The sequence below is a fragment of the Dermacentor andersoni genome, chromosome 4 (assembly GCF_023375885.2).
Source record: "Dermacentor andersoni chromosome 4, qqDerAnde1_hic_scaffold, whole genome shotgun sequence".
NCBI classification, from domain to species: domain Eukaryota; kingdom Metazoa; phylum Arthropoda; class Arachnida; order Ixodida; family Ixodidae; genus Dermacentor; species Dermacentor andersoni.
The window spans coordinates 203,731,023-203,803,111 of NC_092817.1; the positions used below are offsets into that span (position 1 = coordinate 203,731,023).

The 72,089-nt window shown below is 47.5% G+C and overlaps 1 long non-coding RNA gene across 1 annotated transcript; it reads left to right on the forward strand.

The window, feature by feature from the left end:
• Nucleotides 1-17,460: 17,460 nt before the first annotated feature.
• LOC126520060 (uncharacterized) lies at nt 17,461-22,447 on the forward strand. The gene is made up of 3 exons (XR_007596826.3): nt 17,461-17,934; nt 19,450-19,485; nt 22,122-22,447. It is a non-coding gene; the product is annotated as an uncharacterized lncRNA (long non-coding RNA).
• Nucleotides 22,448-72,089: the final 49,642 nt, after the last annotated feature.

The window sequence follows — 72,089 nt, forward strand, 5'->3', positions numbered from 1 at the left end:
AAAAGAATGAACGCCTTTCTGCTAGAGACCAAGACAATCATGAGGTGTATTAACAAATGAAAGTTTATTGAACATGCCGAGTAAATGCTGTTCGACAAGCAATAAATCGAATTTACACAAAAAGCAGAAGCGAGATCTGATGTGTGTCCATACAGATCCCAACAGGAAACGCATCCATCTCTGAAAGTGTAACAGCGGCCATGCTGACACAAGATTCTCCCAGTGTATTTGTATCTACAGCATCCATAATTTCTCTAGGCAGCCGATCTCCACAGAATGCTAGCTTCTTCCTCTACAATGCACTCTCCACATCTGAGCGTGCATTGTAGAGGAAGAAGCTAGCATTCTGTGCAGATCGGCTGCCTAGAGAAATTACGGAAGCTGTAAATCTAAAAATGCTGGGTTAATCTTGTCAGCACGGCCTCCGTTAGAAATGGATGCATTTCCTGTCAGGAAACGCACATGAATTTTCGCTTCTCCTTTTTGTGTATGTTCAGTCTATTGCTTGTCAGCGAGCATTTACTCGGTGTGTACATTAAACTTTTGGTTGTTAGATCATCTCGGTTTTCTTGTTTGTCCTATGTGTTCTCTGGTGCCATTTGCAGCCAGGCTATTCATTTTTTTTAGACTGCAACAAGTCACTTTAATGGCCCTCATGATACCTTATGAAATCTTTTATTTGGCCAATGTAGCAAGAATGTACAGTGTGAAGCAGTAAGAAGAGGGTATGCTAACTTCTAATTAAAAGGTTTATTGTGAAAATGCAGTGATCTATAAAGGTTACCGCAAAGTAGTACAGCAATAAAACCTGATAAAGACTAGTGCTTGATGAAACCAAACATAAAAGCGGGAAAAGGAGAAAATACATATAGATATACAAGTCCAGGGGAAAAAAGCATTGTGATCACCAAATGTGCATGTGTCTACCTTCCAGGAAGCTCATTTTTTCCGCAATGGCATGGGACTGAAAGAATGTGCTTGCATAAGCAAGCTGTCAGTCTGTCTATTGGAATAACAACAGTGTTTCTTGAAAGGTGCTGGCATGCAGGATTGGCAATTGTAATGATTTTTTCCTGCACTTGGAATTTTTTTGTATTTTCTTTCTGTAGCATTTTTAGTTAAGTTTGGCTGCATCAAGCACCAATTTTTATCTATCCTTCAAAGATGTCTTTCTTTTTCTGGGGAAAACTCGGGGAAGGCGGGAGATGGAAATTCAAGACGATGAGCAACACAAGAACAAGGTGAAAATAGGAGCCAACGTTTCCACAAGTGGACCTTGAAGAAGACAAGTCCACTTGTCGAAACGTTGGCTCCTGCTTTCACCTTGTTCTCGTTTTCCTCATCGTCCTTTTTTTTTCTGGTAATTTATACAACTCGCCACATTTTTACAAATGAACCTCAGTTGAAAGTTAGTCCTCATCCATATCTAGTGTCATCCTGTTGATACTGCTTCATGCTATGCACTCTTGCAACATTTGTGTGTGTGTGTGTGTGTGTGTGTGTGTGTGTGTGTGTGTGTGTGTGTGTGCACACGCGTGGATTTGGATGTGAGATCGGGCCCTTGGGCAGAGGTATCATTCTTCTCCTGTGCAGCCTTATGAATTCATTAACTATAGTGCAACAGAAATGCGATGGACAGGAACAAAGTGAACACACAGAGCGCTTCGTTCTTGTCTGTTGTGTATCTGTTGCACTTTAGTTAATAATGAATACACACAAACTCGTCTAGTTTTCAGTTAATATGTCGGGCTTATAAGCCCGCTTGTGTCCTGGAATATCTGCATGGCTATGTATCCTGTAATTTAATTTCTGGCCATGTGCTTGCAAGTCGCGTATCAATCTCCTGATTTTCCTGACAATCTTGTGTGATGTGCAGGCCCAGACAGCTTATGGTGAATCCATACAGGGTGTTGTGCAGGGTGTAATCTGCACTACAAGTGCTGCTTTGATTGCTTTCAGTTCAGCTTTTGTAGGTGTAGGATGACCTTGAATGGTACTCACTTATATGGGGTTTAAGTTTATGTAGTGCCATACTACTGTTACACTGCTATTGCCAGATCTGTGTATATGTGCCTTATGTTTGCTTGCATCTTCATGATTAGCAACCTCCTCTGTGTGTTTGGCAGTTGCATACAGTCTCCTGGCCTAATTGTTTGCCCCCATATTCCACGGTACGGGCCTGTTATGTTTCAAGTTCAGGTACTCCCGAGGTTGTGTTTCTGAAGGGAGGGGTAGTCGTCTTTGCATCTCATATGCTAGCTGGCATAGTATCTTGGGACGAGGTTCTGAGCTCTTGAGACAAAGAATTTGTGCTGCAGGCTGCAACTCTACTCTGTCTAGGTGCTTGTTCGTTAGCTCTTTCTCGTAGAGGTCTTCAAGCATGGTACAGTTGGAAAGACCTGTTATTACTACCCGATGCCTGTATTCGATGAGTTGTCTTTTTTGTGTGCTGCTGGTAATTCATACCGTACCACACCTTGGACACAAGCACAGCATCTGCGATTTTCTATAGTATCCACTCGTCCACCCCCATTATTTCGAGATTATTCTTTTCACCAGGTGTGGAAGTTGCGCCCAGGCATTGCATAATTGTTTCACCCACGTGCTGGCTCTGCCGTCATGGGCTTACACTAGCTGAGGATTTGTGGATGTTGACTTGCGGGCATATTTGTCCAGCTATGTGGATCATAATGTGCAATCTGGGGTAGTTCTCAATTCTAGTCTTTCTTTTTTTTCCAACGTCGATATGAGCTGACTTATCAGAAAGCGAGAGGCCAGACTGGCCAAGAAAGTCTGCAGTGTTGTCGAGGGCTTGTTGCGTCATTCTTGATTTCTGTATAAGATAGCTTTCCCATAGACTGTAATACACCATAGGCTGTAGTGTTTCTTGTAGTATGCCTGTGTTGTTGGTGTGTGTGGGCCTAATGTACCTCCAACTCTCACCTGGAATTTTCTGTCTTTCAGAAAGTTACTGTTTAAGTGCTCTACCAGAAATGTTTTTGCTCATCGTTCCTCTTATTAGAGCAGCATGAGCTACTGCTGTTAAAAGCCTCTTCACTCTCTTCATTCTTTCATAAGCGGTATTACACAATGTCCTGCAATAAAGTTTCTGCTGCTTATGGCCCACTCATATCTGCCAGAAGGGACAACTCTTGAAAAAGGTTTTTTTTGTGCTATGTGTGCGACGTAGTATGAGCATTCATGCCTTGACATTTATACATCTGTAGAACCAGCTTCCTGACAGAGTACTTGCTATACCTGATCATGCTTATTTGTGCAGTGCTGTTGAACAATACATATTGATGCAATGAATATTTACACACTCGAATTATCACGAAAGATGGTTGTTTTACAATTCTGCCCTTTGCTTTCTATTGGTGTTAGATTTTGCATAAGCATGCCCCCCTATGCAATAGTATTTTGAAGTGTAAGGGTTCAATAAAAGGTGAACTAAACCTAAGTGCAAGAGCTTTTTTTCTCACCTACGACTCCCATCGAAATGTGACTTCCATGGCTGGCAAATCAACCCCTCGCCTTGTGTTAGCAGCAGATTGCTATAGCCACAGTGGCAGGTGAACAAATTGAAGAACAATATTTGTGTCTATAATTTTTTTTCTTCCCTATATGTAAGTAAAGTTTGGAATAAGTTTGTCATTGCAAAAAAAGTCCAGTTTGTGGTCTTTTATTGAATAAACAACATATTGTGTATAGTTGAAATGCAGAAATTTGTTCTAAAATCCTCGGGTGATATATGTTCTTGCAAGTAGCATGGTATTTCATTACTTACAAAGAAAGTAATCGCAGCGGATATCGTTATATGGGTTTACACACTAATATATGTGATCACAAACTTATTAGAAACTTACTAGAAACATGTAAGGCATGAATGTTTCTGCACACTTGATCAGCTGTGAACATGCAAGAACTGCTTGTACTGGCTGACTTCACTGCACAGTTTTGATTTACTTTTCTTCAGCGTGTCGTTTTATACTGGTTTATCCCCACAAGAACAGGCCGTTTGCCTGCATTTCGCATTGTTGCACGAGTTCTACATAATTGTGCAGGAGGGTACGTCGTCACTTTGCCACTATAGCAAGCAATTTAATTAATCTACTAGCTGTACAGTTAATTACCTTGCAAAGCAAGTGTTCATACAGATGCAGTAAGGATACAAAGTCCGCAACATAGTCTATGTTTATTGGTTTCTGGGCAAGAAAAAAAACATTCTCCAGAGAAGAGGTGCAACTTAACGTGCATGTAATATTTTATTCAAGCCACGGATTTAATGGTATCGTAGCAAATTCATTACGATAGCCTACACTTTTGCTCTGTCAAATTCAATAAGAGGCAAGATAAGCTTTCAAGATGCATCGGGAAATTCATGCTTGAAAACCGACAACAAAATGCAACTGAACGGTACCGCGTTCAGCGCAACGTTGAAACTTCGGGTACTTTGCTGTCTTGTCAGTTGCCCTTGCCGAGGTTGAAATAATTCAAGCTGCTCCGTAAGCGCGATTTTACAAAAGAAAATTGTGACGACCTCGTCGTCTGCTGGGGATCGAGCACCTCCTAGCACTGACAACTCGCAAAGGCGTACGAAGCAAACGTGAAAATGCACTTAATTTGCTGTGTAGCGTGTCAACAAACGCATAGCAATCGGAGAATGCAATCTGCGGTACAAGTTTTTTTATTCTCCCTTCGCGTACGTACCGAATTCGACGATCCACGTCTCCGCGTATTGCACTTGTCGTACGAGACGCCATTTTCCAAAACAAACCGGCGAAATAGCTCCGTTGACAGCTCTCCGCGCAATTTCGACGGAAAATCGCAGCGATCGGTGCGACGGTGCGACTGTGCGACCAACCGGTTGGTCGCAGCCGAAAATCGGGGGGTCGGCACTGCGACTGCGATTTTCATTGCAAACGACGGAAATCGCACTTCCGGTGCAACGAAAATCGCATCATGTGAAACAGGCTTGACTCGGGTGCCGTCGGGCCCCCGCTTCGCCACGAGACGCGAGGATGGACGTCGTAGAGGTGGAAGGGGAGACAATTTCCCCGGAAGAATATGACGACCAGGGCTGGATTGCGGCTCACGAACGCCGTAGTAACGCCAAGAGACGCCCAGACCTTGATGAACGATCGAATAACATCGGAGACTCGCCGGTTTCAACGGCGTGGAAAACCACGAACGCACGAATTCTACAACGACCAATGGCCCCGAGGCAGCCGCAGCTACCGGAGGATCACTACAAGGTCGTGATCCGCCCGAGAGGTGGGCTCTATATGGCGCAACAACGCATTGCGTACATAAAGGATGGCGTTCGGCTGGCAGCCGCATTGACACCAGAAAATGCCGGAGAAGATACGCTACGAATCAATCCAAGACAAAACACCATGATCATGAGCACGCCGAAACTAGAGAATGCGAAAGGCTACAGCCAGATACGAGAAATCCAACTTGGATCGAACACCTACAGTACGGCCGCTTACATTACTGCGCCGGAGAACACCTCCAAGGGAGTCATACACGGTATACCAGAATACGACACGCCTGAAGACGTTGAAAAAAGCCTGGTGAACTGCAGAAACCCGACAATACTACACGCAAGACGAATGGGATGCACCGATTCGGTGGTGATAGTGTTTGAAGGTACATACGTACCACACTACGTGTACTACCGCGGTGCTGAATACCGACGCCTACTATATCGTAAGCAGCACGAAACATGTACCACCTGTGGCCGCCTCGGCCACCGAGCGGATGTCTGCCCGACACCGAACAGCAAGAAATGTCGCGGGTGCGGAACTCTCAATCCACCCGAAGATCATCAGTGCGAGCCAAGATGCTTCATGTGTGGGAAGGGACACCTCACAGGAGACAAAAAGTGCCGTGAAAGATTCAAGACCCCATATCTTCTCAGAAAGAGGCAGTGGAAACAACAACAACAACAACGGAATGAACATCAACCGCAGAAAGCTATGGCGGACAATCGCCCAGGTCGGTCCAGGGAGCGGTCGGGCAGCACCGAATCGCACAAGGGATCGAAATGGACCAACAGCCACGGCAGCAGACGCCGCGACAGTAGCCGCTCTAGCTCCTTCCCAAGACTCCCCGGTGGAGGCAGTGGCGGCCGGTCCCGGTCCAGGTCCCGGCCCAGGTCTGAATTGAGATCGAGAGGATCCCCACTACACGGAACCCCGGAGGGCTCTGGCGGGGACGACGGCAACAAAACGCAGGTGAGCTGGGCAGACACGGTCTCCGGCGCTGCTTCTCCGTCTAATATAACACCTAAATAAGAAGGGTCCGCCCTGGAGCAGGAATTGATCCGAATTAGAAAATTACTAGCCCAAATTACTCGTGAAAATGCTAAGCAGAGGGAGGAAATTCAACAATTAAAGCAAGAAAACGCTAGGCTTCAGCAGAATAGGACACACGAGCCAAGTCACACGCCTACCGCCAGTACGGCACAGACGCCTAGCCGCGAGTCAACGCCCGCTCTCGCGCAAATGACATGGACGCCGCCCCACAAAAGAAAAGCTCAAGACGCGCCAGACGCGCAAAGCAGCGTCTCAACGCAGTTGGAAAAGCAAGTAGAGGGAATGTTTGTGGAGTTAACTAAGACGCTACAACAACAATTCGCCAGTTTACTGGTACAGTTCGTGGAAATTACACAAAGAATAGAAGGCATTGAAACCCGATTAACAGTTGTTGAAAACGCGCAAAATGACTTGAGGCCTGCGGGAGTGGGACCGGTAAAAGCGACCACCAAACCATATCATCGACCCGTAGTGACAGAAACCAGTAAAGTTACCGGGGAGAATCAAACAGTTAAACATGGCTCCGCGTAATAAATGCATAATATGGCAATGGAATTGTCGCGGGTATCGCCGGAAACGGGGACACCTACAGCAGTTCATAAGTAGCAAGGAGGCCCCAGATGTCATAGCCCTGCAAGAAACAGGGGGACTGGCTAAACTATGCGGTTACAAAGCATACGGTGCTTCCGACGAGAAGGCGTCCGTTACAACACTCGTACATAGAAACCTTACGGTCAGAGAACAACACACTGGCGTGACCGGTGTAGACCACGTCCTGATTGAAATCATTCCCACGCGCAAGGGAGAAGGAAGCCTTTTCATCTTAAATGTATACAGTAGCCCTCGACACAAGATGAGATTCGGCCCGCTTTTTCGTAAATCCTTAAATTTAGCAGAAAGACATGCAATGGTAATTGTAGGGGACTTTAATGCACCCCACGCGGCTTGGGGATACCGTTTGGAGAACGTCAAGGGTCGTAATCTATGGTTAGACGCTCAGCAGGAGGGTCTCACTCTCGTAACGGATCCACAGGCGCCCACTAGAATGGGTAACAGTGTGAGCAATGACACCACACCAGACCTAACTTTTACAAAGAACACACCTGATGCAAAATGGATAAACACACAAGAAAATCTGGGTAGTGATCACTTCATTGTAGCAACAACTGTACACGCAGGCCCATCAAGAAAGAAAGGCAGGAAAATAACGATTGTGGAATGGGACTCCTTCCGCAAAATTCGGGAGGAGGAAGCTGATGAAGTCATACATGACATCGAGATTTGGACTAAAAAACTTCATCAAAGTGTGATACGAGCCACTAAGACTATTCCGGAAAAAGCGGGGATAGAGGAGGCGGACAGCAAACTCCTACATATGTGGGAGGCAAAAAGCAGCATGCAGAAACGCTGGAAACAGCAAAAACTTAATAGAAACCTAATAAGGAAAATCGCCATGCTCAATAAGGAAATAGAGGACTATGCGAATAGATTAAGCCGTCAAAATTGGGAGGCCACGTGCAACGCCATGGAGAGACAGATAGGGCTACCTAAAGCCTGGAATCTTCTGCGCTATCTTTTAGACCCGGAAAACAGCAAGTCCACACAACGACACTGCCTGCACAAAATAATTCATAGATACAAAAGCACGGAAGAAGAATTTTTACAGGAACTACAAAGGCTATACGTAGGAAATACAACCAAAGAACAACAACATCCGTATACTGGTAAGGAAAACCCGTATCTTGACAGCCCCATAACCGAGGCTGAAGTTCGAGCGGAACTCATCAGGCTCAACACGAAGTCCATGCCAGGCCCGGATGGAATCACCAACAAGTTCCTGAGAAATCTCGATGATGAATCTATCTCGGCCCTCGCCAAGTATATTAACAACTGCTGGGAACAGGGTAATATTCCACGTCAATGGAAAACCGCCCAAGTTATAATGATTCCAAAGCCGGGAAAGAAACTTCAACTTGAGAATCTCAGGCCTATATCGTTAACGTCGTGTGCTGGCAAGCTCATGGAGCACGTCATCCTCACACGTCTAACTAATTACATGGAAGATTATGGCCTTTTCCCGCACACTATGATTGGGTTTAGACCAAAACTGTCTGCACAAGACATTATGTTGCAAATCAAATACCAAATAATAGACGCGGGACCTCAAACACTAGATACAAAAGCTATCCTCGGTCTTGATGTTACGAAGGCCTTTGATAATATCACCCACAGGGCTATTTTAGAAAACTTACAAGGCCTAGGAGTGGGGCAACGAACCCACGCGTATGTTAAAGACTTTCTCTCTGACCGTATTGCGCAAATCACAATCGGTGAAGTGAAATCCAAAGAGATAAAACTTGGAAGCCGGGGCACACCACAAGGATCAGTCTTATCTCCCTTTCTTTTCAATGTAGCTATGATTGGCCTGCCAGCAGAATTAGAAAATATAGAAGGATTACAGCATAGCCTGTACGCCGATGATATCACCCTTTGGGTAACAGGTGGAAGTGATGGGCAGACTGAGGAAATCCTCCAAACAGCCATACATACGGTTGGGAAATATGTCGTGGATAAAGGATTGAGATGCTCACCGCAAAAATCAGAATTCTATACCGACCGACACGCAGGGGCCGTAAGGGTTCTACGGATAAACCAAACATCACGCTTTTTGTAAATGGCAACCAAATACCTATTGTCGACAGCATTAGAGTCCTCGGACTCCACGTATCAGCGAACGGTCACAACGGGGAAACAATCAGAATACTAGAAAACAGCGCACAACAAACAATGAGACTAATTAAGAGAATAGCTAATCGCCATTATGGGATGAAAGAGAACAATCTGGTACGACTAGTCCAGGCTTTTGTCATCAGCCGCATAGTATATGTAACCCCTTACCTAAATCTCCAAGTAACAGAAAAGACAAAAATCGAAGGCATCATTAGACGAACATTCAAACGAGCCATAGGTTTGCCGATAAACACACCGAATGACAGGCTCCTAGCCTTAGGTGTCCACAACACGCTCGAAGAACTCATAGAAGCCCATACGATAGCGCAATATGAAAGACTCTCACAAACACCTACTGGCAGACACATACTTAAGAAGCTTAGAGTAACATACGCATCACAGTATGACACTAAAGTAGACATTTCCCACAACATAAGGAAGCAGCTTATTATCCCACCGCTACCCAAAAACATGCATCCCGATCACCACAGGGAAAGGCGGGAGGAAAGGGCAAGGGCTATGCAGAGGAGATTCCAACGCTCTCAGGACGTGGTGTACGTCGACGCGGCAGAGTACATGACTAATCAGAATATGTGTATCGTTGCAGTGAACTCGGAAGGTGAGCGTAAGGTCAGCGGATCTATCAAAACGAACAGAGCCGAGGTGGCTGAGGAATCGGCCATTGCTCTCGCAATGGCTTCCACACTGGCCACGATAATAGTCAGTGATTCTAAAACCGCCATTTTAAATTACGCAAAGGGGCGCATTTCGCCGGAATCACAACGTATCCTTGCCAACTTCCGCGGTGGGCGGGTTGTCCATATCATCTGGGCGCCTGCGCACTTCTCCCTCCCCGGCAATGAGGCGGCCGACACCGTGGCTCGAGGACTCACAAGCCGAGCCACCGGGGCGCCGCGGTTGGGGCTGACAGGGGACCGGATGGTTGGCTACAGAGAGATAACTAATCATTACAGATTGGGGAGGGTGCGTTTTCCTCCCGCACACCCATCACTTAATAAGCAGCAGGCGGTGGCATGGCGCCTCCTTCAAACAAATACATATCCAAATCCGGTGACTTATAATCACTATTATCCTGACCAATATTCGGCCAATTGTAAATTTTGTCAAGAAAGGGCGGACCTGGATCACATTATCTGGGCTTGCCCTCGGGCGCCCCGACAGGGCCGAAAAATTCAGGATCGGAAGAAGTGGGAGACCGTGTTGCTCAGCTCGGCCCCCGAAGACCAACTTTTGGCTGTCCAGCAGGCCGAGGATGCCGCTAGAGCTCAAGGGCTTCTGGCCGCCATCTAGGTGGGGTTGCCCCCCCCCACCAATCTGCCGGCTATATAAATAAGTTATTTCTCTCTCTATCGTTTTCACAAGCGGACGGAGCAAGGAGACGAGAGCGTCGATGCCTTTTATTCCGCGTTGCGAAACATGGTAAAAAGATGCAACTACGGCTCAGCGTCCATTGAGGACAGGCTTGTTCGAGACCGATTTATTGTTGGTCTGCTGGACAGCAGGTTATTGGAACAACTCTGCCGTACTTCTGACTTGACACTCGATAAAACGCTTCTGCATGCACAGCTGCAGGAAGGTAATCGCTTTGTCATCCCAGCTTTGCTTCAAAAGCATACGCTCGAACTTATCCATGAAGGCCACCAGGTAATTAACCGATGCCGACTAAGGGCGAAGGATTCCGTGTGGTGGTATGGACTTTCGAAGCAAATACGGGATAGAGCCACTCGCTGCAGACAGTGTGCAGTCACAAGAGCGCAAAGAAGAGAACCTTTGGTCGTAACGAAGACTCCAGAACAACCGTGGCAAGAAGTAGGAATGTACTTGTTTAGTTACCAGGGACACAACTATCTACTAGTAGTTGATTATCGTTCTCGACAGCCTGAAGTCATCTACATGCGAAGCACGAACTCTGAGGCGGTCATCAATGCAGTCAAAAGCATTTTTGCTCGTTTTGGCATTCCCGCCGTAGTACGAAGTGATAATGGACCGCAATTTGCTTCACGTGCCTTTGCAGCTTTTGCGACTTCCAACACATCACCTCAAGTCCAAACTACCCGCAGTCAAATGGGGAAGTGGAAAGGATGGTGCGTACGATGAAAGAGCTGTTTGCGAAAGCAGACGAACCTTTTTTGGCTCTTCTGTCGTACAGAGACACTGCAGGCGTCACAGGATTCAGCCCAGTGCAGCTACTGTTGGGTCGCAGCTTGCGAACCAGGCTTCCCAAGACAGTGGACCGCCTGGAACCGAAGTGGTCTGCGCCAGACGATGTGAAGTGCCAAGACAAAGATGTGAGAGGGCGGCAGAAGAAAGACTTCGATCGCCGTCATGCCGCGACCGTACTTCCTCCGCTGCAACCGGGAGATACGGTATGGGTTCGAGACATCAAGGATACGGCGTGTGTTCTCAGCCCAGCCTCCAAGCCCAGCTCGTACATGTACGTCGTGGAAACACCCAACGCGCTCCTTGTGCGTAATAGGATACATCTAGTACCCAATTCAGACACAACGATGGGCCAGCTTAACGAGCCAGCTCGGAGTGAAAACCGTGAGGAACACGAAGAGTGAGTGAGTGAGTGTCAACTTTATTATTAGAAGGGGTAAGGCATAAGGGAGGCTAAGCTACGTAGGCTTTCAGGTTGTGCTTCACGATGGAGTCTTCAGCTCGTGCCAGGACCCGTGTTTGGATGTCTCGGTCGGTGCTGGAGAGAAGGGCCTCCCATTGTTCGTCGGTGGGGGGTGGCGAGACGAGGTCGGCGGGCGGGGGGTCTTCCGGGCAGCCCCAGAGGATGTGGTTTAGTTTAAGGAGGCAACGTCGCCGCACAGGCAGCAGCGTGGATCAATGACACCAGGGTGGATGTGCGAATAAACTAGGGGGCACGGAAAGTGCGGGTCTGGAGGCGACGCCAGGCGATCTCGAACCGCTTGGGAAGACTGCCATGTGGGGGTGGGTAGGCATACCGTTCGAGGCGATAGTGCTGCGTAATGTCGCGGTAGGTGACTAGGGGCTCCGGCACCGGGGCGTCCGACGTGGAGGGGCCCACCGCTCGGTCGACGAATCCTCGAGCGTGTTGGTGAGCCGACTTGTTGCCGGGGTGACCCGAGTGGGCGGGGACCCAGACCAGTTCAATGTGACACGGTTCGTCCTCCAGTAGAAGTGGGCGAAGGAGCCGTAAGGTGGTAGGCGAGACGAGACCTCGGGCGAAATTGGAGATGGTGTGCTTGGAGTCGGAGAGTATAACGCTGGCGTCGGTCGAGGTGGCGGCGAAAGCGATGGCCGCCTCCTCAGCCTCGACGACGTAGGGCGTTCGAACGGTGGCGGCCGTGATTGTCGGCCCCGAGGGTGCCGAGGAGGGCGAGACGGAGACGACTGCGAAGCCGTCCCCGGGCGAGGCGTATCGGGCCGCATCCACGTAGGCGATGGCCGCGTGGTCGGCGTACTTGGCGTGAAGCATGGCCGCACGGGCTTGGCGACGGGCGTCGTGGTGTCCCGCGAGCATATTCTTGGGTAGCGGCTTGATGGAAAAGGCTGCCCGAAGAGCATGCGGTAGTGAGACCAGGTCTGACGGGTGAGAAGAGGTGTCATGACCGATGGAAGAGAGGATGTAGCGACCGGTCGGCGAACGATGAAGGCGTTGCACCTGAGCGGTGCGGCGAGCTTCGATCAGTTCGTCGAGCGTGTTGTGGACTCCCAGGCGGAGGAGACGCGCCGTGGACGCGTTGGGGGGAAGGCCGAGAGCAGTCTTGTATGCACGGCGGATGAGGACGTCGACCTTGTCGCGTTCCGATTTGAGATGACGAGTATAAGGAAGGCCGTACGTGAGACGGGAAACGACGAAAGCGTCGACTAGGCGGAGGAGATCGTGTTCGCGCATGCGCATGCGCCGCGCTCGGACACGAGCGAGCATGCGCGCGGTTTGCTGAACCGAAAGCGAGAGCTGGTCGATGGTGTGAGCATTATGGCGGTTTGACTGTGCTATCAGCCCGAGCACCCGGAGATGCGGGACGACGGGAACGGGAGTGGAATTGGCGTGAATCGTGATGGTGGGGTGAGGCGTCTTGTGGCGACGCCGGTCGGGGGGCCGCATGAGGAGGAGGGCCGATTTGGCCGCCGAGCAAGCGAGACCGGCCGCGTGCACGTGACTTGTGACGACGTCACTTGCGCGTTGCAACGTCTGCTCAATGTGCCCGTCGGAGCCAGACGTGACCCAAAGAGTTACGTCGTCCGCGTACAGGGTGTGTTTGAGATCGGGGATACGGTCGAGCTTGTCGGGAAGTGAGCGAAGGGCGAGATAAAAAAGAAAAGGCGACAAGACGGCGCCCTGAGGGGCACCACGAGATCCAAGCGCATACGTGGGAGACGAGAGATCTCCCACGATGATTTCGGCCGTGCGGACCGTGAGGAAGGAGCGAATGCAGTGGTAGGTGCGAGAGCCGGGGTTCATGGTGGCGAGTTCGGTAATAGCCAAATGGGAGACGTTGTCGAACGCCTTGTGAAGGTCGAGGCTAAGGAGAGCCTTAGTGTCCGAGAAGGTGGGCGGATCGAGAAGGTCGGGGTGGAGTTGCAAGGGGACGTCTTGTGTGGAGAGGTGGGGGCGGAAACCAATCATGGTGTGGGGAAGGAGGTGGTGAGCGTCTGTGTAAGTTTGCAAGCGAGCTAGGACGACGTGCTCCATGAGCTTGCCGACGCACGAAGTGAGTGAGATGGGCCGGAGGTTCTCGATTGTGAGTTTCTTGCCCGGCTTCGGGATGAAAGCCACGCGAGCGTGTTTCCATGACTGGGGGAGGTTGCCGGAGCGCCAGCACTCATTCAGGAACGAAGTGAAGGCAACGACCGAAGGGGCATCAAGATTTTGGAGAAGTTTGTTGGGAATGCGATCTGGACCGGGGGCAGAGGTGGTGCGGAGCTTGTGTAGCGCCGCGTAGACTTCAGCTTCCGGGATATCGGCATCTAGTTCGGGGTTGGGGGCCCCGGAGTTGGACTCGAGAGGGGGAGAAGAGGTGCCAGGGGGTGGCAGCTGCAGGTATTTGGCGGCCAGGTCTGCTATCAGCGATGGTGTGTCGCCGGGGTAGGCCCGGACAACGCGTTGTAATTGTTGCCGAGCGACTGACTTGGCGGAAGCAGGGTCGAGGAGGTGGCGGAGGAGATGCCAGGATTGCTTGCAGCCCAACTGACCGGAGATCCCTGAGCAAAGCTGCTCCCACTGTTGGCGGGCGAGCACAGTTGTGTGATGCTCGATCTCGCGATCGAGGTATGCGATGCGGCGGCGCAGGCGACGGTTGTGACGTTGCTTATGCCAACGGTTGGTGGGCGAGGTGGGCGAGGCGGGAGTCAATTGCCGGATGGTCCTCCGTGGTGGGGATTGAGGTGGTGACCCCGTCGAGGTCCGCCAGTAGCTGGTCGGTCCACATCGAAAGGTCCTCGATGTCGGGGGCGGCCGAGTGCAGCCGGCGGGCTCGGAACGCATCCCAATCCGTATAGCGGGTCGTGTGTGGGCGCGGCTTGCACGGGGAGGTACGGGCTTGGATGACGAGGACGTAGTGGTCGCTGCCCAGGGACTGATGTGTATTGGACCAGCGCGCGTCGTGCACGTAACGGCAAAAGCTGAGGTCCGGAGTGGTGTCGTGGCACACGCTGTTGCCGATGCGCGTGGGTTGCGTGGGGTCGGTGAGCAGGGAGAGGTGGAGGTCGTGTGCGAGCTGCCACAGCCTCGTGCGAGGGCCATCGGCCTCGGAGTACCCCAGTCCGGATGCCTGACGTTGAAGTCACCGAGAACGAGGAGGGGGGATTTGGCTGCTCTCGCTGCAGCGGCACGGAGCAGAGCAACGAGCGACAAGTCTTTGGTGACGCGTGGGGGGGTGTAAACATTAAGAATAAAAAGAGAGGGGTCTTCACGTCGCTGAGGTAGGACCTCGTTAAAGACATGGTGGACCGTAGGGAAGGGCAGATCGGCTCGATTGACCATGAGCGTCCGCCGAGTGAGGATGGCCGTGACGGGATGCCCTTATGAAAATGACTGTTGAAAAGTTGTTGGCATATTGTTGACGAATTGTTGACTCAATAGCCTTTCAACAATACCTCAACAATTATTGAAACCACAGGCAATAATTCAACAGTAAAGTTGTTGGGCAGTTCACAACAAAAAAGTCGTTGACTAAATTCTGTTGGTATATTGTTGAATAGTATTGAGTATTATTGAGCCATTGTTGAGCAGTTTTCAACAATAAAGTCATTGACTAAATTCTCTTGATATATTGTTGAATAGTATTGAGTATTATTGAGCCATTGTTGAGTAGTTTCCAACAATAAAGTCGTTGACTAAATTCTGTTGATATATTGTTGAATAGTATTGAGTATTATTGAGCTAATATTGAGTAGTTTTCAACAATAAAGTCGTTGACTAAATTCTCTTGACATATTGTTGAATAGTATTGACTATTGAACCATTGTTGAGTAGTTTCCAACAATAAAGTCGTTGACTAAATGCTGGTAACTTATTGTTGAATAAAATTGAGTCACGAGCAATATTGAGTTTCGAAGTACATGTGAAAAACACACGCACATATGTATGTGTGCGTCTTTTGCACATATATGTTGCTTTACTGATCACTTGATCACCATTGCATATATACAGGGTGTTGTTTCACGTTACATGAACCATAGACGTATATACACGTGTTTCAGCTAACTTTACTCAGAGTTTAAAAATATGCCGATGCACCATAAGACGATGCGACCAAATGCATGTTGCTCACTCTTGTACGTGTCACGCTATTCTTGTATTTTTCCTAAGTAGTTAATTAGTCAAGAAAATTAGCCATTCTGAAGGAACAAAGTTAGGCGAAAAATTCTAATTAGAAAGCTGTAGAGCACTTTGCAAAACGTCCTATTAGGCAATTTCTCACTTTCTATCTATTAAGTGTTAGTGTTTTTCAGCTTACTGCGGATGCCCGTGACATAGAAAAAATATCACCTGACATATCCGCTTGCGCGCCGTGCTTGCAGCGCTCCCAAACGAGCATACCATCGAGCAGGGTGTGTTGCCGCTTAAAAGGCGACAGGGCAGTGACGAAGGCGTTGGCTGTGGTACTGACGCCAGCGACGTGCTTCCCTCGCTGCGGTTCATGATGGCGATAAGCAGACGGGTGTTCACACCGGTTAAATGGTATGTTTTCGTTTGTGCGCAGAAGGCTTAGGAGCAGTGCAATCACGACTCGCAGGCGGGCATATGTCACAGTAAGCTGAAAAACAATAATACTTAACAGATAGAAAGACAGAAACTGTTTATTCGGACGTGTTGCCAACAGCTCTGCAACTTTCTAATTGGAATTTCTTTCCTAACTTCCTTGCTTCAGAAGTTGGTTAATTATGCTTGACTAATTAGCTAATTAAGCAAAAATACACAAATAGCACGACACGCTACATACCAAAGGGAGCAACATGCATTTAGTCGCGTCGTCATAGAGTTTACACTCGGCCTAAAGTTAGCAGAAACACCCTGCATATATATATAAATATATATATATATATATATATATATATATATATATATATATATATATATATATATATATATATATATATATATATGCAGTTTCAGAAGACAAACGTCCCTACAAGCAGTGACAAACAACCGTTGATTGGACGCATCCTGCATTTCCATCGGCGTCCATTTAAGGGGCCAGTGCCCTGGCTGTGTGTTAGGAAACGGCATTGCATGCCTCCATGTTAAATATGGTCAAGGTGGCGGAGAACGTTAACAAAATTCAAGTCTGGGGTTCGACGTGCCAAAACCACGCTTTGATTATGAGCCGCACCGTAGTAAGAAACGCCATATTTATTTTTGCCATCTGGGGTCCTTTAACCTGCACCGAACGCACAGTACACGGTCGTTTTTGCATTTCACCCCAATCGAAATGCAGCCGCCGCGGCCGGCATTAGATCCCAAGCACTCGGGTTAGTAGAGCAACAGCTCAGCCACTATGCCACCACGGTGGGTGCGGCGGAGAAAGGAGTGAACATCGTTTTTACAGAGTGCGTTTCGCTTACCCGTTAGCGCGCTATACAGAACGAAACGAAAAGCTTGGCCGATATGTACGACATGGTGCTCATATTTCACATGGAGGCCAAATTCTTTTCTGTGGCCTAGACGGGGTGCTGGCGAATGTGTTCGGAATCTGCTCGGCCACCAAGCACAATCTGCGCTGCTATACGTTCTCGGTGACAAATCGCACAGCGCAGGAGCACACGCACAAATGTTTAAAGAATGGGACGACAGACCGCCCGCAGTTTGCCATGACGTCGAAATAAGAAGCACAAACAGCGACGTTTCTGTACTTTTCTGGTCAATAGTTCAGTTCGCATGGTTGCGGCACGCATTACTTTTTTTTTTTAAATCCACACGACGAAAACTGTGCGCGCACAAATTAGCGCGGCGTTTGTGACGTTTGAATTTGGCGCCTTTTCCCGCGCATGCCATTAGCTCCAGCCGGTGCACTGCGTTACTGCGCTAAAGAAAGTAGTTCATCAAAGAAGCGAAGCAAAAAACTTTTATACACTTGCAAATCGCAACAATTGTTCAGTAATAACATGAAATTACATAATTTGTTATCCAATGGTACAATTTATGATAATATAAGCGTGTATTTGTATGAGTGTACATGTATGATTGCGCGTTTGCGCTGTTGATGCTTGGCGCATTCCGGCGAGTTCGTGCACGCCGTTAGCTTGAGAGTTTCCTGCGTTTTCTGTATTCTTTGTGTGCTTCGCTGTGACATCTTTGGAATATTCCTGCGTGTTGCTCGCTTTTTATGGACTTGTTGCCTCGAAGATCGCCATGATCGCCTCCGACTCAGCGACATCAAGGGTGAGTGAGTGTTTCGAATTCCCCTTGTTCGTCCATTGCGACGCGGTGAACGGAAGCGGGGAAATGATTTCAGCGCATGCGCGTGTCCTCCGCGCGCCTCTTTTCTAGTTTTCATTCCTAGTACTATCCTTCCGTTGCGAGAATGGGTTGTACAGCACTAGATTTGTGGTAGACAACATGGAGTTTTGTCCTGGTTTAACTTTACACTCCGCTTGTGGTGACGTAAGGCAGCTATGTGGTGCCACCTAAAACAGGGCATGTTGTACGCCATGATTTCTGATACGGTGTTCGAGCACCGCTTGAGTTAGCCTTATTAATGAGCGCAAAACAATGCGACGTGAAACCATCCGATCTGTACTGTAATCGAAGATATTTCGTTTGCGCCACGCTAGTACAAGGCGTGTGAGCGAGCTTTCAGCAAAAGGGGGGGGGGTGCGGTGGGATTGGCGAAAGTGTTTTTTGTTGCGCTGTTCCCTTCAGGATCGAGTGACTCCGCGGTGCTTCAAGGCCACTATCTGACACGCCGTGCGGCCGATGTTCGCGCGATCGGAAAACACAGAGGAGGCTGTCGCGCAATAATAATAAAGAATTTCAAGGGTGTACATGCGATACGTGAGATACAATAGGGGTGATGCCACAGAGTGCTGCGAAATCATCGAGTTATACGCCTTGCCAACCGCGTGCGTTTTGTTTTCCCCCAGGTCGCGCGCATTCAACTTTATTTTTTCATCTTCTCCGTTCGTCGCCATCCAGTGCTTCGCCCAAACGGCTTCGCGTAGGCGCTCTTTGCATTCACGGAAAGGCAGATTTCATGGCACTCCAGGTCCTACAACATTCAAAATAATGTAATTTCATGAAATTGCAGCTTTTCGCACTTCAGTAACTGATTTAACAATAGTTTTAAAATCAGTAAAGGAACGAGATGCCTGGCATATCTGCGTTGTCGTCCCACTGTGTTTCGAGGCGGCATGTATACGTTATCGGCAACATAAACATCAATAATTAGCAGTTTCTTGTGACCATAGAAGTAGCTAGTTATGTCGAAAAGCAATTTTTGCTTTGAATCAGAGCACTATAGAGTGAACAGATTGAAAGGGGAGCGCATCGTTGTGAACTAAATCACGACGCTTTGCCACAAGCTTGGAATAATGCTTTGTCGAAAGAGCAGTTCTGTGAAATTCTTTCTTTGAGAGTAAGCAAAACTTCAGTAGCATCAGGTAGACGGGGAGTAAAAGAATGTAACACTGGTTTTATATGAAGGAGCTGCCTTTAATATGTGGCCATAACAGTTAAGTAGATGCGTGGAAATAATGTTTAAAGTAACTAGAGGAATGTGAAATAAATTTTTTGACAAGCTCACACTGCCATTGGCAAGAGCGGCCACACTTTAGTGTATTCAATGACTAGTCATTTGTATCCGTCCATTTATGTCAGCCTAATGGTCCATGTAGCTCTTTTGATTGTCGCTTTTGCTGCATCATGGCTTCACGTTTTAATAGTGACATCTTTTTTCAGATTCAAAATGAGCTGGGAGAGGCCCCAGCTGGAACGGTAAAAGTGAATTCTTTGGCCATCCATTCTGTAGCGTCACGATGATCAAATACAGTGATACCGGGAAAATGTATCGCAGGAAGCAGAAGAAACATCAACATTGCTGATGCAACTGCAACGCATTTGCTCCAGTGATCAATTGGTGCAGAGTGCCTTCATTAGGAGACATGGTGCCTTTAAGCACTCAGCTTAAAGACTTTGCAACTGCACCGGGACTGGGAGTGAATTTCATTGTCACTTGTGAACATATTAAACGCGGAATGTGCCTTTTTCAGTGTATATGCCTGATATGAGAGGGGCGTTCAGAAACTTAGTGTGGACATTAGTGGTCTGCATGAGTGCACATCTTTCTAGTTTTACCAGAACGAAGGTATTATGACCTATGTCATACAGCAGTGCACAGCTAGAGGTATCAAACCAGAACAGCAGCACCCTTTGAGAAAGTTGGCTGAAGAACGAGCAGCGATCGGGGCTTTCTGCATTTCAAGGGCCAAATTCCAAAAAGATTGATGCTGAGCTGGACGGTGTGAAGTGCCGGTCACCACATGCTGTAGCCAGCATGGCATTTTTAATCTCCTTGGCATTATGTCTCGTTAAGATACAGAAATTGCATCACTGCTCATAAAGAAATTGGAAATTGGGAGGTTGAGGGGAAGTGGAAGGGCTCCCCTCTGGAGCAGCCAGTGCATGCCCTTTGCTATACTGATCATCCTACCTTAATGAGAACCAGTGATGCATGTTAACCTATTACGCCGCCAAGTGCATTCCTTGTTTTGTATTAAGGGGACACTAATGACACCTTAAATGAATTTAAAATAAAGCATCGTCTTAAATAACTACTTCTGTAACTTTCTTGGTAGTTGTTTGATTATTAGAGAAAATAAAGCTCAAAGTTCAATTTTCTGAGTATCGCCCCAAAATCTTTGTTCTGACTTCTCATTGTCACATCATGGATTCCAAGTATTTTTTCAAACTTGGGCTGTATTGGTTCTGTAAAAGTTCCTGACGCTTTTTATTTTGGGTTTTTGGAATACGATGAAGAACATCTTTATTTGTAAAAAAAAATTGCTACACCTCAACAGACATCATCAAAATCCATGACGTCACAGCAAGCGGGTGTGGTAACTTCAAGGCAGCACTGCCACCAGTCTTTCCTCTTGCTGCTTTTACAGTTTACTCAGCCTCTTGTCACGGTATGAGTGAATCTCTTGAATTGTAGGAAGGTCATGTACAGATACATCTAAAATAATTTTTCTCTTTAGTGCTTTCATGCCGTAGTTGCTTAGGGGTGTTGGCACAGCTCCGCTAAGCACGAGGTCACAGGATCAAACAGCCGCATTTTGATGGAGGTGAAATACAAAACTGCCCAGGTACCTTGCAGCCTGATTTGGTAAAAATTAGTCTAGAGTTCCCCACTAAGGCGTGCCTAAACATCAGATTGTCGTTTTGGCACTTAAAACGCCAGAATTTAATTAATTTAATTTTGCTTTAGTGCTCCTTTAAGCTGTAGAATTCATGATCTTTGCAAAAACTCATGCTCAATGTATTCTCCATAAAGATTAAATAAACAGTAGATATAAGTGTCTATTTATATTTTGAATTGTGGTGATACGTGATGACTATTAGAACGGTGGTACAAAGAGACAGACAGAATTGTAATACAATGTATGTCGGCACGATGATGCACATCGAGGAAATGACTGAGTTTCCCTAGAGGTCCCTGACATGGACATCAACTGACTGTCCACAAACTTCTGAGTTCACTCCGTGATCTTGTGCAGCCTGTGCTTTGCGAGTCGATTAATTTAATTGAGGTGGTGGTTGGCACATACCGTCCTTGCAGCTTATGTACATTTCATACAGTGGAGTGGAATCTCACATATTCTGCAGCACAGCAAGCTAACGTGACGTGTAGTGGTAATCTTAGTAATGATCGACAATCATGTCCCTCTTTGAGCTCCTAATGCTGCTTGCCAACACAAGCAGCAGCAGTTGCCCAAGATAGCGGGAAGGAGATTCATTGAAAAGTGGCATATGCCCAGGGTCGCATACCCAGTCACCCAAGCTGTTCCAACGGTTGATCTTGAACTCTTCCCTTAACATAGCAGCCCAATCTCTCCATTAGACCATGGACTACCTATTGACACAAATGGATGGGAAAATAGAGACAAACACCTGAAAATATGAAGTATCCTAAGAATGGTAATCACAATAAATAGTACTAGATGTGCATTAGCGCAAGCTCTTGGGCCAGTTGGTGCGTGAAAAGGGGGGTACCAGCAAGACAAAGGATGCGCACACACGTAAAAGGCGTTAGACAGGGACGGACGCTGGTCCGTCCCAACGTCCGTCCGTGTCTAATGCCGTTTCCTTGTGTGCGTGTCATTTGTGTTTCGCTGGTACACCCCTTTTTCAAGTACTAGATGTTTGGATACTTTGGTTTATTATTCTTGTTTGTGCTGGATTGTTTTTCTGAAACATGTGGCGTCCAGACAGCATAAGAAGCTTGTAAGAAGTCAAGTTTAGCAATCTAGATTTGCAACAGGTACTTTTGTAATTTATTTGCAGTAGGGCTGTTGTGTAAATGTGCTTGAAAGGCTTAAAACTGTTTTGCTAACATTTACTTAAACATGCAGGTTCACATAGGTTGAAGGAGTGCACATTGAGAAGGTTATCCTGGCACAGTTTACCATGGCCTGCCATGGTGGACCAGGAAAGTTTGCAAGGGCCTTGCTTCACCATGTGTTCACAGAGGAGGAGCTCATGGGCCATTTGGGCTTTGGAAATAACACCAAGGGGCAAAAAAGGCTCTTGACCCCACCAGGGTCAGTGCTGTTATAGGCAAGTACCATATATCCTTTCTGGTTGCATTTTTACATTCACATTTTTTTCTAAAATTATGAACTTGCCATTGGCATAACAAACGACTTTCAAGTAGCCCGTGTGTGCAGTTGTATGCGACAATAGCCTACTATTTGGAATGACTGTTCGTCCAGGCTACACAGACGCAGGTCCAGCAGACCAGGCTACGTTACTTCAGTAGCTGTACTTTAGAGGCTGTACAGCAATCATTTATGCTTACTGAAGGGTCCTGTGCATGTGAAGAAACTTTCTGCTGCTCCATTTGTGCTTTTAATAAACAGCTTTTCATAACATAACAATGACAGAAACTTGCTAACTTTAATAATACTAGGATGTGAGCCTCATCTTACATTAATTGTGATATCAGCTGTTCATTATTCAGAAACTATCCATTATTTGATTTGCTTCTAGCATTATTCGGTTCAGCCTCAAAAATCACTTTTCGCGCACCCTTAATATTTTTATTGCAGATTTAAGTTCTTCAGTGACATTCCGAGAAAATAAACTGGTAAATAATATTTTTAAATAACAATAAAGTGGCAATACCATTTCAGTATTTGCAGTTTTACATGTTTTATTTTTTTATGCAGGATAAAGCAGCATAATTTTTTTGTGTAATGAAACTTACAAAAACTTGTGGCAACACTCCCAAATTACTGCAATGACAGACACCAAGGAGCTAGGTGAAAAATCAGTTTTGGAGAAACCCAAGGAGCGACAGCACTATAAGAATATTTTCTAGAAGTCCCAGAAGGTTGCAGCACCTCCAGTGGGATGCTAGGCAACACTTTGTTCTGAAAAGGCAAATTTTTTTCAGAACGTTCCATCGCAGCCACAGATGTACGGCAGTGAACCCTAAAAGGGTTAAAGAAGTCAGTCCTATCGCATATGGCTCTTAAAAGACGGCATTTCTTCGTCTCTGTCACATTCTGCATGTGTCATGCTAAGCAGCTTGGTGCACTACACGGAATCCTCATTATAACAGTAATTCAGTCGTCGAGGCAGAAAACATACTTCACTGTAAGCAGTGCCTTCTTTAATGTAGAAAGTCTTAAGTCATTGTAAGGCGAGAAGTACATTCCGATTGCATGTGAACTCAGGAAACCTAACATCAAATGAAGCTACACTCAGTTGTAGTGACATGACAGTATTGTATTTGGAGCATAGAAAAGCACAGTGAAGTGCAGCAAATTTTAATTATGAAAGTTACAAGAAATAATTTTAGTTGTCAGTTCAGGTTTATTTATGAACGACATGAATTTGTTTCACCATTTCGTTTCTCAGCAAGCAAAGCTCACATTTTTGACATTGAGGATATTCATAAAGTTATTTTGCTACAGTGTTTCGTTCCTCTTTGCCCTTTCCTGCATTTGACACTTAGTGGAGTCCTGTGCCGCACTGAATAAATTTAAATGGTCATGCTGTAAAGCTGTACCCGTGGAAAGTTGGACTAAAGCAGCACAAATACATAAATCAATTTCGTTATAACGAGGGCAGATTGCATGCCATTCTTTTGCATGTGGAAGTTGCTTTTTAAAACTTGTTCTGGCTTCTTGTTTTTGCAGGCTTCAAATTGCCTGGTACCAACATGCCCTATGTAAAGAACTGTGGCCTCGCTTCTCGCATGGGACCAATAACCTCTCAAGAGCCCAAGTTGGACAGCTCAAACCAAAACACAAGTGTTGTGCTTTTGTAACTCTCGACATTTTTATGTTCTGTGTTAGTCTCCTGAAGGGCCCAATTTGGATTTCTCAAATGAGCTTACAAATGTTGTGCCTTTCTATGCCTTCACATTTTTATGTTAATTTTATTTATGTTAATTATGCTAGTCTCCTGAGAAGTCCACATTGGATTGCTCAATCCAGAATACAAGTGCTGTGCTTTGTTATAGTTCACTACATTTTTATGTTAGTTTTTGATATGGTTCTAGTAAGGAAAGTGTTTCCTTATTAATATATTTTTTAAGTATCTTAAGCCATTTCATGCCAAACCACCCAATTTTGTCAAGAACTGTTCCATTATGGCAAACCATTTCAAGTTTGCTTGATTTTGAGTAGGTACAATGAGAAAATTTGCTTTCGTACATACACTTGAGTCATTCCAGGGCAACCAACCAACGTTTTTTTGACCATCACAGATATAGTTCAAGCTCCAAACTCTTGCTCCCCATTTATTTTCCTTCGCAAAAATTTTTTTGAACTTTGGCAAAAATTTATTGTTCTTGCCCAGCTAAGCTAGAAGGCACTGATACACGTTTCTTCTGAAAGGGAAATTGTATGATCCAAATATTCAGGTGGTGTTCATGTCAAGAGACTGAAGTGGTGTGAGTGCCAAAATTTGCAAAGTTTGAATTTTCTTCTAACGTAGGGAAATACAGAAGGCACAAAATAAATATAAAATCAGACTGGTTGACTTGGGATAGCTGCAAAATATTTCAAGCCTTGGAGGTTCAGTTGATCAGCTAAAAAACTAAAGTTCAAATTTTTTGCAAAAAGCTTCATGTTGAAGGTAAAAAAATTAGCTTTGGTGGTTGGCACAAAAGTATATGTCGCCCATCGTTACACAGCCCTACATGTCTGCTATACATGTGACAAGTAACAAAAAGGTATTATTGTTTAAGTGCGATAAATTATTTTTTATAATGTTGATTTGTGGATCACACACACAGCATAAATATAGCATAAATATATGAAGCCATGTCATCTAGTAAGGAAATATTGTTAATATAATTAGCCACAAGCACTATTCAACAAACTGACTGCCTTTTTTATCATTGCGAAGGCAGGTGACGTCTAGCGCTGCAGCTGCAGTCTCAATTCGTATTTTTTTAACATGAACGCAAGAAGTGGTTGCCAATGGTGTCTGACCACATCAGACTAAACATGGCACATATTACTTTTATAGATGAGCATGTTCCGGCTCTAAAACAGTGGTAGCAAACAACACCACAAGAATTTGTTCGTACTCATGTAGGTTTTCAGTCCTAATTATGAAGGTGTTTTCTACTTGCATCGTCATTGGGCTTCAGGGAGCAGGGCACAAAGTGTCCTGCTCCCTCTATGTTGCATTGCACTGCGACATGCCCTTTAAAATGCTTTGTATAAACAATATCAGCGCTCTTTCTGGATTTACTGTCTACTAATAGCTGATATTTCTTTTTGTAAACTGCACGAACCATATCTTTTAGCACTGCAGGATTCCCTCACGTATTTAATACGTACGAGGTCTGTTAGAAAAGTATTTGACCTTTTTTTGCGAACACCTGACGAATATGTAACAAGTGCGTTTTCATCAGCCGCCCTTGAACCTTTGTGCGCATGCACGAATTTTTTCCTGCCTGCCAATAGCGTGACTTGCTGGGACGCAGCATTTGAATGAGGTAGTACACAGTGCTCTCGTCGGTTCTTTATTGCAAGGAAAATGGCGGAGTGACTGGAGCAGTGCTACTGCATCAAATTTTGCCAGAAACTGGGCGACAGCCAAGTGGAAACCATTCCGAAGATTCAGACTGCTTTTGGTGACTATGCTATGAGCAGCACACAGATTAAGGAGTGGTACAACCAGTTTAAGGACGGCCACGCATCGGTGGAGAGCGAGCCACGCTCCAGTCGGCCATCAACATGCCGAAATGACCAGGTCATTGCCGAAGTGAACCCCGTGGTGATGCAAGACTGTCGTGTGACTATCCAAGAAATTGTGGAAGAGGTGGGCATCAGCACATTTTATCCACATTCCATTATCACTGAAGATTTGGCCATCAAGAGAGTTGCACCGAAATTCGTTCCCAAACTGCTCATGGTGGAGCTAAAGCAACTTCGTGTTGAAGTCTCACAGACATGCTGGATTCCACAAACAGTGACCCCAACTTCATGAACACCATAATCACTGGTGACAAGTCTTGGGGGTATGTTTACGACCCGGAAACCAAATCCCAGTCATTACAGTGGAAGCATTCCACGTCACCAACCAAAGACCGCTAAGTGCGCATCAACGTTAAAGTGTTGCTGACTGCTTTCTTTGACTCCCGCAGTGTGGTACACCACGGGTACGCACCACAGGGTCAAACAATCACTAAAGACTACTACAGGGATGTCCTCCATGGCCTATGTGATGCTGTGTGGCGCAAGATACCGAAGTTGTCAACAGGAAATTGGCGCATCCATGACGACAATGCTTTTCTCGCACTTGATTCAGACTTTTTTGGCGAATAACCAGACTCCTGTAGTTCGACAGGCTCCTTACTCTCCTGATGTGGCCGCATGCGACTTCTGGCTGTTTCCCAAAATCAAGAGGCCATTGAAAGAAGCGCGATTTCAGACAAGAGAAGACATTATGGCTGCAACGACAGCTGAGCTAAACTCCGTTCGGAAAGAGGCCTTCTCGGAATGCTTCGAACAATGGCAGCAGTGCTGGGAGAAGTGACTGGAGTCCCAAGGAGACTACTTTGAGGGTGATTAGGTTTCCAACGCTCCAGTTATGCCAGTTTTTTTTTTCTTCAGCCAAAGGTCAGATACTTTTCTAACAGACCTCGTATTGATAGTTTATGTGCAATGGCTGTATGGTTTACCTGGCCCACACCAAACACAAGCCTCGTTGCGTTAGAGCATGTGGCCATTGGCAATAAAATGCAGACCCTAACACCGCTTCTCTGTCATCTGTGTGGAGACAAAGCCAGCTTTGTCGTGTGCATTCCCAGCCGGCAAGCTGTGCGCACATCCGAGAAAAGTCTGTGCTGACAAAATTTCAAAAAAGAATTTCTCGCATTTAAAAATAATGCCTTCTTTAACTTCACACATGCATAGCAGACATGTAGAGCTATCCAATAATGTATCACATATTTTTTGGCCAACTACAAAAGCTGTTTTTTCCTTCAACATGAAGCTTCTTGCAAAAGATTAGAATTTGTTTTTTTTTTTTTACAGGCGATCAGCTGAACCTTCAAAGCTGCACATATTTTTTTGCTATACTATGTCACTTGGGCTACCATTCTGTATTTAAGTTCTGTCCTGTGAATTTTTCGTTACGAAAAAAAATCTAACGGATTGCAATTTGACTCATTTTTGCCGGTGCCAAAAGCAATTGAAGTATTCAAATATTTGAAAAATTGGCTATTTTGGCAGTTGCATCACTTCACCGTATTTCCACGCACACCATTTGAAGGCCTCGATCAAAACAATGTGCATTTGAAAAAGAATGTTGATTGATGTCCTCTAGCTCAGCTGAGCAGGAAAACTAAACTGTCACCAAAATGCTACAAAATATCTGGCAAAGATTAATAAAAGTGGGTAACGAGTTTTGAACTCTAGTAAACACATGGCAATGTTTCAGCTATATGTGTGGTGTCAAAAAAACACTGGTCGATTCGGCATGGAATCGCACATCTGCAAGTGCATCTGTGCCATTGTCAGAGTTCAGTAAAAACTGCATTTTACATAGCTTTGTAAACATGGTTTATTGCTATCTAAAATACATGAGTAAAAATTAATAGGTATAAGTCGGCTTAAATTTAAAATGCAACAAAAAATCTCCGGTAATGGCAATGATGTGCCTTTCATGTTTGCATGAAACCATATCTTTTCTGAATTCTTTCGTTATTTTTTTGTGACAGTGAATAAAATTGAACTCACAAAAGGAGTAACTTTGTTTTATTCCAGCACATCACTAATAGTTTTTTTTTCATATAAAAATCTGAAGTAGTTAATATGAATAAGTCTCTTGATATGGAATGACCTGCGCAGGAACGTTATCATGGCAGAAAACGCAACTGTATCATGCAACAGCAATGCAGCATAATAAACTGCTCCCATAAGTATCACTTATTGTGATTGCCATATTTCAGAAGTATGTAAGGTTTACTGAAATTGGCACACACCATTCAACCAACAAATAAGAATTGTACAGTGGTCCTTTATCAGTTTTACAGATTTTTTTTAATGTTGTCTGTGCCAGGTAGCATAATTTTTGTTCTTGAGCTGGATTATTCAGAGGTGGACATTACTAGCACAAGAAATGGAAACATTAAACTGATTCTCATAAATTTATTAATTCACTTAAACATCACGGCACATATTTCAGTTTGCAAATTGTAGCCAGTGAGGTTGAAAGACATATTCACTTGAAATTAATTTCCAGGATGACACCAGTTGCGAGATTTTTTCATAAATGTGAGAGAAATACATGGGTATTCCGGTTACTTTTGTGCTTCAATGCATAACAGTGCGTTTTGTTAACAAAAAAGTGCTACAGCAGTGCATTTCTACAGCCAGTTTGATGGCATGTGTCTCGTTACTGGTGTCATTCTGGAAGTTCGTTCTTAGTGCATACACCTTGTAACATTACCGTCTACAATTCGTAAAAACTTTATTAGGAACTGAGTTTTTCTTAATCAGCTGACTATGGTGTCTTGATTTCTCATGCAAGTAATGTTTGGCACTGTATCTAGAATTATGTTAGCTGCAACAGTCCATGTTTAATAAATTCCATGAAACTTAAAGATAACCACCCTGCATATCAGGTCTCATTTGAGTGCTGTGGGCTCAAGCAAATCGTGCCATGGTAATAGTACCACTGGCTCCCTAATAGAGAAAGCAAGTACCTTTTTTGAGTGTTCTTATTGACAGTCATGTCAGTCTGCTTCTACATTTATTTATTTAGGTATTTATTTTTTTAAGTTTATTTCTTTTGGGAAATGTGTTGTACTTGAGGGCCACACATACTACACCTTCAGTATTCAATTTTGTTATGGTGTCAAGCTGCAGGAAGTTTGTATTGTGCAATAGTTTTTAAGAAGTTTCTGATGTTCTCAAACTACAAATGGTTGTACATTTACACAGATGTTTGGTTACAAATAAACAGTTCACCTAGAAAAATGGTTTTTGTCTGCATCAGTTCAGCACTCTTGGTTTTGTGGAGGACCATTCACTCTGACAATTGAAAAAAGTGGCATAACAGTACTGCTAGCAGTTTTGCAATATGTTTTATTACAGGCAATCTAGGAGCATGTTTTGAGCCCAGGGTGACAGAGGCCTGCGATACAAAACGGCTGTATTTAAATTTTATCCCTATCCTCTCACAGCAAACATACCAACGTAACATCAAAGGTAATTATATGCAACATAGCTCAGCAGTATTTTAAGGTAAGTGCAGGTTTAAACTGCTAAATAGCTATGTGGTGCATAAAGGGATTTCAACATAATTTGTGTTGATGTTCAACAGATCTGCAACAATTCTTCCATGAGCTTTCAATATTGACGAACAACACATTTCAACAATACGTCAATGGGCTTTCAATTTTGAGACTGAACACATCTTCAACAATGCTTCAATGGGCTTTCAACATTGACAAACAACACATTTCAACAATACCTCAATGGGCTTTCAATTTTGAGCTTCAACAATGCTTCAATGGGCTTTCAACATTGACAAACAACACATTTCAACAATACGTCAATTGGGTTTCAACATTGACAAACAACACATCTTCAACAATGCTTCAATGGGCTTTCAGCATTGAAGTACACCATAGTTTCAACGATATGCCAATCTTTCAAATTGAGAGGCCACAATGATGTTTCGAGTGAATGTCGCAGGCCAATTATCAACACTTGTCAACAATTTCCTCAATGATGTTTCAACAATTCCTCGATGATCTTTCAAGGTCATTTGTTGACGTTGAACATTGATACGTCAATAACCTTTCAACAATTTTTTTTGTAAGGGTGGGGCAGAGGGTGATGAGCTACTTGTTCGTGGGCGACGTAACCCGAGAGCGAAATGGTGGCGGTAGTCTCCTGTAGTACGATGACGTCAGGAGAGACTGAGGGGTCCAGTTGTTGAAGGTGTAGACGGAGGTGGTTACGCTTGGGGCGAAAACCACGGCAGTTCCTCTGCCAAACGGTGACGACAGAGCGGTCAGCCATGATTCATGATCAGCCATGATTCATGATCAGCCATGATCAGCCATGATGAGCGGTCAGCTGGTGCTTGCGAGGGTCGGGCGGCACAGGATGAGGTGGTGCGGACGTGGAGGGGTGGCTTGGCTCGGATGGTTGCGAGCATGGAAGCTTGAACGCTATCGACCGTCTCTTGGAGAGATTGGATGGACGTGGCGGGGGATAGGCAGTGAGGTCCATGCGCATGGCATTGAGGGCTTCTTGTTGTGCCGTGAAAAGCTGGTATATCGAGTTGAAACGGCTATCCAGCCGTTTTTCGAGGTCCACCAGGGTCGTCTTGATGGCTGCCTGGACCTCTTCGGAAAAGTGGAGAGATGCAAGGGGGGTGTTGGGTCTGCGGCGTTTGCTAGTGCCTCCTTCGGAAATCTGAACATCCATGTCAGAGGAGGAGGCAGTTGAGGAGGGCAGACATGATGGGAGCGTGATGGCTGCCTCGAGCTTCTCCTCAAGAGCTCGCAGTTGGGCTTGGAAGGATTGAATTTGGGTTTTCTCGCCGCAAGTTGAGCGGTTTGTGCAGTGAGCTGCTGTCGTAGGGAGGCGTTTTCCTGCTGCAGTGCGACGACCTGCGGCGAGGAGGACGCCGAGGGAGCGCTGGGGGGGGGGGGGGGGGGGGGCGCGGGACCAAGTGGGCTTAGAGGCTGGTTTGGGCGCCGCTGGAGCGAGGGGCGGGAAGTCACTGGTCGACTTGGAGGGCGGAGGCGGCGGAGGACCGCGTGCAGTTTGCTTCGGGGGTTGAAGGCGCTGCACGTAGCGGTGCTTACAGTTGGAGCTATGCGTGGAGTGATTCCCATTGCAAACGATGCAGCGGGGGGTGCAAGTCGGGGGCGAGCCCTCGAGCGGTGGGGGGTGAATGTCGCCGCAACGACGGCACCTGTTCTGCTGTGGCTTGGGGCACACGTCGGTCCGGTGGCCAGTCGAGCGGCAGTTGAAACAGGCCTCCACCTTGTTGTGGAAAGGGAGGAGGCGAAGGTGGACTCCATGGTAGAAGATCCACCGGGGTAGTTTAGGGACCGTGAGGGTGACCAAGATGTGGGGAGTCTTGCCCATACGGCGGACACCCACAATAGAAAGTGCAGGATCGCTTGCCTGCAGATCGTCAAGGATGGCTTCATCCGTGAAGTCGTCGAAGGCGTGGTAGAGTATGCCCCGTAGGGCGTCGTCCGGCGGTGAGGCGTAGAGGTGGATGGCGAAAGTGGTGCCGGACACCGTGAGGGAGGTGGTAGGCTTGAGCGCGAGCCGATTCCGCGACGCTGAGCGTAAAGGTGTTGTTGACCGGGTGGATCCGCACCGTGTCGCGAGATGCGGGCGGGAGGTCTTGCAGGCTCGCTGCTTGCAGCAAGGCGGTGTATAAATGCCAAGGCTGGAGTTTGGTGAGGTCGACGGGGGTTTTGGGGCGGCCGACGACGTGAATCGTGTCGGCCAGGAGGCGAGGGAGTGGAGCGTGACGGCGGGGCTGAGGAGGCGAAGCACTTGCCTGCTTCGATCGCGGCGATTTAGCTGCGTCGGCGGCGGCGAGGCGCAACACTGCGCGGCGCTGCTCTTGGGCGCCGAGGCCTGGCGTCTGCCAGAAAGCATCGGAAAGTTCTTCGGGGGTCACCTCTTGTCCTTGGACCGCGATCTCCATGGCGGTGGGCAGCCGGGAGATAGGCGACGAGGCGGCGGCGGGCGGCCGGGTGGTCGTCCCTTCGTCTGCGCGCTGGCGTGCGGGCGGCCGCACTCGAGCTAGGCCGGATAGGCCTAGGTCGGCGCACGGCGTGGTCAAGGGCTTCCCAAAACTCTCCTGGGCCATCCCGGGCGAGTATTGGTATACGATTTGTATCGAAATGGTCCTGACGACTTGCTTCACCCACTCGTGAAGAAACTGTCCGGATAGGGTTAAAAGAACCGGCACGAGGGCCGAAAATTGGCGGATCCGACGTGAGCTGCGACCGCTCTCGACGCCGACGCCAGCGTCTCCCGAGCACGAAGAGCAGACCATGGCAACCGACGCCACGGCAACAGCAACACCACAAGCCTACATAGGTTGTATGTAGAGTGAGAGTCACCAGGTTTGGTCGTAGAGTCAAGACTTGACTTGTGAAATGTTTGGCGTCTCTTGTGTGCATATCTCGGGGGAGAGATGTAGAGGGCGCTACGCCCCATGCGTTCTATATATGTGGTTGTCGAATAAAGGGGTGAAGCATTCGTTCGGTCAAGGCGGCTCCGAGTCACTTGTGTAGACGCGGTTAGCGTCTGTCAGCACCCCACATCGTACAGCTTCTTGCGTCGTTGGCAAAGTTCACAAGCGGCGACGTAACGTCGTACAGAACGCGCAAGGCCCGGCCAGAAAAAAAAAACGGTGACGTACACGGTCATAGTTTCGAGATACGCCGAGATTTCCTGCCATGGGTGCGTCGTGAAGCTATTCTAGAAGGTGGAGCGGAGGTGTTTAGGTATTACAAGTAGGAACTCAGAGCCGTCCAGATGAAGGTTACCACGGTACACAGTACCGTCGCGGAGCAGCATTGGCCGGAAAGTGTTCAAAACGGTCGAAGAGTGCTCTGATGTAGGCATCACGACGTTGCTCGTCGGCGAAATGAAGCAGCTGTGATACGCAAGCAGCAATGGTAATATTGGAGGAGTCAGGGTAACGCGACAAGCTGTCAGCGTCTTGGTGCAGGCCGCCAGACTTGTAGACCACGCAATATGAAAATTCTTGTAGCCTCAAAGCCCATCGACCAAGCCGGCCTGTGGGAGCCTTTAGCCATGAGAGCCAGCAGAGAGCATGATGGTCAGTGACCATAGAAAGGCGACCGTAAAGATAAGAACGGAACTTCGCAACCGCCCAAACAGCAAGGCATTCTCGTTCCGTAATGGAATAGTTGCGCTCCGATGGTGCTAGGAGGCGGCTCGCATAAGCAATAAAGCGATCCTGGCCACTCTGACGCTGGCCTAAGACGGCGCCTACGCCATGACCGCTGGCATATGTACGCAATTCTGTAGGGGCATCAGGGTCGAAGTGGGCGAGAATGGGTGGTGAGGTTAGAAGAGTGACGAGACGAGAGAAAGCGGTGGCCTCTCCAGTGCCCCACGAGAATTGTACGCCTTTCTTCAAAAGATTAGTTAGGGGTCTAGCAATCGTCGCAAAATCTGGAACAAAACGATGAAAGTGCGAGCATAGCCCTACAAAACTTCGAACGTCTGCGGCTGTTTTCGGAACCGGAAACTCTCGGAGAGCGCGAGTTCTGTCGGGATCAGGCTGTACTCCGGAAGCTTCAATGAGATGCCACAGAAGAGTTATTTGTCATGGCCAAAACGACATTTGGACGAGTTAAGTTGCAGCTTCGCCTTTCGACATACATCAAGTATAGTTGTTAGACACTCGAGGTCAGTGTCGAACGTTGGTGAGAAGACGACGTCGTCGAGGTAGCAGAGGCATGTGGACCATTCGAAACCTGGGAGCAAGGAGTCCACCATACGCTCAAAGGTGGAAGGGGCGTTGCATAATCCAAACGACATTACTTTAACATGGTATAGGCGATCAAGTGTGATGAACGCGGTTTTTTCTCTGCCCATATCGTCAACAGCAATCTGCCAGTATCCCGAACGAAGATCAATAGACGAGAAATAGCTGGAAACGTGCAGGCAGTCATGGGCGTCGTCTATACGTGGGAGCAGGTAGACGTCCTTAGTAATGCTGTTCAGATGACGGTAGTCTACACAGAAGCGCTACGTGCAGTTCTTCTCAACCAACACCACAGGTGACGCCCAGGGACTCGAATAAGGCTCAATGACGTTTTTATCTAGCATTTTGTGCACTTCATTTTGAATTACTCGGCGTTCGGACGCGTAAACTCGTTACGGTCGTCAGTGAATAGGCGTAGCATCGCCAGTAAGAATCCGATGCTTGACCGCGAGCGTCTGGCCTAAAGGGCGATCGTCGAAGTCGAAAATATCTCGGTAGGACGATAATACTTGGCAGAGGTCTTCAGCCTACGCAGAGGACAGGTATGTCGCAACCATGTTGGGATCGGCACCCGAGGCTGGCGCGAGGGGCATGCTAAGCTCGCGAGAACCATCGGTAGATAACGCTGCCACGTATTGGTCGCCGAGACAGTCAACGGTGGCAAGGCAAATACCTTGCGGCAGAATTTGCTTTGCCAATCCAAAGTTACAGACAGACAAAGGAGTGCGGTTCGCAGTAATAGTAAGTATACTGTGAGTCACGGTAACGTCATACTGTATTGGAATGTCAGGCAGAGGATGGCGTCGTATTCACCATCAGGAACTGGTGGGAAAGACAACAGTTCAATGTAGGCTATTGACTTTGGCGGCAGGTGAAGAAAGCCTGCCGCCAAAGTCAATAGGTGGGGCGTGAGCGGCAGTGGGGTGCGTCAGAAGATTGTGCGAGCATCGGCAACTCAAGGCAAAGGGTGGTGGAAGAGCAGTCAATAAGAGCAGAATGCGAGGAGAGAAAATCGAGGCCGAGAATCAGGTCGTGGGACAATGAGAAATTACGGTGAAGAGCACAGGAGTGTGGCGGACGGCGATGCTGACTCATGCCGTACACATGCTGATGATAGGCACAGTATCGCCATTCGCAACGCGGACGACGCGTGCCGACGCTGGGGTGAGGAGCTTGTTCAGTCGTCAGCGGAAGGCAGCACTCATAATTGAAAGATGTGCTCCTGTATCGACGAGTGCCGTGACAGGATAGCCGTCAACGTCAAGAAGGTTTCGGTTCGTAGGTAACGTGAGCACATAATTTGAGGGCAGGGTCGACAACGCAGCTTCACCTCCAGAAGCTGCAGTGCCTAGTTTTCCGGCTGGATCTGGGAGATGATAGGCGGCGAAGAGAAGCGACGGGGTCGGGGCGAACGAGACTGATGGTGTCGAGGTGAGGGCGAGCGGCTGTAGCGAAGGTTCGGAGTAGGAGCATCAGCAGCAGTGGGTTCATGGCGGCTGGTATAGGGAACATAAGGTCCAATGGTGCGTATGTCCGAGGAGGTAGTGGCCATCGGTTGCGGCTGTGACGAGCGACGTGGCCGATGCAGTGGAAGCAGATCGGCCTGTCTTCTGGGGTACGCCAGTCGGACGGGTTGCGGCGAGATGTGGCGGAAAAGGACTGCCGAGGACGAGGAGGGCCGCTAGAGAACTGGGGAACGCTGGGTTGAGACGTGGAACACACGGAGTTCAGACCCATGTTCTCAAATTCCTGTCTGACGACGGCCTGAATCGTCGCAATGGTAGTTGCTGGCGGATGGGAAGGCGTCATGGAGAAAGCTGGCGAACAGGCGGCCTCGAGTTCGCGGCGAACAATACGGGTGACGTCTTCACAGGTGGTGTTCTGACGCGGTCGACCCTCACATGTCGACGTAGCAGCAGTGTTGGGTAGCCGCGTAATGTGGTGTGAGATACGGCGGCTCTTAGCTTGTTCAAGACGACGGCAATCTTTTATGATGGCGTCGATAGTAAGCAAGTTGAAAGTGTCGTCGGCGACGCCTTTTAGCACATGTGCCACTTTATCTCAGGTTTGCGGCATAGAGCCAAGACGTCGAGGACGTTGGAAACGTACGGCTCTGTAGGTGACTGAACACGAGATGCAAGAGCCTTTCTCGCGGCAATCTTGCGCCCAAAGGGGTCGCCGAACAGTTCCCGTAGTTTCTCTTTGAAATTGTCCCAACTGGTTATCTCGTCGTCATGCGTTTGGTGCCGCACGCGTGGGGTGCCGCCGAGATAAAAGATGACATTGGCGAGCATAATCGTTGGGTCCCACCTGTTATTAGCACTGGCATGTTCATAGAGCTTGATCCAGCCGTCAACATCTGTCCCTCCAGGCCAGAGAACACACCTGGGTCGCGATGTGGCCAACCGTGACGATTGGAGCAGTCGGACAAGCCGAAGCCGTCGCAGAGGCGGGCTCGTCACCGGGAGGCATGGTGACAAGCTCGATGTGCCGACCACTTCAGAGTTCCGTGCTGAGGTTGGGGATCGCTATCCTCCAACAGAATGGTACGTGTGGAAAGACAGAGGAAAGAGGCTATTTACAGGCTATTTACACTGGAGCCAGGCAGGCAGGCCGACACTCGCTCGCGCCAAGGGCATCCACCAACTTCCACCATCTCTTGAGCATCGCTCGATGATATCGTAATAATATATTTTTTAATTATGGGGTTTTACGTGCCAAAACCACTTTCTGATTATGAGGCACGCCGTAGTGGAGGACTCCGGAAACTTCGACCACCTGGGGTTCTTTAACGTGCACCTAAATCGAAGTACACGGGTGTTTTCGCATTTCGCCCCCATCGCAATGCGGCCGCCGTGGCCGGGATTCGATCCCGCGACCTCGTGGTCAGCAGCCCAACACCATAGCCACTGAGCAACCACGGCGGGTGATAATATTTTACGAGGCGCTGCAGGAGCGAACGATGGTGAGATGACTGACGAAGACGACGATCGCCGATAGTCGTGCGCACAGGCTCCATCTTGTATGCCTGTCTTCTGCCCGTTGTACTTATCTTGTAAATATGTTAAGCGTCTTTTCTCCTTGTAACATTATGGCGGAGGTGCGGGGTACACGTCTTTTTTGTGACTTGGTTACGATTCCGGTAGTCGAGAGAGAAGCGCCAGCTGTTGTCCTTGTAACGAGCGCGACGGGAGACGCCCATGGGCTGGAAGAAGGTTCGATCATATCACGGGCAAGCAGTTTGTCAACTTTCTTATGTATGACTTAGTGCTTAGCGGAGGAGACACGATAGGGACGTCGGTGTATGTGTTTGGTATCACCGGTGTGAATTTGATGCTTGTCAACTGTTCTTTGGCCCAGTGGTCGGTCATCGAGATCAAAAATGCCCTAGTACGATGTTGGCTCGCGGCTGCTGCCGCGATTCCTAACTCCAGCGTTTTCACAGACAGTTTCTGCTGTCATCGAGTGGTATGTGTTCGTGTTTACCTGTGCGCGCGTGACACCGTGCTGGTTAATTTAGTTTAAACACGTTGACGAGCTAGTTGGCTTGAATGCATGATAGAGTGTGTAAGCGCGACTGAACAAAGACGTTGAAGCAAGCAGACACGCAAAGACAATGTTAGTTTAGTTAGTAAGCGAATGTTTACAGGTCTATAGAGCCGAAAGAAACTATTATCCTTACTTCGTACAGCTATCTACTAATTTGCTATCGCAATTGGTGCGTCGCCTTTCGGGCGGAACTGTGAATTTTTGTTGCGTGCGACGTGCGACTCACGCCCCAACCTTTCTTTTCTCTTGTCCACACCAGACACGCGCTAGAAAAACAAACAAAAATATCTTGCGCAAGTTACGTGCTCAGAACTACATGCAGATTCGCGCTTATTTCTAATTACTTCCATGCATGCTCTAAACGAAATTAAAAATGATGCCGTTTTGTAAACACACGTGCGAGACGCGCACCAACGCTTTGCTTTTTTGCGTCCGCGCAAGGCACGCTTTCTAAAATTGTGCAATTTAACAACGGCTCCTCCAAACAACGCGCTTTACGCGCATGGGAGCCCACTCCATGTAGGAGCAACTTAAATGCCTGTGCTCGCCATATGTCTGAGCACACGCATATCAGCACACGTCAGGACACGTCAGGACACGTCAGGACACACTCACTGCACAAAAGATGTGACCTTTTAAAATAGTTATATTCCTTAGTTGACTAGACGAGGCAATCTGATGACTGTGTCTCTGCCAATTACAATCGTCGAATCGTTCGCAAAATCTTACCCATGACGTCGCACCGTTCCGCCTGATTCCACCTCCAATGTCGAGCGCTTGCCCCCGCGCGAGGCAACCACGTGACAATTTGGGAACCTGAAGTCGACGCAATTCTCACGGAAGTCCTCGACGTTGACCCCTGCGACGAAGGCAAGGTCTTGCCTTCGTCGCAGCCTCAAGTGGCTTCGATCGCTGAAATCGTGAAAGATGAGGTTCACTTATCGCTCGGAGTTTCTGAGGTGCAACCTCAATTACCGCAGCCCCAGCCAGAAGCGATGACCTACGCCGCCGTCAGACGCCGTCAAGGTCCCCCTCCGCGACCACGCCAGGGCCCTGTAACGCCGCAATTCCGTCGTCCGCCGTCACCGCCGCCAGCACGCCCACCCGTCGCCCAGCGCACCTACGCGAGGAAGACGGACATTTGGCGTGCCCCCGACCACCGCCCGCTCATCTACCACTGCGGCGACGCGGGCCATGTGCACCGCGGATACCCATACAACGACCTGGGATTGCGAGGCTTCGCCGTCAACGCAGCGCGCCCGAGGCAAGATGAACGCCCTCGTGACATCGCCGACTACCTCGCCGCTACTCAGTGGAACTCTCGACGACCACCCTGTTCGCGGTCACCAGGTCACTACCTGTCGCCGCAGCGTCGTCTATACGCTGACCCAGCCCAGGGCCGGTCCGTGAGGCCATATCCGGAAAACAAAAAGCAGCAACCGATGGAGGTGCGGTTGCTGTTCGTTCAACTGACGAAGATCCTCCGCCGCCGACGAAGACGCCGAAGAAACTACCTAGACGTCGTAAAGACATGCCGCCGTCCCGACGAAATATGGATGCAAAGAATACGCCTACGAAAGATGACCTGACGACGCCACGTACCAGCCACAAGCCAACGCGACGCAGCCGTGATCCGACGCCAAGACGTAATTGTAACGCAAGACAAAGAACAACCGACCTCGACGTGCTTCTCGACGGCCATGCAGTCACCGCCTTAGTAGCAACAGGAGCCGATTACTCCGTCATGAGTCGACCCATCGCCGCCCAGTTAAGAAAGTTAAGACTGCATGGGAAGGCCCTCAAATTCGGACCGCTGGAGCACACCTCATCACGCCGACTGGAATCTGCACGGCAAGAATTACCGTTCATGACCGGACTTACCTTGCCACCTTCGTTTTCCTCCAACAGTGTTCACGAGACGTCATTCTCGGCATCGATTTCCTTAACCAACACGGCGCAATCATGGACCTGAAGGCTAAATCGATAACGCTGTCGGAAGATCGAGCGATACCGCCGGAGAGCTCTCGTACTCACCACGCCTTAAGCTTGCTTGAAAGTCAAGTCAGCATCCCGTCTCGCTCCAGCATTGTCATTTTTGTCGGCACCAAAACACCTGCCGACGTAGAAGGCGTCATCGAGGGTGACCAACGTCTATTGCTAGACCGTGAAATTTGCGTCGCAAGAGGGATCGCTAGAGTAAACGGAGGAAAAACTAAAGTGTTGCTGACAAACATCAGCCAGGACTTCAAACACATCAACAAGGGTACTACGATCGCGTACATCGAGGAAATTCTGGAAACCAGTAATGCGTTTGTCCTCTCGGATTCTGCCGCATCTACCCCGATGACCATAGTTCCCGAACCAGACTTCGACATAAATCCAAGTCTTCCTATGGTTAAGCAGCAACAGCTCAGACGATAAAAACGCTGCTTTTCGACGTCATCGAGGATTCTACAAACACCAGTCGCAAAGCATCGCATAATCACCGAGGAGTGCGCTAGTCCACTCCACCAGAGCCCTTACCGAGTTTCGACGCGAGAACGTGAAGCTATAAGAGAAGTCGACGAAATGCTGCGCGACGACATCATCCAGCCGTCGAAAAACCTGTGGGCATCTCCTGTAGTCTTGGTGAAGAAATAGGACGGAACACTATGTTTCTGCATCGATTATCGTCGACTTCACAAAATCACGAAGAAGGATGTATACCCCCTTCCACGGATAGACGACGCATTAGATGGGCTCTGCAACAAAAAATACTTATAGTCGATGGATCTCAAGTCTTGCTACTGGCAAATAGAAGTCGACGAGAGAGATTGCGACAAGACCGCCTTCATCACGCCAGACGGAGTCCACGGTTTCAAGGTCATGTCATTCGGACTGTGCGTGGCGCCTGCAACGTTCCAGCGCGTCATGGACACGGACCTGTCTTGTTTACTTGGATGACGTCGTCGTCTTCGGCGGAAATTTTGACGATCACCTTAGGCGACTTGCGACAGTACTAGAGGCCATCAAGTCATCAGAGCTCACTCCGAAGCCAGAGAAGTGCCGCTTGGCTTACGATGAGTTTCTGTTCCTAGGCCACGTCATCAGCAACTCTGGAGTCCACCCCGACCCGCAGAAGACTGCTGCCATCGCAAAGTTCCCACAGCCCATCGGCAAGAAGGCAGTACGTCGATTCCTCGGCATGTGTGCCTACTACAGGCGCTTTGTCAAAGACTTTTCACGCATTGCTGAGTCGCTGACACATCTACCAAAACGTGATGTCGAGTTCAAGTGGGAAACACCGCAGGCCGACGCATTTGAAGAATTCCAACGTAGCATGCAGTCGCCCCCATTACTTGTGCACTTCGACGAGGACGCGGATACCGAAATCCACGCTGACGCCACTAGCCTAGGCCTCGGTGCCGTTCTTGTCCAGAAAAAAGACGGACTTTAACGCGTGATAGCTTACGCTAGCCAGTCGTTATCAAAGGCGGAAGGCAATTATGCTACAACCGAAAAGGAATGCCTCGCCATCGTTTGGGCTTCAGCGAAACTTCGCCCTTACCTATATGGCAGGCCATTCAAAGTCGTCAGCGACCAACACGCTTTGTGTTGGTTAGCGAATTTAAAGGGCCCTCCAGGGCGGTTGGCGCGGTAGAGCCTAAGACCGCAAGATTGTGATATCACTGTAACCTACAAGTCCGGACGAAAACACTCTGATGCCGATTGCCTATCACGCGCCCCCATTGACTCGCCGCCGCAAGATGACGAGGATGACGACGCCTTCCTTGGCATAATAAGCGCGGAAACTTCGCTGAACAGCAGCGAGCAGACCCGGAGCTGAAAAACCTCGTCGAGTATTTGGAAGGGCCCACCGACGTTGTCCCTAGGGCATTTAGGCCAAGATTGCCTTCGTTCTCGCTTCAAAACAACCTACTCTTAAAGAACTTCTCACCAGTCCGCGCCTACTACATCCTTGTTGTTCCCTCAGGGCTGCGTCCAGAAGTATTGCACGCCCTACATGACGATCTGACCGCTGGATACCTTGGATTCTCCCGGACGCTATCGAGGGTACAGAAAAGATATTGGCCGCGCCTGACCACCGACGTCACGCGTTATGTAAAAACATGCCGAGGCTGTCAGCGACGCTAGACACCACCGAAAAGGCCAGCGGGATTACTACAGCCAATCGAGCCTCCTTGCCGACCATTTCAGCAGATCGGTATGAACTTGTTGTGACCCTTCCCGACGTCACCAACCGGAAATAAGTGGATCGTCGTGGCGACGGACTATCTCACCCGCTTCGCTGAAGCGCAAGCACTGCAGAAAGGTAGCGCAGCCAAAGTGACGAAATTCTTTGTCGAGAGCATCCTGCTGCGACATGGCGCCGCAGAAGACCTCATCACCGACAGAGGAACGGCCTTTACAGCGGAGCTCGCCCAAACCATTCTGCAGTCCAGGCAGACAAGGCACAGGAGGACAACTGCCTACCACCCACAGACGAATGGTCTTACGGAGCGCCTGAACAAAACCCTCGCCGACATGCTAACAATGTACGTCGACGTCGAAGACAAGACCGGATGCCGTCCTGCCGTACGTAACATTCGCTTACAACACGGCGGCGCAAGAAACAACACAGATCACCCCGTTCATGCTCGTTTACGGCAGGAACCCAACGACGACGCTCGACGCCATGCTGCCGCACGTCACTGACGAAGAGAACCTTGACGTCGCTACGTATCTCCAGTGCGCCGAAGAAGCCTGACAGCTGGCACGCCTACGGATCAAGAACCAGCAGCGTACCGACAGCCGACACTACAAACTGCGACGACGCTTCGTCGAGTAGCAGCCCGGCGACCATGTTTGGGTTTGGACCCCGATACGCCGACGAGGACTGAGTGAGAAACTATTGGGACGCTATTTCTGGCCCTACAAGGTTATTCGACGTATTGGCGCACTGGACTATGAGGTCGTGCCAGACGGCATTTCGAATTCACAGCGGCGTCGCGTACGAGCTGAAGTGATCCACGTGGTGCGTCTTAAACCATTTTACGGACGCTGAACTTCCTTATGTTGTTGTTCTCTTTGCTACGGGTGTATTTCTTTATTACTTTCGTTTACAGCATCGGGTCGATGCTTTTAAGAGGGGGGTATTGATATGTGTACTTGTTCGTCTTTATCGGGCGACACGTTTCACCGCCTAACAAATGTTATGGCACAGCGCAGGACGCGCCTGCGTGTACCAGAAGTTTCTGGAATGTTATCTGTGCTTCCATCCGCTGCCTGTGACCGAACCTTGTGTAATCTGATTGCATGTGTGCGCGACGCGAATAATGTAGAACATTGTGGAAGGCACGCGGGTCCCAGCGATTACTCTGGAACATTTGACGACTGATTGATAAAAGCCGACGCGCTTGCCCCGCTGATCACATTTTGACGATCGCCGACTGTGTTCGCCATTGTCGCCATTCCTTAAGTGTAGCCTGTTTATCTGGGCACAGGTTCGCCCAATAAAAGTTAGTTTCGTCTTTCACAGTATTGCTACTGTGTTCCTCATACGCCACTCCACGTGACAATATGGTGACATTTTAGTGTCCTGAATGACAGCCCTGTCGTCCTTGTCTGTGAAGGTGGTGGTACCTGGTGCTGAAGTGGCGACTTGCACACGGGCGTTCCATTGGATGTGGTGAACGTGACAGACCAGAAGTCTGGCGCTGGTGTGGCAGCGGTTCGGCATAGTTCGTCCAGGCGTAAGACATGGAAGGGAGAGGGGGGCGTGTTGGCGTGCATCATATTGGATGACTTGAGGGCGCCGGGATATTTCCAGTACGCGTGTCGTGCTAGGATGTTGCCATCAGACCCGACAGATGCTCAATGTGACGAATGATCGCTGTCATTAGGGAGGGTCTGTTATTGACGGTTATGAGAGTTGCATCATATAGTGGGCGTCATAAGTACCATGATTCGCGGGCTTCTGATTGGAACGTGACGTTCCTGGCAGGGCTCGGTTCGGAAGTTTCTGGGGAATAGACAACAGGGCGATCGGTATGCCATTAATAACACTGCAAAGAAAATGAGCTTGCCGAGATAGCCAGGAATTCATTACAAGAGGACTTGGACGTTTTAATGGGAGGCCATGTGAGTATTTAGTTGAGCACGAATTTGATAGGAAAGGGAATCTATAGTGCGAGATTCCGGAGCGCATCTTGGCTGCCGGATTGTTTGGAAATTTTGTCCGGATCGTGTGCGTGTTGGCAGACGGCGTCTACAATGGCCTGCGTTCCAGTGTCCATGACAGTTTGAACATTGAAAGAATGTGTAAACCTACTGACTATAGGCGCCGACTACGGGGGTGGGGGGGGGGGGGGGCTCCGGGGCCCGAGCCCCCTCCGGAGGTTTCTGTGGGGGGGGCTTAGCCCCCCCCTACCGGGCGATGGCGAAGCGCCCCCCCCCCCCTCCAGACACACACACCTAAAGTGCCATTACCAGAGCTTTGGCACCCACATCACTTAAGGTTTCTTTTGACTTTCTTTGACCTTTTATGTTGAAATTTCACTGGGGCTTACTGGAGCTTACTGCATCATTGTTGGCGTGGACATGCACGGCTTTTAATTCAAGCTTTCGCTTTATTTCTGTAAATCTTTACAATATGAGGATACGCGCATTAGAAGCAACAGCGGCGGCTGGCTGATCCGTATTTTCTCACTCCAACATTGTTTGAATTTTTCACTGTAAACGCCATGCACATATACAATATATTTAAATATGCACACAGGACAAAGTTTATTAAATTTTTGAAAGTGGTGCAGGCAGCCAATTAAACTATTTCTAAAAGTATGGATAGCCTATGCCAAGAGAATGAATATGTTTATGTTCACCACGCTTCAAATTGCTTTGCGTACTTTTTTGACCATGAAAAAAGAAAAACTATGGGCTTCAGTGACCTCTTCGGCAGTCTTCTCAATGTGAAATGCACTTGAATGTTGTGTCTCCGTACTCCTTCTTTTTTCAGTAAGCAATGCTAACGACTCACGTAGAAAAAAAAACATTTCTAATAATTTACATTTATGGGGAATGGAAACATCGTCACTTGCATGCAAAGGTCACAAATATATACAGGGTGTCCCAATTAACTATCATGCACAAAGGATTTAAGATATATATGTATATATATATATATATATATATATATATATATATATATATATGGGGCGTTCGGAAAGCTGATCGGGCCCCAGCCCCCTCCGGAAAAATGAAAACTCTCCGCTGAAAACTGCCTTCATTGCCTACAGGTTTACAGTGGGTGTATAAGACGCCGGTGCGGCTTAACAAACCTCTGTTTCGGGAGATATCGTAGACGGTGACTGTATGGATGACACAAAGCTTTGGCCACAGCCTCAGAAAGCATGCAAAAGCGCTTTGGAAGCTGATTAAGCTATGTCCAAACTGTGCGAGCAGCATATATGGTGCATATTGTTTTAGAGGTGAGGATAAATATGTATTCCAAGCTATCCAAACTTTCCGCTCAGGAATTGAATCAGAATTAGTGTGCTTTGCTCCTCGTTCTTTATTTGGCAAATATTTTGAAGCAGCGGCTGTCACATTTCTGACTCGGTAAGTTTCCTCGGTGCGGTCACTATCTGATTGTTTCTGCCTAATCGCTTTCGGGTGTACTCAGTTCCTGTACATTTGTTTTTGCTGCGCGCAAGGCTTGAAGCGTAGCCGTTTTGTACATTGTAATGCCTTCTATATAAGATGTATTATCGCTATAGTAACTCACTTACTCTTGCGGACCATCACGAAACATTCAGCTTCGACCATTCGTGCTTAATTTATTGTGCGTATATGGTGCCCATATGTTCAAGTGTGCACCCATTCACTTATTGACACGCTGTTGATAGAGTGGGCGTAAGATTCCGTGCCAGTTGGGGTAGATGTGTGTAGGTACTGTGCGTGAAAGGAACTACGACAGGAAGCGGCGCTACTCCCTTTGTCATTGTTTAACGACTGGTACTCACTCTTGCTGACGTTCCGGGGCTGAAGCACTTTCTTGAAGGTTAGCGATACAACGCTGGCGGATGAGCAAATTTCTGCGTCCTCGAAAAAAATCGTGCATGTCGAAATGACGGTAACACGTAAGGACAACGGTAGCAACGGTCCGCGATTCTGGCTACAAAGATTCATTCCATTCCTTAATATGCCAGTCACTATTTTTGCAGCCAAAAACCTGCACACATCTTCAATCGTCATGATTCAATCCGGCATGTATGGATTACAGTGCGTTAGCGAAAACTCAGTGAAATTTCCGAGAGCTGATCGCGCACAAGCAAGGTAGAAGCGGCAGTGAGTTTCGTATTCGTGCGCTGTCGCTGAGGCGACGTGCGGCGCGCCGCCGAAAGCGCCATCTCGTTGCTCTAGAACAAACTGCTCCGCGAAAAAGGTCAGTAGGGTAAAGCAACTGCTCCGTTCACTTCCGGGTGTGAGCAACAGCTAACAGCGCGTGGTTTGGTGCGACGTGGTGTGGTGAGATTGGTGCTTCTGGTCTGTCAGCGGCCCTGCTGAATCTCGACGTTCACGTTGCGTGAAGTTCGGAAGAACATCGCTCCGTGCAGTCGAGTCCCATCATGATGCGATTGATGGACAATGTAGAAAGTGACCAGCCTCGTATCAGGCTCATAGAGCCTTAGACGCCCGGCTTATTAGGCGGGAAGTTTTAATTGGGCAGGGGGGTGTGCTCGGGCCAGATCAGCTTTCCGAACCTTATATATATAACCTTTAATACCAGTTGTAGTTGAACAACCTTCGTGTGACCTCGAGGAATTGCTCTCATATGAGCATATTGAAGACCTCGTAGTAGGAGACAGTTCAGTTTCACAGCTTGCGTCCTCTCGCACCATCCATCAAGAATCTGACGTCTCTCGGTGGTGTAATCTTCCTTCGTGAAGTCGTTTTATACTTGGCTATCACTAATTTTGCGTCCCCTCTCCGTAGGAATTGCAGCGTCTCTCTTTTGTTTTTCTGGTAGCCCGTGTATAAGCGTTGCTGCGCATGACTGCTGTTGATTCTGATCTCTGTTGAATTCGGCTTGGCCTCACTTCGGTTGTAGAGTGAATTATACAGGGTGCGCCAACTACCATGCACCAAGACTTAAAGAAAGAGCAGTTGCGTCACTCGAAGAAAACCTAGCGCATATTGTTTGCAGTACAGTGGAGCAGCCGCCAATAACTCTTTCGTTATTGAGGTTTAGTTAGGTAATTATAATTAGTTATCTAACTCGAAAAGTACTGTCGTAATGATCAAAGTGTCAATGAGGCATCTGTAGGCACCCCCAAATGACATCTAACTGCGGTGTTTTCAGCAACGTACAAATGCGCACAATTTTTCCGACTGACAAAGAAACCTCACGAAATATGAAAAATACCACGCGACTGCGCTCTCACCCGCATGACAAAGCAGCGCCCTGAAATAAGCTTATTGCAAGCAACAGCATTGCCTGTAGCAAACCCGAAGAAACAGCGCATCACCTTGATAATGGTACGGAAGAAACACCAACAGCAGGTTTCGCGGCTTCGCAGCTGTTTGTTCCTCTCATTTCTACGTCACACTTATTATCCGTCTCTCAAGGCCGACTGATCACACTGATAACAATATCCTCTTGATAACGCGGCCGAAGCACCACTCTGACTGCACACGAAACGTTAAAAGTAAGGGGATAGGCATGGAATGTTTCAAAATCCAGGCTCTGCTTGCCCTGCATCGAAAAGTGCGCGCGCAGCTATATTTGGCGCCAGAAACTTGCATTGTACCGGAGCCAAATTAAAGTGACGGTTTTATTTTTCATGATTAGTGTACACGTGCTGCAAAAAAACAGGTTCGTGGGAAAAAATAAAAGCGAAACAAACAGAGCAGGAAGCAACCCACGTGTAGAGAAAAGGCAAAACCGATGCGTTCAAGATAGTGAATGTGCCACTAATAAATCAGCCGAATTGACAATCACGACGTCTTCAAAAAATAAATAACAAAATAAAAACGGGAAAAAATCTAATTTCAGTGTGCCCTTGTTATCTACGAATTGCGCGTCGAACATCAGTGGCTGCCTAGGGAACGTGTTCTAGTAGGTCTCCTTCTGCAGCTACGCACGCAGTACTGAGTCCACTTTATCACATCTTCAGTGGCTTTCTTGATGGCCGACGCCGAAATTCTGCGGCAGACGTTCATTATCCTTACCTTGAGCTTATTTGACTGCCCTCTCGATCATGTAAACACGATCTTTCACATATCCCCAAAGAAAGAAATGCAGTGGAGAAAGGTCAGGTGACCTAGGCGGCCAATTTACAGGCCCGTGCCTTCCTATCTATTGCGCATGGAAAGTCGCATCTAGCCAGTTTCATGCTCGGCTGCTGCTGTGTGCTGGTGCCCCATCTTGTTGATACTACAAAAGTGGTAGACGTGAAAGTGGGATTTCACTGAGAAACTCATCCACCACTCCTTCTAGGATTTCGTCCACGTAACGCTATCCAGTCAACGTGTGATCGAAGGAGATGGGACCGATTATTTCAGCGGGATTAATTCCGAACCACATATTGAACGACCACTGGTACTGGTGCCGATTGCACTTTACCCAGTGTGGATCGTAGTCACGTCAATATAGGCCATTATGCAAATTTACCTGCTCGTTTCTGCGACATTTGGATTCATTTGTGCACATGATGTTGCTCAAAAAGTCCGGTGACTCATTGGCTTTTGTGAGGCCCCAATTCAAGAAATAAAGACGATTCTACAGGTCATTATCTTCCAAGCATTGGTGCTGGTTAAGATGGTATGGGTGAAACGCCGTCAACTAGAATCCTCCAAACTGATGAATTTGAAATTCGTACCTGTGTGCAACGTCTCGCAGGCTAGCATGAAGATTTCCGGCCATAAATGCTAGAACATCCGTGAGTAGGCACTCAAAGATGGAGTCCTCCACCGCTGTTTCTGGAAGCTGCCAGCTTGTCACACGATTTCATAATTTCTGATGATAGTCGATGCATTTGGTCTACCGCCACGCTTCCATGAATGATATACAGGTTATCCCCCATAAATTGAGCCAAAGTTTTAAAAATGAGAGGCACTCCGGACGCAAGTTGAACCTAATGCATAATGATGGCTCTGGCCTAGAGTTACTCAGGCTATTTTTTTATTTCCCCCTTAACTGACGGATTAGTTATGTTTAAATATTCAGCTTTTGAAGTATTGGCTGCAGACCCTAAATATGATACGCAAAGTTGTAGAGCACCTCGAGAAACCTCAATAAATTGTTCCCAACACAATATATTTCACGTGGTCCTTTTTTCCGCGTTCCAAAGAAAGCACGCGAATTATGAAAAAATACCACGTGACGGGGCGATTGCGCACTGTTATTGTGCTGCTCTCAAGCGTGCGATGGATGAACAAGGTCACCTGCAGCGAGACTGGCCCGCGACAGGGCGTTATGTCTGGTGTAGGTACCTGAGCATGCGGCTTTTATAGCATGAGGGCGCGAATGCGTGCTGCTGGCCGAGTGGTGCCGAACCAATAAAGCGTCTAAGAAGACGAAAGAGAACAAGGACATAGCTTTATTTTTTTATGCTTGAATTGGGTAAGAGCTGGCAGCTTGCCCATGGCTTGCCGACAGAATGTAATGAGGTTGAGTGGGGAGGCGGCACTAGGGCCGGAATGATTTTCAATTGACCTTCCATCCAAAAAGAGCCCTTTGATTATAATGCGTCTTCGAAGAAGTCACCATCTGCTGCAATGAACACTTGGCATCTCGTAGGCACATTTTCCGAGGCGTTCTTGATCATGGTATCAGGGATGGAGTTGCAGACGTCTTTTTTTTAGGTTCTCTGATGTTGTGGTTGGTGTCCGGTATACTTGATCCTTGACGTAGCCCCAGAGAAAGAAATCGAGGAGAGTTAAATCAGGTGGCCACATGAGCCAAGCAATGGGCCCATGCGTCCACTGCTGCAGGAATACTTCATGCAACCATTAGCAAGCTTTGCTGCTGCCGCGCGCGGGAGCGCCATCATGATGATACCAAATGTTCTTGATATTAGCCTATAGAACTTGGCAAAGAAAATCCTCAAATGCCCCATCAAGGATGTCGTTGATGTATCTTGCACTTGTAAGCGTGTTATCGAAAAAGGCGGGGCCGATGATAGTGCCACCGTAAATTCCACACCACAGATTAATCGACCACTTATATTGACGTTGTCTCTTCAAAATCCAGTTACCGGTTTCGTCCCTCCAAAGGTGAACGTTGTGGATGTTCACGTGGGCATTGCGTGAGAAGGTAGCTTCATCGGTCCACAGTATTTTGTTGACAAAGGCTGGGTCCTCTTCCGTCTTGACTATAATCCAGTTTGCAAAGTCCTTCCGACTTTGGAAATCGCAAGCTCCAACATCTGGTGCAGCTGCACGTGGTACGGATGAAGTTTCTTCTTCTTAAGTGCTCTCCACACACAAGACTGACAATCCAGCTTCAGCCCCCACATTACGAACACTTGCATGTGAGTCTAAAGAAAGCTTTGACTGAATATCTGTCTCCACGTCCTCGCCCAGGATTGAGGATTTATGTCGCTTCTTCGTAAAAGTCCCAGTCTGTCTCAGCGTTTGATATGCACACCCAATCGTCATTGAGCTCGGACGCGTATCTGGATACCAGCGTTGAAATTGCGCACTGCGCGCCTACTATGTCCACTTCCACTACCATATCCGCTCTTTCCTCATTGGAGTAAGCCATGTCTGTTGCTTAACGTTGATCATAGCATTGCTGTGGAGAACACGCAGGAATACGGGTGCTTATGAATCACTGGATATATTGCATTTCACTGGGATTGATTCAAACGAGGTACATAAGGTATGATCTACATCCGGTAAACTGGAGCAGCCTGCGGGCGCACTCCCTTGAACTGACGCACCGGTCACGGTGCACTAGTGTGAAGCCAGACGCGGTCACCCGATACTGCGATCACGAAGCGATGCGCACGCGCTGGGTGCAAAACCAAAAAAGAACGTCTGGTAGACAGTAAGTGTGAAAAGGGGAGCAGACGGGGCCAGCGCGAGAAGAGTCATCGTCTGAATAAGACATGCGTAAGCTTCCTTGAATATGGTCAAAGTTTTTTTACCATTAGTTAGTTTTCTCCACATGTGACTTACCCGCTGTTATTCGAGCCCTTATGTTTAAAGTTGTAGCATCATCGTTCAATTCGAAAACTACTACAAGGTCATTTGTGTACAAATGCAAAATTGTAGCAGCCGTCATCACCTTCCATTGTTCCCATGCGCTTCATTCTCATTATTTCGTTCTGGCTTACTCAGAGGGAGTTTGTTCGAGGCGCTGCTTTATGATGTGGGAGCGCAGTGGCGTATTATTTTTAATATTCCGCCGGGCTTCTTGTTCATTCATTCATTCATTCATTCATTCATTCATTCATTCATTCATTCATTCATTCATTCATTCATGTGACTTTATTGAGTGCCCTGAGATTTTGTGAAGTGAGCCTGCACAAAATTAGTATGCAATTGGTACTATCAGCGTGAAATGAAACTTGAACAGCGGAGCGTGTGGCCCAAGCATAAGTGAAGATATAGTGCGCGCCGTCCAGTCATCATCATTGACAGGCGCGCTCATCCGGTTTGGCCGCACTGCGCGATCCCCCTCTAGTGAGATAATTTCGCTTCTGTCATGGTTCTTACATTTGAAAGAGAGAAAATAAAAAATAAAATTGAATCTAATATATTGCAGTTTACGGCGAGTCTTGCCGCACAGATCACCGAAACCACAAGTGCTGTCGGCGCGAAAAGCGGTGCGCGTGGTGCAGTTTGCACGGTAATCGCAAGGTAGATTCGCCCGCGCGGCGTGGGCGATGACGGTGCAAACTGCAGGAGACCCCAACTTTGTACGACATGTAAGAGATCGTCTCCTCTTCGTCCTGGTGACAACGTTCCGAAGGAAGGTGTCAGGATTCATGACTGCATATGCTGAGTGCACGGTTTTTCTTCACTAAGATATCACTTGGCTTTACGTATTGTTTGGGGAAGTACAGAGCAGTGATCTTTCTTTAACCGTTGGCGGAAGTTTTTAGTATGTCGAGGTTGTTATAGAGTGAAGAGTTAGCAGCAATAAGGGCAGCCATGAACTTTAGGGCACTAAAGAAGCCGGAATTGTTTAGCTTGGCCGGAGAGTTGGGCCTCAAAATTGCTGAATCAAAGAGAAAGCCAAATATTCAGGCGATCGAAGCGATCGGGGCAGACGACGATGAACTGAAGGAATGCCTAGAGAGCATTACGGATAAGGAGGAAGAGCGTAAGCGCCTAGAAGAAAAGGAAGAGCGTAAGCGCATAGAAGAAAAAGAAAAGTGTAAGCGCCTAGAAGAAAAAAAAAGAGCGTGTTGCACGCGACGCACTCGATATTAGGCACCTCGATATTGAGTTTCTGAAGGCTCAAAATATTTAAAGGCTGCTAGAGGCACGAGAGAGCGAGCGCAGAATGACAGACTTGATGGCACCCTACGGAGTAGGAGAGGACATAGGTATTTTTTCTGGTGCAGTTTGAGCGCGCGTGTGAGAAGGCAAAATTCGCGAGAAACACGTGGCCACAACGCTTGCTTATGTTGCTGCCACGTGAGCTAGCTGATATGATTGCCCGCATGGGGAAAGAAGAAGCAGAGCACTTCGATAAAGTCAAAGCGAATCTGCTTAAAAAGTATAGATTATCAGCAGAAGCATTCAGGCGAAATTCAGGTGGTCGAGAAGACCAAAAGTGAGTCATACTCAGATTTCGCATGCACCTTGGAGGTAAAGCTGAAAGAGTGGCTCAGAGAAAAGGGTGCACTCGGTGACGCCGAAAAGACAATGTAGTACTTTGCTTTAGAACAGTTTTACCTTCGGCTGCCAGAAAACATCAAGTACTGGGTTCAGGATAGGCCAGGCGTGGACACTATCACGAGAGCGGCCAATCTCGCTGAGGAGTACGTCACTCGCCGTGTGTTCGAAGGCAACGAAGCTCCTTAGAAGGAGGTGAATAAATACAGACCCGGCAAACCAGAGCGATGGTCAAAATCGCGTCAGTATAAATCCAAGGAAAGGTGAGATTCGGTGAAAAATAGTGACAAGAACCGCAATTAAAATGAGGAGTCACCCGAACAGAGGGCAGAAAGGCAAAAGAAACCAGTAGTTTGCTACAACTGCCAGCAAACGGTGCATGTCACCGCGGGGTGCGAAAATCCCAAACTAGTGTTGATGTCACTAACTAGTAAAAAGGAAAATCTGAAATCGCTAGACCCGTACATTCGAGACCTCGTGGTAAACGGCAAACCGCGCAGGGTGCTTCGCGACTCGGCAGCCACAGTGGACGTGGTGCACCTGTCGCACGTAGAGGAAGGCCAGTTCACGGGAGAATGTGCTTAGATAAGGCAAGCCCTAGAGGCCTCCACTGTTTGTCGCCCTGTGGCGAAGATTCGTATCGAAGGCCTTTTTGGAGTACTGGACACTGAAGCCGCCGTCTCGGCACATCTCCCGCCACAGTATCCATATTTGTTTTCTAACAAATCTGAGGATTTGCTGCGACGCAGGGGAATCGGGTTTACTGAGGGAATAGTACAAGCTCTGCAGAAAACTGCAGAGCTGCAGTTTTCTGCACAAATGTGCAGAAAAATCAAGTAATGTTTGGCAGCCTCGGAAGACAACAGCAGTTTACGATAGGTAGCGAGGCACTGGAAGTGGTAAGGCAGTACATCTGCTTAGGACAGGTAGTGACCGCGGATCCGGATTATGAGACTAAAATAATCAGAAGAATAAGAATGGGCTGGGGGGCGTTTGGCACGCATTCTCGGATCATGAACAGCAAGTTGCCATTATCCCTCAGGAGAAAAGTTCATAACAGCTTTGTCTTACCAGTACTCACGTACGGGGCAGAAACCTGGAGGCTTACGAAAAGGGTTCTACTTAAATTGAGGACGACGCAACGAGCTATGGAAAGAAGAATGATAGGTGTAACGTTAAGAGATAAGAAAAGAGCAGATTGGGGGAGGGAACAAATGCAAGTTAATTACATCTTAGTTGAAATCAAGAAAAAGAAATGGGCATGGGCAGGACATTTAATGAGGAGGGAAGATAACCGATGGTCATTAAGGGTTACTGGATTCCAAGGGAAGGGAAGCGTAGCAGGGGGCGGCAGAAAATTAGATGGGTGGATGAGATTTAGAAGTTTGCAGGGACGACATGGCCACAATTAGTACATGACCGGGTTTGCTGGAGAAGTATGGGAGAGGCTTTTTCCCTGCACTGGGCGTAACCAGGCTGATGATGATAATGATTATGATGATGATTACAAGCTCTAACTCGTTCCAAGGCAAGGAAGCTCGCGGCCAAGGCCATGTACGAATGTCCAGTGGTAGAGGAAACAGGTTTGACGGAGGATTCGTCAACCAGCACCGAACAGGACAGCCCTATAGGGGATATCGCGGAAGGTACACTAGCTAATGAAGAAGTCAGGAAAGTACCGGAGCCTGAAATATCTCGCGAGGCAGAATGCGGTAGAAAATTATTGGATGTAAGCTCTGCCACGTTGATTGCTGGACAGGGAAAAAAATTCCACCCTGAGTAACCCAAGGCCAGACGCGAAAGAAGGTGTGGCCAAACAGAACGTAAAGTTCCTCAAGAGTGCAGGCGTCCTCTATAGAAAGTACGCCAGTCGAAAGGGAGTGCCATTCGACCAACTCGTGGTGCTACATCCCTATTGTGAGCAGCTCCTGCACCTGGTCCACGGGGGCTTTTGGACAGGGCATCTGGGCATTCGGAAAACAAAGGACCGCTTACTGCAAGAAATTTACTGGCCCGTCTGCTTTCGAGAAGTGGAAGCATTCGTAAGAAGCTGCGACAAATGTCAACGCATAGGCAAGCCCGGAGATAAGGCTAAAGCGCCAATGAAACTTGTTCCCATTATCAGGGAGCCGTTTCGCAGGCTCATAATATACACAGTGGGACCACTTCCTGCAACGCAGTCTGGCTATCGGCGTATTCTCACTGCACTATGCCCCGCAACGAAATTCCCAGAGGCGGTGCCCCTCAAAGAAATAAGCTCGGTGGAGATCGTCGACGCGCTTTTGTCTATCTTCGCACTAGTAGGGTTTCCCGCAGAAATCCAGTCAGATCGAGGATCCGTCTTTACGAGCGCACTGACCTCGATGTTTCTGGAAACGTGCGGTATTAAAATCATTCATAGCTCAGTGTACCACCCACAGTCAAACGCGGTAGAGAAAGTCCACTCAGTCATGAAACGCTTTTGCGAGCCCTTTGTTATGAGCATAAAGCCTATTGGGAGGTTTAATTGCCTGCAGCAATGTTCGCGCTTCCAACTGCAGCGCATGGGTCCACAGGGTTTTCACCTTCAGAGCTCGTTTATGGTCGCTGCCTTCGGTCCCCTCTTCGCATTGTTCGAGAAGCCTGGGAAGGCCGGGCGGACGACCCTTCAGTTGTGGCACATGCACTAGAGCTGTTAGACTGACTGCACACATCTCAAGAATTAGCAGGGCAAGAAATGCGTAAGGCACAACGCAAAGCTAAGCCTTACTATGACAGGATGGCTCGAACGCGACGCTTTGAATTTGGGCAAAAGGTAACGATCCTGAAACCCTCATTGAAGAACAAACTACAGGTTCAATGGGAAGGACCGGTTGACATAATTAAGAAATTATCTGAAACAAAATACGTAATCATAGTACCAGGAAAACGAAGGACACCACAAGTGTGCAACAGCAACCTACTTAAACCCTACCGGCAGAAGGAGGCCATTGTGAACATGTCCCTTAACCAACCATAGGAGATGCCTGTCGACTTTGAGGAGTTAACATCAATAACGGGGGCAAAAGACATTCACGAGACCATTGACAAGCTAGTGGAGTAGATAGAGTTGAATCCCAATCAAAGGGCCGAACTGAGGGAACTCACGTTTGAATTTAAAGAGATGTTTTGGGACACACCAGGCAGGACCACTGCGATCGTTCACGATATCAAGTTAACCTGATCGGGCCCAGTTCGTTCGAAAGCTTATTGCGTTTCCCCTCGTCAACGTCAAAGTCATGGTCGCTGGAATAAACAAGGTCTTACAGCTAGGTGTAATCGAACCAGGAGAGAGTGATTATACCTCGCCTCTCATCTTGTTTGAGGTCCCAGGAAAGGAGCCGCGACCGTGTGTCGACTACCGCAGGCTAAACTTAATCACGAAGGACCAGACCTACCCAATACCGCATATCGAAGAAAGGCTTGAGAGAGTTAGCAGTGCTAATTTCATCTCCACGCTCGATTCAGTGAGAGGGTACGGGCAGGTTCCGTTGACCGAGAGAGCAAGCAGTCTTGCGGTGTTTATTTCCCCGATGGGAACCTTTCGACCTAGAATCCTGTGCTTTGGATTGAAGAATTCTCCCTATTATTTCTCTAGTCTTATGGACCAGGTGCTACGGGGAATGTGTCACGGATCTCCTCCGGAGAACCCTCGACCGAAATAATGGACTAGGCGACAGGTGTACCCACACAGACGCACATTTAATAGAACCTACGCGACACAAACACTAGCACACAGACCTAACAAAACTAACACAAAATACATAGGCTATCAGTACACACAACCCGGTAACACTGCTACTAGCGTTCTACTGTTAGTGGTTGGCGTTCGTGCTCACGTCTGGTTCGGTGCGGATGTGGCGTGGTATGGGTCCCGTAGCCGGCGTCAAAGTGGCGTTCGATGTTCTAGAGCTGGCGTCGCTGGCGGCGTCGTTGACTGCGTCGTACACGCTCCCGGTCCAAACGCCCATGGAGGTGTTGCCGATGATGTTGGCGTTGGGGCACCACCCGGATGAGTGGCAACAGCGCTGGAGACACCTCTGGCCGTAGCAGGTGGTAGCGTCCTCCGTGGACTCCCCGGAACGGGCTCAGGAACGGCAGGACATCTGCGGTGCGAAGCCGTAGAACGCGAGCTCACCGGAGCAGTAGCCGGCGTCGCTCTCTTCCGGCCGAACCGTCCCTGACCCGCCGAGCCTCCGCTGCTTTGTTCTTCTCCCCGTGCCTCGCCCTTCTTCGCCCTTTTATAGCGTTGACGTTAGTCCACGTATGGTATGGTATGGTATTCCTTATGCGATGGCGCACACCCACTGTGAGGGATTGGCCAAGATTTGGATGAAATTAGGCAATCTTTATGAAATACTAAAATTGGTAAAGCTAACTGGAGGAAACGAACAAAAATAAAATGTTTAAGAATTCAAGACAATCTCTTTGTAGCAATTATAAATTCTTCCATGGTTGAGCAAATATCCCTGTGGCACTTTCCAAGAGAGGAGGCTCCTAGAGAAAGGATATTTATAATTGAAAAGCTTAAACCAAGGTGTGTAAATCTTGATTCTAGAATATTTTTTCTTAAAGAAGTAAAACGGCGGCAGAATATGAAAAAAATGATCTATTGTTTCACCTTCTCCACAGAGGGCAGGGAACCAGACTAGCCCTGTGACGATAGAAGTTTAATTTTGGTATTCGACAACGTAATCGGGTAAAGATGACTTCAGTTTTTCTGGTGTGAAAGGAATTTTTGGGCCAAGGCAATAGGAGCTGTCGATATACTGAAAAATTAGCTACAGCTGGGTTCAAAAAGTCTTGAATAATTGTATATCTCCTGAATCTAGTAGTCGTTAGGTAAGCTATTGGAGGAAGTAATGGTAATACAGGGCCACTGAGGGCCGCTCTCGCGAGACTGTCAGCCATTTCGTTCATGACTAATCCTTCATGTCCAGGCACCCAAAGCAATCTAATTAAATTTATGTGGGCAGGCACTAGAGAACGAAATGTACGTAAAAGGTTAGTGACACCATTTGCTGTGAGCGAGGAACATAAGGATAAAGAATCTGTTATTATTACTACCGCCGATATTGACGAATTTAGTTTGCGTAACGCTAGAACTACAGCTAGGAATTCAGTCAAAAATACGGAAAAGAAGACCGGAATCCTGATTGCAAATGACCAGTCTAGAGCGAGAGAGAAAATGCCAATTCCAGATTTCTCTTCACACTGTGAGGCGTCTGTCGCTATGACCGTACTTATAGATAAACTCAATAAATGGTCCTGTAATAATCCTTTTAATATATTATAAAAGAGATGTTTTGCATTATTTAGGTAGATGTCATCATATATAATTTGTAGGTTTTCTCGCACATCACAAATAGTCGGTACCTCCCAGAGACGTACACTTTAGGGATTGATCCATGTTTGTACGAAGACCACCTGTGGTGTATGAAAACAATGCCAGTGAACTCCGAAGAATAGCGCAGGTTGGGAAATGAATATGTGTTGCAATATTGTAATAGGGGATTCATGCAATTTTAAGACGGTTTGCACCGTCAGTAAACGAAATCTACACAATATTGAGGGCAACCTGACTTCTTCGTGTAGTATGTTATTGGCAAAACATTTCGGTAATCGTCCACACAGTCGTAGGGCTTCCCACTCAAGTAGAACAAGGGGACGTAATTTATAAGCTGGAGCACCAGAAAATAAAACACATCCAAATTCTGAAATGGGCCGCACATACATTTTGTATATCATTAAAAGTGGATCTCTCCGCATTCCGGACCGACTGTTGCACAGCTTACGTAGCATACTAACTGCTCGCACTCCTTTTTTAACTATATGGTCAATATGGCCGAGCCAGCTGAAGGAGCCGTCATATACTACACCTAAATATTTCACCGACTCCACTTGAGGTATAGTGTTGAGGCGATAGGATATCGATATGTTAACGGGATTGCTAAGGGGGAAAACCAATATCGAGCATTTTCTAACGTTAAGTGAAAGGCGAATTTTGTTTAACCAGGTTTCTATGATGTTGAGGTAGTTCTGTAGTCGATAATATAGAGAGTGAATATCACTGTCCGATGCGAAGAAAGCAATGTCATCCGCGTATACGTATGTCTGTACACTTTGATGAAGAGGAATGGAACACATCAGAATATTAAATAGTAATGGTGAAGTGACAGCTCCTTGAGGAACACCTCGTGATTGATTATGTATACTCGAGGAAACGCCTCTTAAACAGCAGTAAAATGTTCTTCCATTTAAAAATTCACCAATCCAGTTCGAAAAATAATTTAGAATCTCTAGATTTCGCAATATACCTAATAAAATTAAGTGTTCTACACTGTCGTACGCTTTGGAAATGTCTAATGTCACAAGAGCACTTATTTGCCTCTGTCGCCGTGCTAATTTTATTCTACTTTCTAAGTCCACGTGAGCATGCCAAATTGAACATGATGGTCGGAATCCGATTTGGCAGGGGCTAAGCAAGTTTTTGTTCTGTATAAGTTTAATCATACGGGCATATAGAATTCTTTCAATTAATTTAACCAAATTTTAAGTTAGCGCAATTGGCCTAATGTTATCTATTGTATATCCTTCCACATGATTTTTAAGAATAGGGATGACTTTAGCAATTTTCCACGCAGACGGAATCCATGAGAAGCGAATTGAGTAATTTGCAATAGCTAAAAGGTCATCAGAAGCTTCCTTAATTAAAATTCTGATCATAGTAGATGTTATCCCATCCACGCCTGGAGCTGAACCTGGAAGTCGCTCCACGATTTCAGCCAATTCTAACATGGAGATTTCTGTAAAATCAGCTGATGCCCTTCGTAAGCGAGAACAACTTCGCAAGACAGAAGAAAATCTAATTTCTAATCCCTTCTGTCTTGCCAAGTTGTTCTCGTTTACGAAGACAGAAGAAAATCTAATTTCTAATCCCTTTTCTTCCGAAATATCGAGGGCACGTGGGATAATCTGGGATAAACTTACCTACCCGTCAAGGAAGGAGATTCGCAAGGCATAAGCGCGAGATCGGTTTACACGGGGCTAGACAGGCCAGAATTAGACGAACCTTTTATGATTTCAGAAATCAGAGACGTACTCTTCAACCTAAATGGAAGATCGGCCCCGGGGCCAGACGGGGTCACCAACAAGCTCTTCCGGAACCTGGACGACAAGGCCATCGAAATCCTAACGGCAGAGATAAACGAGGTGTGGAGCTCGGGGCAGGTCCCGTCGGAATGGCGCACCGCCAAGGTGGTGCTCATCCCCAAACCGGGGAAACCTCCGCACATAAATAACCTGCGTCCCATCAATCTTACATCGTGCATTTGCAAAGTGGCAAAACATCGAACAAAGTGGCAGTACACAATCGAATCGTCGAACACGTAGAAAACCATGAACTATTTAGGCATAATCTAATAGGTTTTAGAAAGGGACTCTCCACACAGGACGCAATGCTCCTCCTGAAAAGATCTATATTCGATAACGAGACGCGGGACGTACGAGGTATCATCGCACTCGACCTCGCTAAGGCCTTTGATAAGGTGGCTCGTGAACACATCTTGAACGAAATTTCCCATCTCAACCTAGGGCGGAAATTCTTTAAATTCACTCTCTCGTTCCTATCGGAAAGGAAAGCGTTCCTTCGACTGGGCACAATCTCGGGTGGTCCTTACGAACTGGGCAACTGCGGAACCCCTCAGGGCTTGGTCCTATCCCCGCTACTATTTAATATCGCCATGCATAAACTCTCTGAAAGGCTGACCGCACTCCCAAAAATAGGCCACGCAATCTATGCAGACGATATCATAATCTGGTCACCGGAAGGATCTTTGGCCGATCTAGACCAATCTCTCCAGGCGGCCATAGATGTAAGAATTTCTTACATGCACGGGTCTCAAGCTGTCACCGACCAAATCCGAACTCCTCCTCTACAGACAGTCGAGGCAGGGCGTTAGGAACCTCGAGCCTCTGGAAATGCTGCCAGTCGAAATTACAACACGAGAAGGGCACCCCACTCCGACGGTGAACTCCATCAAAATTTTAGGACTTTTAATCAACGCCAAAGACTGCAATGCAGAAGCTCTAAACAAGCTGGGCGCGCAGGCAAAAAATATACTAAGACTCATTCCTAGAATCGCAAGCAAAAAGGGGGAACTGAAGGAGGATAACCTACTCAGGGTCTTCCAAGCTTTCTTCATCAGTCACATTACTTACACGGCACCGTACCTCAAATGGAGCAAAATTGAAAAGAACAAACTCGACACGCTCATCAGGTCCGGCGTCAAAAGAATACTCGGTATTCCTCAATCCGCTAGCACATTAAAACTACTTGAACTCGGAATTCACAATACCACAGACGAGTTAATTGAAGCACAGTTTATTGCACAGATCTCCAGGCTTTCGTCAACTAAGCCGGGAATCAAGATTCTTGATGAAGCTGGTCAGCTCCCTATACAGGCACCGCTCAACCGACACCCCCTGTCTAAATTAGCCCGTGAAGGTATAAAGGTTGAGCCCGTACCCGATATATAACGAAGGTCACAGAAGAGAGCGGGCTAGAGCCATCCTTCGACGAATCGATCCTTACGGGGCAGATGCATTCTTCGTTGACGCCGCCAAATATGGCAGCGACGACAGGTTTGCAGTCACGGTCGTTGATGCGCGCGGAACACTTATCAGCGCCGCATCAATCTACGCTAAACACGCGAACGAGGTGGAGGAAACCGCGATAGCCTTGGCTCTTCAAGCCGCAAAAGGCCCGGCGACCATTTTCTCCGACTCGCGCACGGCGGTCAGGGCTTTCTCGTCCGATCTAGTTTGTAAACACGCAGCCGACATCGTTAACCGATGCTTTCGTATTAATACGCGAGAAGAAACTGCAGGTCATACCATAACATGGTTCCCGGCCCACATGGATGATGCAACTAACCAACCGGGTTGCAACCCTAACGAGCGGGCCAACTGCCTGGCGCGTGAATTCATGAACCGCGCCCGAGCTAGCGGTCCGGCTCTTCCGCAGGATTGCCCCTTCAAAGATAAACTTACGACCTTTCACGAAATTACGTCACATTACAGACACAGCAGGAGAAAATTCCCTCCCCCCAGCCCGAAACTGAAGAGGGCTCAGGCTGTTACTTTCAGGCTTTTACAGACGAGATCCTACCTCATCCCGAGAGCGCTTAGTTGGATAGACCCGAACTTTCCGCAATCGTGCTCCAAATGCGGCTACGCGTGCTCCTCCTTTGACCATATGCTCTGGCTGTGCCCGTACAACGCGGGCTCCGACTTTCATAACAAGTACAAGTGGGACGCCTTGCTGAAGAGCTCGGATTTCCCAAACCAACTACAGGCCGTCCAGAGGGCCCGCGACGTCGCGGAGAGTCACAATCTCCCTGTCCCGTCGTGGGCGGAGCCACCAACTTGATCGGGGAGCCTTCGGTTCCCCCAATCAAGTTCCTCAGGACCCTCTAATAAAGTTCTTGTCACTTGTCTAATCCCTTCGCGATTTCTTCTAGTGATTGTTTCATTTCATCGCTACTTAAGCTTATAGAGTCAATATTAATTTGACGCGGAAGAACTTTTCTACCGCGGAGAAAACGGAACAATGCACGCTTATTTTTATTGTTAGACAAGGAATCAAAATGCTTACAGTCGAATTCATCTTTGGCTTTAGAAACTGTATGTTTAAAGACAGCTCGAAAAAATTTATAGTCACTCCAATTTTTGGGACTCTGGTTATGCAATAATTTTTTCCAAGCAGCTTTTCTCTTTCTGTAGTCTCGAGTGCATTCTTCATTCCACCAAGGACTGTAAGAATTTCTTTTATTGGATCTAATATCAAATTGAGCCTTTTGTTGAGAACTTTCCAAAGCGGAACAGATAATCGTGGTTTTTTGTTCTGTAGGCGCATCAGACAGAGATGAAAGAACATTTCGTAAGCATTTTTTAAAAATGTTGTAATTTATGAAAGTTTGAACCTGGTCACTCATAAATGTTACAGGACGTGCAGCGTCAAATACTGTTGGAAGGTGATCACTGCTTGTCGAACAATCAATAGTCGACCAAGAAGTTACGGAGAGACTTGGGCCACAGAATGTAAGATCTAGTGGAGGAGTAAGATCGGCGTCTCACAAACGTAATAGATCCGGAGTTTACACGCGTTAGTTGATTGTCCAACGACCAGTTCCACAATCGGGTGCCGCACAAATCTGTTCTTAAACCCCATGAGATACGGTGAGAGTTGAAATCACCTGTGATTACAATGTCACGTCCACAAGAGTTATTAACGCTATCCAGTGGGCTAGTGTCCTGTACGCCAGATGGAAAATATGCATTAACTACGGTAAAGGGACAACATCCCGGGAGAACCAGCTCTATCGCTAGGATTTCACACTCTGGAGTAGAAAGTTGAAATGAAATTTCAGCCTTATGGCAAATTTTAGATGAGATAAATGTAATTAATCCGTCACCACTTGTAGGACGGTCTAATCAAAATGATCTGTAGAATTTTATTTGAAAAGATTTCTCAGGATTTAACCACGTTTCTTGTAACATAATTAAATCACTTTAAGTTGAGAAGTTAGACAAGTTAAATCTAATGAAGCAGAATATAAAGAGCGGCAGTTCCACTGAAGCACTTTTAGTGATCCTATTTTTTGGAAAGTGCCGCAGTTGAAACTGCCTTTTATAGAACGTTTTCCTATAGAACAACACTGGACTGACTTTGCTTAGCTTTTGAGTGAGGACCGGGGGAGGAGTCTTCATTAATAGAAGACATGGTTCTTTTATATACTCGAACATTTTGTTCCACCTCTGTCATCACCAAATCTGTATTAATCAGATTACAAGTTGTAGGGTCCGTGGAAGAAGGAGTTGAAAGTTCAATATCATTATTGCAAGGATTGGCATCTGATCTTTTATGGTTAGTTTAGTGCTCAGGATCAACTGCTTGCGTTGTTAAAGGAGCTGGGCAGGTAATTTGCATCAAATGAGATAAATGACTAGAAACGGCCTGTGAGATACACTCATCAAGGCTCATTGCCAACCTTTCCATAGCTTTTGTAACTGTCTTTTCCACAGCGGCCTCTATAGTTGCAGTAAGTGATAGGTCCGTGGTAAGATTTTGTCTGCCTAGTATCTCCGTATAGCCAGATGCCTTTGATTTCACAATGTTTATGGCCTCCATCCTAGAGCAGCGTCGTCGATCAATTATTTCAATCACCTCTAATTCTTGAGCCCGAACAGAACAATTTAAATAATTGGCTGGATGATTTCCATCACAAAGACAGCATCGCTCTTCTTGGGCACTATAATCACTTTGAGCGTGTTCTTCCCCACATGCGCAGCAACGTTGTCTTGATTTACACCCTGCCATACTATGGCCGTATCGCCAGCAATTACGGCATTGAATCGGACGCGACGCCAGGGGTTCAACTCTGAACACAAGGGGCCACACCTTTAGCTCTGATAGGCAGGAAGTTCCAGCAAAAGTTGCGATCACCGATTCTATTGGGACCCGCTTATTGTCTGCCACTCGATTGTATCGGTAAACAGCAATTACTCCAGTCCCAGACAATCTCTCTAGTGCTTCAGCGGGAGAAAGATCAGCATCGACACTTCTGACTATCCCCTTAGTGCAGGCGAGGTGAGGAGGGATGTAGGCACTCACCGGTAATGATGCGAATGATGAGCACTTAAGCAAATCCGCGACACAGGACTGGTCTGACGATCGACACACGATACCTCCGCGGCCGAACTGCCTCACTTCCGTGATGGTCTGGTATGAAGAGGTAGCAGCATGCACAGATTTCTGGATCGCCTGGGGGTTGGTCAAACGTATAAAGCCTCCATTTGAAGGAACCAGAGCCACCGGGATGCTGCTCACACCACTGCGGATGAACAAATGTACAGGTAATTCATCCGTTGGAATAGAGGCAGCCCATGGGGAAAAACCCTTGCCGGGGGAGTTTATGGCCATCAGCCTAGGATGAAGCTGGCGTTAGAATCAGTGAGAGCTCAACAAATAAGATTAGTAAAGCCTAATATCACCCAAAACCTGGCCAAGTGACGGAAGCCTAAAGCACTAACGAGTCAGCCAGAGTTGAACACGCGCGACTACTGTAAGTCATGCATTCTTCAGTGGGATGCCAGCGACAGGGGTATGGGGGTGGTGCTTTGTCAAAAGAGAGATGACGAAAACGAACACCCCGTACTGTACGCCAGTAGAAAGCTTTAAGTTCGTGAGGAACCACACAGTGCATCATAAAAGGAATGCGCCTGCGTAGTATGGTCAGCGCAGAAGCTAGCTTGCTATATCGCTGGTTCAAGGTTCACCATAGAGACTGACCACAGTCCCCTCACATGGCTGCAGTCCATGTCTACGAAAAGCGGCCGTCTTTTGCGCTGGAGCTTGGCTCTTCAACAGTACACCTTCGGTATTCGCTACAAGAAGGGTAAGCTTAACGGCAATGCCGACGGTCTGAGTCGTCGCCCGTAATGTAGCGAAAGCCTCATGCTCACTCTGGTTTCCATGGCATTTTTACGTTGGGATTTTCTTTCATACGTTTTTTTTTATTATCGCGAAGTTGTAGTTGATTGTTAGCAGACTGTAGTAACCACGTCTTGACGCTTTCTAGAAATGGCTGCTTTTAATGTCCTGAGGCGGGGAGGGGGAGGACGCGCAAATGAAATGGGAAAGCAGTAGCGGGTTTTTTTTTTTTTTTGTAAAGCCTGGTGTATCTTGGGGGAGGGTGACCTTGTGCTCGCTTGCTTTGTGGTTGTGGGTCCGGCACTGTTCTGGGGTGATTGCTTGCCCAAACAGAAAACGAAAAGTTGCGAGACCGGTTTACAAGTCCAGTTTCACCGGACCGGATCAGGGAGAAAAAGCATACAAGACCGACCTATTCGAGGCGTGGATCATACAACATGACGTCTTCGATTGTGCTGTCGTTGTGAAGTGCGTCGTCTGCTAGCGAGCGCGCGTTCGTTGGGCGGCCGCTGGCGGCCGCCCAGTTCTTTTCGCAAAAAATCTGTGCAGTAAAATTTTGCAATGGTTTTACTTGCTTTTGTGCACCCGCGACTCTTGCAGCCGGTACCAATTCTATTTTTAGCCAGGTGAACAACTATCTTTAACATTGTTTTCAAAAAGCAACATGTAATTTTGGCCACAGAAGCGGCCCATCTGCAACATAAAGATACGCAAAAAAAAGTGTGTTGCTATCGTGTCATTTTACGCGCGCTTCTCCGTTGTTGAATATCGATTATGGACAGGGATCGAAGAAAACAATATTATAGTGAAATAAACTAGGTCCATTAAATACGCGGCGCGAAGAGATGCAAATGTCCAATGCAGTTCTAGGTAAATCTAAGGGTACACAGACGTATGTATCAACGACATACATGTAAGAGAAAAATTATCAAATATTCTAAATGCACTGATTGAAAAAGCAAGAACTCCTGACCGAAATAAGCGTGTTTCTATTAAGTTGCACCAACTGTAGGTGAACCAATGGACTTTCCGAGAAAGGGAATCAAGGCAATTATTGGACTTTAATATGAACAAAAGCGTTAGGGAAAAGACATTGCCCATGTACTCAGACTGAACCGGGGAGACCGGGTAGTCCTTACCAATGTAATCTCCGTGGCCTGTCTGGCGATCTCTTCAACGTGCCAGCAGGTGAAATGAAGTAGAAAGATATATAGTCTAATCGACTGGTGTTTGCTATTCAGATTGTATTCGACTTAAGAATTCACTATTAAAAAAAATTGTCGAACAGCTGTTTCCGTTCGAATGTAAGGAATAATACCACTTTTGAAGTCTCGAAGGCGAGGGGCCGATGCAAGTGAGGAATCTTATTCCGAATGATATTGCTGCTGGAGAGTGGTGGCTGCTGCGCAGAGGCTCACCAGTTGCTGAGAGAATTAAAGCACCGGTGCTTATCGGTTCTGCTGAACAAGTTCGGAGCTGTCAGTCAATATAAACGCCCCTTTTGGGGCAGCCTGTAGATCTGCTAACTTGATTCAGGCAAGGAAAACAATTTTTTGACAGTGTCACCATGTCTGACACCCATTAAAACTTAGTGCCCAATGTGCTGCCACACTTACCTTCTTCAAAAAACACAGCAGATCTACAAATATCTCTACGTGCACGTGAGGCATGCCGTTCCTTTAAATGATTCACTATAGTCCTTATGACAGCGCACCGGATAACTGAAAGCAGCCGTTTGTAATACAGAAGCTGCTTCGTTGAGCGGACGTACAGTTGGGAACGATGTTAAATATAGATATGAAATATAAGATAGGCGCAACATATTTTTCCCAGTAATCAGACTCGAGAATAATTGCTTTAGTTTAAACCTCTGAAAAAAGCCGAAGGACGCAGTTACCTCTTTTGCTTCATATTTTTTTAATTAAAGCAATTCTGGCGTTTTAGGTCTGGCAAAATGATTATGACGCACCCTGTTCAGTTCTCATCACCTGACGCTCTTCAATGTGCACCTAAACAGAAGTACACGAGTGTTCTACCTTTTCGTTACCATCGAATCCCGCGACCTGGTTTGAAACCGTGAGCTCGAGTTTAGGAGGGAAACGCCATATCCACTATGTAGCCACTAATTAAACCACCACGACGCTTTTTTTATATTTTTTTTTGTCGTTAAGCGTGAACTGGACGAAAAAATTCACACGGCTTATGGGCCAAAAATTAGCATATATAATGGCTACCTAAAACTAGTTAACTGTTTTCGGCGCCCGAAGTCTCACTGTAATGAAAGAACCCGTACCAATCACTACGCATTCTGTTAGGCGAAGAGGAAGGAAACATAAACGGAATGTTGCATTGCAAAGTTTTTTTTTCTATCAGAATACTTCCCGTAAACTGAGTACGGGGCACCTGATGGGGCAGATATTTATTTGTTTGAAGCGGCAAGCAGGAAGTTTACATACGTTTTTCTGTCTGCGTTTCGCAAGACCTACTGATGGAAAACTATATGAGCAAAAATACACACGAGAAATACATGCTTCTTGAAGAACAAGAAAATTATTTTTTCTCCAAAGGAAACCGTGCAATAATTTAGTAGAACGAAAGCCGACACTGCGGCCGCAATGCCCGCGCAATTACCGAGTGGCATTAAGGAATTGAAAATGAAATAAATAGGAGAAAGAAACGCATCTAGTCCTAAGGCCTAAATACATGTCATATCCAATTAGAAACACCACTTGAGCGGCCTGAACGCATATACCAGCGCGCGTAGTAGTACGGATGACCCTTACAGAAGCATAGCCAGCAGTTTCCAACGGTGCGACCTTGATGCGGCCCAATCCAGTTCGATCGCAGCGCCGCCACAATATTTTTCGTCGTCGCACGCCTCACCGCAAAGCAAGCCGCTCGTCCCCACTCAGCATTGTTCTACTACATTCTAGGCCTGGCCTTGGTAGTCATGGTGAGTCGTTCATGCTACGCTTCATTTTTTTTTCTTTCTTCGAGAGTATTACGGAGCGCTACGGCCTTCCCGTTCGTGTATATAGGCGTACTTCACTTCTATGCGCAAAGAAGTGAGCACTGAGCTTGGGTGACAACCAGCTGAGGCAACTCCCCACAGTGGGTTTGTGGAATTAAACAGCAAATCGTCATCGTCGTCCTCGCGCGGCCATGCCCACGTGCCAGCGGTATTCAGGGAAGGACTGTGAGCTTCGCCAACCACCGCTCCTGTTCCACCCCAACCTTTGACGAGGTCTGCAGCAAAGGTAAGCTTTTACCTCGACCCGATATGCGTGCAAGGCGAATAACTCGACAAGTCGGTCAGGACTACAGCGGCCACTGCGGCGGACGTTGTCCTCTGACGAAGGTGATAAGCGAGTCCCCGCGGTGGTGTCGAACAAGTGAGCCACGACTCAAGGAACACTAAATGAGCTTAGATTAGTGAAGCATTCTTTCAAGGTTCAGGTGCCATTTATTTGGCAGGAATAGGTTGCTTATATGTGTAGAAGGAAAGAGGAACGCCGCGTTATTCCCTTTTCGAGCGCAGATCTTAGACGCCCGTTCCTGCATTCAGCGTAGACGTGCCTCGGTGTCCCTTGGCGTCGTCCATCGGCGTTGCCGAATGAACGAGCACAGTGAAAGATGAAAGAGCGAACGTGGAGTGCAGCGCAGGATGAAAGACGGCGAGAGCGAAGAGAGAGCGAAAACGAAAGTGGAGGAAGCCACCTTCAAGCACCAGCAGGCGGCGCTCAGGTCCGCGTATCTACGGCAGCGGCCGTGCGGGGGAAAGGAAATATAAGAACCGGAACGCTAGCCTTCGCCGCAAGCGTTTCCCGGTAAAAATTACGGTTGCATAAGCTGCAGTTACTGGGAAATGGCAACGGTGTGGCATGTCGATGTATAGCACCGCGCATCGCGGCTCTGCCAGTCGGTGCGGCGATCGGTGCCTCAATATATCGCGGTATGAAAACACGAATAGAGATGCGCTCAAATTTCGCATTAGGGAGTATCGTAATGGTCGGTGAATTTTTGAGTACGGTGCCAAAGGGCGGCAATGATTCATTAGCTTTGATGAATTTTAATTTTTGATACTCGCGTGTTCGGGGTCATTTTGCGTGGAGGAATATTTCAGAAGGGAACGTAACCTTTGTACATCGATAAACTCTCGACTACTCCAGAACAGACGCTGTTAAAATCGGGCCACGGGTAGCTACTGCTGGAATGTAATATAACACCTTCTCATACCTTCATTAATTGAAGCTTGCAAATCAATCAACCTTCAACAGAGACATTCCTTGTGGTTTATTCAAGCCTTTATCGCCATGCAGGGAGAACATGGAAACCTTACGGCCAGAAGAATGTCCTAGCGACCTGAACGAAGAAGGAGCAGCAGGCGCTGGTCGAAAGATGACCGAAGGTGGTGCCGAGGAAGGTAACCTCAGCAAACAGCGTTCCCCATCAACCACCACGCAAGAACGACGGCACCTGTCGTCGAACGCTCTAGAAGAGCGGGTCAACGAGGAAAAAGACTCGACGAGGCGCGGATCCGCAGGTGGGAAACGTTGTTGATCGAGTCGAGCGAATTATGCGCGTTAGCTTGAACGTGTGTGGGATGAGAAGTTGGCATCTTAGAGGACCCGACACGCACTTCACTGTGATTTTAAGCCAGAAAACTCGCCTTCGTGCATAGCGTCCGGCGCCAGCGTAGCCCGGTAAACATTACGCTTACATGAACTGCAGTTGCCGGTTAGCGTAAGAAGAAGTCAGGGATCTTTGAATGTTATCGGGTTCCGCTCTTAAGGCGAAGCTCAAGCGTCCTCCAATTTTCGCTGTAAATGAGTAATGTACACGCAGCTTATAATTATGCAGGTATTGGAGCCGCAATTCGTAGTACGTAGACGGGCAAGAATTGACGCTATGACTGAACCGAGCAATGCAGTGCGAAGGTAAATAATAAATAAAACAAATTAATTAAATGAATAAATGAGTTCATAAACAAATAAATAAAACAAAACGTGCCAGTAAATTCCTAACATATACGTCAAGATCCTTGCACATGTACGAATTCCAAATACCGTATATTCACGAGATATGTGTCGCTCTGCGACTGGGTGTGTTAGTCAAGTACATCTGGCTTCACGTATTCCACGGCTATTGCGAAAGGAGCTTTGTATGTCGTGCACGTACTGCCAGCGGTATCTAACGACCGTCGAACTTCTGTAGAAGCGGTCATGTTTATTTCTACGGTAGTACGCACGTATATAGCAAAAAAGAAAATTCATTGGGCCACAACATTCATATGAGGACGGATTACCAGCGAACCTGTCTAGGCTACATACATGGGCTGCATACGTGCACTGCATACATTATGAAATCACGCATTTTTTTTCATACGGCCCCACACTACGCCGACATAAGCGCCGCCGCGGTCACCGCACCTCCCGTGCATCTGCCACAACCGCTGCTGCAACTGCGCCGTCACCCGCCGTGGTTGCTCAGTGGCTATGGTGTTGGGCTGCGGAGCACGAGGTCGCGGGGTCGAATCCCGGCTACGGCGGCCGCTTTACGATGGGGGCGAAATGCGAAAACACCCGTGTACTTAGATTTAGGTGCACGTTAAAGAACCCCAGGCGGTCGAAATTTCCGGAGTCCTCCACTACGGCGTGCCTCATAATCAGAAAGTGGTTTTGGCACGTAGAACCCCATCATTTTAACCGCGCCGTCACCTCAGAAGCGCGTGATATCATAACCGCAGAAGCGCAAGCCACGTGCGCAAGCGCCGTCGCCACACACTTTCTCCCTCTTCATTACCCGCCTCCATTCCTGTCCACGCGCCGTGTTGTCGATACGGACGTAAGCCGCCCAGGGTTAGCCCCCCCCCCCCCCCCCCCCCCCCCCCCCGTCTCCTTAGAACGAATGCGGGAGATGCGCATAGGGGGCCAGAGGCACAGGCGGAAAGTTTTCATTTTTCCGGTGGCAGCTGGGGCCCCAACGCCTTTCCGAACGCCATATATATATATATATATATATATATATATATATATATATATATATATATATATCCTTGCCTTGAGCTAATATGACATCCGTCTTGATCATGTAAGCACGATCCTTCACATAACTCCGAAGAAAGAAATCGAGCGGAGAGAGGTCAGGCGGCCAATTTACAGGCCCGTGCCTTCTAATCTATTGCGCATGAAAAGTCGCATCCAGCTAGTTTCGTGCTCGGCTGCTGCTGTGTGCGGGTGCCCCATCTTGCTGATACCACAGAAGTGGAAGACGTGATAGCGGGGCTTCCCTGAGAAACTCATCCATATATATATCATGCACCAGGATTTTTTAAAAAGCATTGCGTTACTCGAAGAAAACCTAGTATATATTGTTTCCACTACAGTGGAGTAGCTGCCAGTAAATTTTTTGTTAGTGAGATTTAATTAGGTAATTGTAATTATCTAACTCTAGACGTACTATTATAATTATCAAACTGTCAATGAGGCATTTGTAGGCAGAACCAAGGGACATCTAACTGCGCTATTTTCAGCGAAGTACTTATTGCGTACAATTTTTTCTGACTGATAAATAAACCATGCGAAATATGGTAAATACCACGTGACTGCGCTCCCAGCCGTATCATAAAGCAGCGCCCTCGAACAGGTTCCTTCTGAATTAGCTAGAACGAAATAAAGAAAATAAAGAAAAAAAATCCCCGCCCAAACACTCCGTAGGTGGTTAACCAGCGAAGCTGAAACATGTGGCCCCAGTGTATATCACCGGGTTAATCCCGACGGTTCTTTACACGGCGGCTTGGTAGGCTGCCAGATACTCGGTGTGCAGTTGCTGCTTGCGCTGGGCTGCACGAGCCTGTTCTTGTGCCCGGACTGCAGCATGGGCATGGCGTAGATGAGCTCGTTCCAGATTCTCCTCGCCGGGTAGCTGATCGAAGGCTGCCTGTTCCTCCGGAGTACGTATGACGCGTGGCCTACCCATTTCGGAGCAGGAGAGAAAGTGCTGCACGCCCGCTCGGCTGCGACGGCGAGCAACGACGTCACTACTGGCGCAGCCAATCGCGTGCCTCTCTGTTTTTTTTCGTGAATTGGCATGGGTTGCGCTGGAAGAGTTTTCGGCGTACAGGCGATATACAGACGGACGGACGGGCGAACGGACGAATCGGCTAGCCATATAGAGCTTCGCTGTAAGACATCGGGATTGAGCTAGTGCCTCATCTTAATATATATATATATATATATATATATATATATATATATATATATATATATATTATGGAAGCTGAATTCATTAGAAAACTGCGAGTGTGTGCGTTAGTGCCCCGTATATCATGCTGACCACTAGTGAAGCCATATATCTCAGCAGGTAGAAATAGTAATGTTCCTTTTTTTCAAGTGACCATGTTCTTAGTACAATGGCTTACTGTTAGAACACACCTTGTGACTGCCTTTCATTTATT